The 62,318-nt window shown below is 41.8% G+C and overlaps 2 protein-coding genes across 4 annotated transcripts; both read left to right on the forward strand.

Annotated features, from left to right (window-relative positions):
• Positions 1-5,791: 5,791 nt before the first annotated feature.
• On the forward strand, positions 5,792-44,486 carry ntf3 (neurotrophin 3). 3 transcript variants are annotated; one of them, XM_010878463.4, is made up of 3 exons: positions 5,792-5,919; positions 37,891-38,515; positions 43,953-44,486. In XM_010878463.4, exons 1-3 carry the CDS (start codon positions 5,902-5,904, stop codon positions 43,964-43,966), a joined length of 657 nt encoding a protein of 218 aa, XP_010876765.2. In that variant the 5' UTR covers positions 5,792-5,901; the 3' UTR covers positions 43,967-44,486. The 3 variants fall into 3 exon arrangements, with proteins under 3 accessions (XP_010876765.2, XP_019908667.2, XP_019908668.2); XM_020053109.3 differs by lacking the exon at positions 43,953-44,486 and adding an exon at positions 27,093-27,114 and having other exon boundaries at positions 5,823-5,919; positions 37,891-41,197; XM_020053108.3 differs by lacking the exon at positions 43,953-44,486 and having other exon boundaries at positions 37,891-41,197.
• Positions 44,487-47,280: 2,794 nt separating this feature from the next.
• LOC105015364 (trichohyalin) lies at positions 47,281-60,002 on the forward strand. The gene is made up of 6 exons (XM_020053162.2): positions 47,281-47,477; positions 48,365-48,407; positions 49,178-49,291; positions 56,502-56,570; positions 58,613-58,708; positions 59,775-60,002. The coding sequence occupies exons 1-6, from the start codon at positions 47,353-47,355 to the stop codon at positions 59,865-59,867; spliced, it is 540 nt and encodes a 179-aa protein (XP_019908721.1). The 5' UTR covers positions 47,281-47,352; the 3' UTR covers positions 59,868-60,002.
• Positions 60,003-62,318: the final 2,316 nt, after the last annotated feature.

Consider the following 62,318-nt stretch of genomic DNA (forward strand, 5'->3'; position numbering starts at 1 on the left):
GGCTGCAGAGGGCTGAAGACACATACCTGGGGGACGCCAGCTTAACTGCCTTTGATGGGGGGCAAGATAAGCATCTGGAAGCACTTCATAATGACTGGGGTAATTGGCACAGCCAGCTTGTTCAGCTCCTCTCGTAGGGAGGCATTGGTTGTCACCATGCGGTTAGGGTTAGTCTTTCCGATGCCCTTTGCCTAACTTGTTTTTTGTTTGGGGACAAAAACATCCTGAGTTTTCCAAAGCTTCTGCCAAAGATGGATACGACATCAATCAAATACATACCAGTCAAATCACACTGAAACAGACATTGATATGACACCAATCAGTCACACTGGAACACACATCCATACAACACCAATCAGTCACACTGGAACACACATCCATACAACACCAATCAGTCACACTGGAACACACATCCATACAACATCAATCCGTCACACTGGAACACACATCGATACGACATCAATCAGTCACACTGGAACACACACCCATACAACACCAATCAGTCACACTGGAACACACATCCATACAACATCAATCCATCACACTGGAACACACATCCATACAACATCAATCCGTCACACTGGAACACACATCGATACGACATCAATCAGTCACACTGGAACACACACCCATACAACACCAATCAGTCACACTGGAAGACACATCAAATACATACCAGTCAAATCACACTGGAACAGACATTGATATGACACCAATCAGTCACACTGGAAGACACACCCATACAACACCAATCCATCACACTGGAACACACATTGATACAACATCAATCCATCACACTGGAACACACATCCATACAACATCAATCCGTCACACTGGAACACACATCCATACAACATCAATCCGTCACACTGGAACACACATCGATACGACATCAATCAGTCACACTGGAACACACACCCATACAACACCAATCAGTCACACTGGAAGACACATCAAATACATACCAGTCAAATCACACTGGAACAGACATTGATATGACACCAATCAGTCACACTGGAACACACACCCATACAACACCAATCCATCACACTGGAACACACATTGATACAACATCAATCCATCACACTGGAACACACATCCATACAACATCAATCCGTCACACTGGAACACACATCGATACGACATCAATCAGTCACACTGGAACACACACCCATACAACACCAATCAGTCACACTGGAAGACACATCAAATACATACCAGTCAAATCACACTGGAACAGACATTGATATGACACCAATCAGTCACACTGGAACACACACCCATACAACACCAATCCATCACACTGGAACACACATTGATACAACATCAATCCGTCACACTGGAACACACATCCATACAACATCAATCCGTCACACTGGAACACACATCCATACAACATCAATCCGTCACACTGGAACACACATCCATACAACACCAATCAGTCACACTGGAACACACATCCATACAACACCAATCAGTCACACTTGAACATACATCCATACAACACCAATCAGTCACACTGGAAGACACATCAAATACATACCAGTCAAATCCCACTGGAACAGACATTGATATGACACCAATCAGTCACACTGGAAGACACATCCATACAACACCAATCCATCACACTGGAACACACATTGATACAACATCAATCCATCACACTGGAACACACATCCATACAACATCAATCCGTCACACTGGAACACACATCGATACGACATCAATCAGTCACACTGGAACACACACCCATACAACACCAATCAGTCACACTGGAAGACACATCAAATACATACCAGTCAAATCACACTGGAACAGACATTGATATGACACCAATCAGTCACACTGGAACACACACCCATACAACACCAATCCATCACAATGGAACACACATTGATACAACATCAATCCGTCACACTGGAACACACATCCATACAACATCAATCCGTCACACTGGAACACACATCCATACAACATCAATCCGTCACACTGGAACACACATCCATACAACACCAATCAGTCACACTGGAACACACATCCATACAACACCAATCAGTCACACTTGAACATACATCCATACAACACCAATCAGTCACACTGGAAGACACATCAAATACATACCAGTCAAATCCCACTGGAACAGACATTGATATGACACCAATCAGTCACACTGGAAGACACATCCATACAACACCAATCAGTCACATCTGCATTTTGTTACATCAGCTAAATGGCATCATGTCACAGTAAACACACCACCAGTCATTTCCTCCTCACCCATTAAAATACACATCACTTTCTCTGACAAGTTTTAACTAGTGCAGTGCTGCTGTTTCTGCCAGCTGGCCTGTGGCCAGCCAATCATGACCAGCCTGGAAGGAAGGGCTCATCAGGAAGTCTGACTGAACCCATTAGTTTCCACTAGACTTTCAGCTGGTTGACATCACTAAAGGCACCAGGCTTACTATCTCTGGGTAAGTGAGTCCATTACAATGACTCAAATGGAAATGAAGTAGGTCTACCTACATGGATCACGTTTGTTGCATTACAAAGTGGGATTCAAATAAATGCATTTTATTTGCATTTATTTTACTTTCTCAAAAGATATTTCAAAAATACATGTTACTGAAAAGTAAAATAGTAATATACAACATATTGATTTCATCACTATCAACAAATCAGAGCAATGATTCGCAGATTCTTCGAGAGTCTTTTGACCTCGTTTTAAATCATTTGCAACACATCTGTGTCATAATAGTGACTACTTCAACTACAGTTTTCTTTGTTCAAAGGGGCTATGACAATCTGCCAAAAATACTTTTAGACTAATTTAAAATCTGAAAGTAGTAAGGTATGAAATGCTCTCTTACCCTGGTTCTGTGTACCAATCCCAAATGTTTTCCAGTGTCTCTCACGACCCCATTGGGCTGCGACTCCTAGTTCTGGAAATGCTGCATTTTAAAACCTTCAGCAGCTTTGAGTCATTCTGGGGTCTCTAAGATCTTTGTGTATCTGGATTGGACAATATTTGCCCACATTTGTTTAAAAACGATTCAAGCTTTGCCAAGGTGTGGGTTGGACAGCAATTTTAAAAAGTTGTCATACATTTTCAAGCATGTTTTAGTCAAACGGTAACTTGGCCACTTAATCATGAAACATAAGTAAAGCATCAATTGTAGATTTCCCTTTGTGTTGTTGGTATTTGTCCTGATGAAAGGTGAATTCTTCTGCAAAGCAAACTGAAGTGCTTTCTTCACTCTGTTACTTTTTATATTACTTTTTTTTGCTGATCTCAAGCATTCCAATACCATGATGCTCCCAAAGTAGCCTTTTCTCTACATGTGGAACAGAATTAACTTAGAGCATAATCACATGTGCAGAAAGAGATCCAAGCTTGTGAAAAATATTCAGGAAGCAGTGGATGTTTTGGTCCAGAGGCCTAAGGATTCCAAAGCCTTGGGTCCACAGCCAGTGCTTGTTAAACAGGAGCTTGTTCTTTTTTAGTTGCCTGGAGTGCACAGTAGCTGAGTATTTGAATGATTTATTTGATTGTGTTTTTGCTCGTTATCATCTTGGGTGCCTACAGTTATTCACCTGACTGCATTACAGTTCAGCAATGCTCAGGATGAAGGCCACTAATCTAGGGACTAGCTTAATAGCCACTAGACAACCATGCTGGAAGAGAGAAAATAATATCTTAAATCACACTTTAGTTTCTCATCCTAATCTTTCTCTCTTCCTCTTCCTGTCCTCTTGTCCCTGTCCCTTCCTCCCTTCTTCCCTTCTCTCTTTACTTCTCTCTCTCCCCCTCTCTCCCCCTCTTTCCCTCTCGTCCAGGCTGATACATATTTGATGATGGTAGTTCCTTCCGACCATGGTGATCATTATGAGTGAGTCAGGTTGCTGCCTGCAGGCTGACTAGGTCATGCTGGGCTGGGCTAGCAGAACGGGCTTCTCTGGCATACATTTTTAAACATGTCTTCTGAGTGAGATGTTTAATGTAGTTATTACTGGAAGCTGCTGCCTCTGGGTTCCTAAATGACGGAGGGAGAGACAGACAGACACAGATGACCCTATGATAGAGTAGTTGTTGAGAGGAGGATGTGTGAGAGACACTGGTCGGTTAATACTGTTATATACAGTGGATATCCATGTCTATACTCTTGTTCAACTACATTGAGCTATTGTTCATGTTTAGGCTGAAATCAAGATAGATCCTGTCAGACCATTTTCACCCCTGTAAGATCTTGTTAACAACAATATTTAAGTGAAAAACAAATCGATTATTGTATAGCAACTGTAAATGCTGTAAACCTTAGTAATTAACCTTACTCACTCTAACACTAATAATAAACCTCACTCACTCTTACCCCAGTAAATAACCTCACTCATTCTAACCCTAATAATAAACCTCACTCACTCTTACCCCAGTAAATAACCTCACTCACTCTAACCCTAATAATAAACCTCACTCACTCTTACCCCAGTAAATAACCTCACTCACTCTAACCCTAATAATAAACCTCACTCACTCTTACCCCAGTAAATAACCTCACTCACTCTAACCCTAATAATTAAACTTACTCAAACACCTAGTAGATAACCTTCCTTTCTCTAAGCCTAATAATTAATCTTACTTTAACCCTAGTAAATTACCTTACTCACTCTAACCCTAATAATTAACCTCCCTCAATCTAATCCCAGTAAACAACCTCACTCACTCTAACCCTAGTAAATAACCTCACTCACTCTAACCCTAATAATTAAAATTACTCAAACACCTAGTAGATAACCTTCCTTTCTCTAAGCCTAATAATTAATCTTACTCTAACCCTAGTAAATTACCTTACTCACTCTAACCCTAATAATTAACCTCCCTCAATCTAATCCCAGTAAACAACCTCACACACTCTAACCCTAGTAAATAACCTCACTCACTCTAACCATAGCAAATACCATTAGGTCACATTTACATTATTAAGAGTTATTGGAACAACATTTAAATGTAAATAAAGATTTTAGACATGTGATAGGAACATATGGACTGACAAGAAATTGATGAAGGGAACAACTCTGACAGTATTTGGTAAAAGCTACAACACGTGGTGTCTTGACCTCCACACGGGACCACGTCCACTAACTTTTAAAAAACATGAATAACTTTAATCACTGTGAATTTATCCCAGCTGACAAAGGTTAGCTTTGTAGCACCATATTTATGACCATTTGGTTCAATGCCAATCACAGGCTGAATGAATCTAAAAGTACAATTCTGTAAATAATGTTGGAAGTGAAAAATGTTACTCAACTTAACCCATTACTGATAACCGAAGGTTTGGATGTTTGGCTGTCATGATTTACTAAAATGTCTGGCTGTCATGGTTTATGCACCTTATAGGTGTTAAAGGGCTGGTTGTTAGGGTTACTGTATAGGTGTTAAAGGTCTGGTTGTTAGGGTTATTTTACCCTACTTAACGATATCGGTGTTATGGCTAATGTGTTGCTGTTAAAAGTGTGGTTGTTAGGGCTAGCCTAGCTCTATAAAGCAGTAAATGAGCTGGTGTCCTAGTTGAGGGCCAGACCAGTGCTGTAACGGGCGGGCGGGCAGCGTGCTTCTCTAAAGCGCATACGCCAACAGCCATCTGTCCTTAGAGCTGCAGATTACGTCTGCAACCGGAGAGAGAGATAGAGAGAGAGAGAGAGTGAGAGAGAGGGAGAGAGAGAGGGAGAGAGAGAGAGAGAGAGAGAGAGAGAGAAAGAGAGCACCCTTCACTCTTCACGATAACCAGACTGTAGTAGCACGCACAGGCCGCGCGCTTTAAAGTCAGACGTTTCGAAAAGGATTCTGTATAAAATCAGCAGCTTCATGTCGGGTCTGCTGGATATTAACACACCGATGCTATGGTTACCTTTATTACGGTATGATACGTTTACATTACTACTTTAATGCTCAGCTGCTGTTGTTTTCAACTGAAACTCATTCCGTGGAAATCCACGTCTTGAGTGACAGACAGAACTGACGGGTTTGTTTGTTGTTCTTGGAGAACATATATCTAAATGATTGAAAAGAATAGTAACAAATATCAACAGTATTCGTGGTGAACTTAGTAGCTGCCGCTGGACCTGATATGGTAAAAGTTTTACTGTTGTCAAACTTTTCCAAAAACATATCTAAACTTGTGGTTTGGCTAACTATTATACACTTCATTTTAGAATGTCTTGGCAATATGTATATATATTCGATAAAATGGTTGACAAATAGTCGTATGTGGAATTTGGTTGGAGGCTTGGTAAAATGAACCCCATCATATGAGTAGCTCCAGTTGGAATGTGTAATGATATGCGCTGAGCGTTGCCCCGGGGCGGAGAGAAAACCAGTACGGGCAAATTCACTTCTTACCATACACTTCTTACACCGCAGGTAAACAATAGGCTGGGCTTGTCTGCTGCTCAGAGCTAATAGCATCTACTATAACAAACTATGTACACATCATCTATATATTCAATCTAGGCTGCTGTATATAATGTATTGGCTGTGACATTTGTGCTAGCGCGAAATAAACTAAATCAAACATTCAACTTCCCTCGCGCCCTCGGAGGGGATTGAAAGTCAATATGGCTCTACTACAGAAAACAGAAAGCCTAATGCTTTGAGCCTGCCAGGCTGTCTGTCAGCCTGCAAGCTCAGTAGCCTTTATGTAGGAGAAAGTGAACATGGCAATAAATGCGCGCAACCCGGTCTCCTGTAGTGTCAAAACATGCAGGCTTAAATATGTGCCCAGAGTTATATGGCAGTTGTGGCAGTTAAAGCTTTAAATACGTCGTCGAACACACATAAAACATGCATATTCTGTGCATTGGCCTCCATGTGATCTGCCGGTTGGTTTCCCTAATCACAACCAGAGATAGCAGACAATCCCTAAAATGGATAATCCTGCAAATCTGTGGAGGAGACGGGATTGGCTATGCCCTGCCTCGCGCAGTAGCGGGTTAACGATGGGGTCGTGTTAACATCTTGTCGCGGGGAGAGAGAACTGGTTCTCCCGCAGTTTCTTCCGACAGTTGTTCTTTCTTGTAGACCTCCACTACCGCGCGTCAGGTTGGCCCTTTCCACAGCCCTAAAGCGGTACCACTATACCGGATCTACTCTAATGCTGATTATCTATACCATTTACGTGTCCTTTCAATAATCCATTCCACACACATAGCATGTCAACTTCTCTTCAAATGGCAAATGGATTTTAATTTGACAAGCTCTTTAATAGCGATGAGCATTGGGGAGGATTTTATGTCAGCTACATTTCCACCATCATTTAGCTAACAGAAAGACATTGCCACCATGTAAAACACTGTAGCCTACCACAATATAAACTACAGTAAGGTCAACTCTGCTCTCTGGGAAGGTTGGGTCATGTCTAGTATTGCAGCAGTAGCCTCAACAGCCTGGGAAAGATCTGTGTGCTAACTAGGATAGCCTGATTTCAGATCTGCATGTGCTTTTAACCAAGATAGGCTAAGCTCATGTTTGAGCTTTTAAACATGATGGCCTGGTCTTAGATGTGTTTGAGCTCTTGCAAACTTCAGTTGTGTCAGTGTAAAGTTAAACATAGCCGTTCCATACGTAGTGGGCAAGAGAGCAGACTACAGAGTTTGGCCTGGAGATGAACCATAATGTGCTACACCTTTATAAATCAGACAGTCACACAGGAACCTGTTAATACCCTCATACTGAGTGTGTCCTGGGGTGTGGACCAGGGCAGGGAATCATCATGTGGTTTGAAGGTGATAGCCCGCTTCTTTATACAGCCTCATCACATGAGGCTGCATGTTCTCTGTGCCCCAGTGAACAGAGAACACTTAGTGACAATATAGAGACAATATACGAGAACAGAGAACACTCCAAGTGGAAATATAGAGACAATATACGAGAACAGAGAACACTCCAAGTGGAGATATAGAGACTATATACTAGAACAGAGAACACTCCAAGTGGAGATATAGAGACTATATACTAGAACAGAGAACACTCCAAGTGGAGATATAGAGACTATATACTAGAACAGAGAACACTCCAAGTGGAGATATAGAGACTATATACTAGAACAGAGAACACTCCAAGTGGAGATATAGAGACTATATACTAGAACAGAGAACACTCCAAGTGGAGGTATAGAGACTATATACTAGAACAGAGAACACTCCAAGTGGAGATATAGAGACTATATACTAGAACAGAGAACACTCTCAGTGATATTAGAGCGGTGTTGTCTTCTAGATATGGGCATTAGAGGAGTGTTGTCTTCTAGATATGGGAATTAGAGGAGTGTTGTCTTCTAGATATGGGAATTAGAGGAGTGTTGTCTTCTAGATATGGGCATTAGAGGAGTGTTGTCTTCTAGATATGGGAATTAGAGGAGTGTTATCTTCTAGATATGGGAATTAGAAGAGTGTTGTCTTCTAGATATGGGCATTTTTAGGAGTGCTGTTTCTGTAGCAGCTCCCAGGTTAACATAAAGTAAATTTGTCCTTTATCAGTAAGGAAACAGATAATAAGCATATTGTCTCAACATCTCTCTTCACACATCAAACAGCTGGAAAGAAAAGTAGAATTGTTGTCACCCATTAAACAAAAGCAAGAGGTAACACTGACATGTAACAGGCTGACAGGCTTTCTAGAGCTCTACATCACTTTTACTATGAACTCAGAATATCAGTGTTTGAATTCACAACATTATCAGTGTCACAACATGATTGGTGTCACAACATGATCGGTGTCACAGCATTGTCAGTGCCACAGCATTATCAATGTCTGAGTTGTCTTTATTTGCTGCGGTCATTTACCCAGATCTTTACTTGTTATTAAAGTAGTGCCAGGGGTAGACATAATATAGGGACAGAATACACAAATTTACCTTAAGTTGATATACACTCACCTATAGGATTATTAGGAACACCATACTAATACTGTGTTTGACCCCCTTTCGCCTTCAGAACTGCCTTAATTCTACGTGGCATTGATTCAACAAGGTGCTGAAAGCATTCTTTAGAAATGTTGGCCCATATTGATAAGATAGCATCTTGCAGTTGATGGAGATTTGTGGGATGCACATCCAGGGCACGAAGCTCCCGTTCCACCACATCCCAAAGATGCTCTATTGGGTTGAGATCTGGTGTACAGTGAACTCATTGTCATGTTCAAGAAAACAATTTAAAATGATTCGAGCTTTGTGACATGGTGCATTATCCTGCTGCAAGTACCCATCAGAGGATGGGTACATGGTGGTCATAAAGGGATGGACATGGTCAGAAACAATGCTCAGGTAGGCCGTGGCATTTAAACGATGCCCAATTGGCACTAAGGGGCCTAAAGTTAGCCAAGCAAACATCCCCCACACCATTACACCACCACCACCACCAGCCTGCACAGTGGTAACAAGGCATAATGGATCCATGTTCTCATTGTTTACGCCAAATTCTGACTCTACCATCTGAATGTCCCAACAGAAATCGAGACCAAGCAACATTCTTCCAGTCTTCAACTGTCGAATTTTGTTGAGCTCGTGCAAATTGTGCCTCTTTTTCCTATTTGTAGTGGAGATGAGAGGTACCCGGTGGGGTCTTCTGCTGTTGTAGCCCATCCGCCTCAAGGTTGTGCGTGTTGTGGCTTCACAAATGCTTTGCTGCATACCTCGGTTGTAACGAGTGGTTATTTCAGTCAAAGTTGCTCTTCTATCAGCTTGAATCAGTCGGCCCATTCTCCTCTGACCTCTAGCATCAACAAGGCATTTTCGCCCAGAGGACTGCCGCATACTGGATGTTTTTCCCTTTTCACACCATTCTTTGTAAACCCTAGAAATGGTTGTGCGTGAAAATCCCAGTAACTGAGCAGATTGTGAAATACTCAGACCGGCCCGTTTGGCACCAACAACCATGCCACGCTCAAAATTGCTTAAATCACCTTTCCCATTCTGACATTCAGTTTGGAGTTCAGGAGATTGTCTTGACCAGGACCACACCCCTAAATGCATTGAAGCAACTGCCATGTGATTGGTTGATTAGATAATTGCATTAATGAGAAATTGAACAGGTGTTCCTAATAATCCTTTAGGTGAGTGTACTTTCATGTGTAGTACACTAAATGGTGAGTATATGAGATGCAGCACTATGGAGGTAGGAGTTTATCCTATATATTAATTTACTGTAATTTATAGTTGATACAGGACATACAATTCCATCTAGATTCTATAGACCCATTTCCAAAAAAGGGTTAGGGTTAATTATTAACAGGTCAGTAACACGATTGGGTATAAAAACAGCATCCCAGGGAGGATGAGTCTTTCAGAAGTAAAGATGGGAGGGGTTCACCATGCTGTGAAAGACTGCACAGGCAAATAGTGCAACTATTTAAGAAAAACGTTTCTCAACATAAAATTTAATTTGTGGATCTCCTCATCTACGTTACATAATATCATTAAAAAATTGGACAAGGGACAAGGCCAAAAACCAATTTTGGATGGCTGTGATTTTCTGGCCCTCAGGTGAAACTGCATTAAAAACAGATATGATTCTCCACTGGATATCACTGTATGGGCTCAGCAACACTTCTGAATACCATTGTTTGAACACAGTCTGTAGCTGCATCCACAAATGCAAGTTAAAACTCTACCATGCAAAGAAGAAACCACATGGGGGTGCATTAGTGCACATGGCATGGGTGACTTGCACATCTACGAAGGCACCATAAATGCTGAAAAATATACAGGTTTTGGAGCAACATATGCTGCCAGGCAGACATTATTTTCAGGGAAGGCCTTGCTCATTTCAACATGACAATGCCAAACCACATTCTGCACGTTTTACAACATCATGGCTCTTTAGTGATAGTCTGGGTGCTAAACTGACCTGCCTGCAGTCCAGACCTGTCACCCATTGAAAACATTTGGTGCATTATGAAATGACCCTGAACTGTTGATCAGCTGAAATCCTATATCAAGCAAGAATGGAAAAACATTTCACTTTCAAAACTACAGCAGTTGGTCTCCTCAGATCCCAAACGCTTACAGAGTATTGGTAAATGAAGAGGTGATGCAACACAGTAGTAAACATGCCCCTGTCCCAAAATATTTGAAACATGTTGCTGGCAACAAATTCAAAATGGGCATGTATTTTTCCAAAAACTAAAATATTTCTCAGTTTCAACATTTGATATGTTGTCTTTGTACTTTTTTCAATTAAATACAGGGATAAATTATTTGCACATGATTGCATTCTGTTTTTATTAGCATTTTACACAGCGTCCCAATTTTTTTGGAAACAGGGTTGTATATTCATTTGTCTGAATTCAGGAAGATGGACCATTTTGAATTGTCAATGACGCAGTTTCACATACAGTTAGTGAAGTGTTTCTGTAATAAGCATATGTAACTAATAATAGTAATGTATTCTACACAACATATTAAAAATCAATATTTTATGCTACATAGTTATGTAATGTGTATTATTAAATAGTAAAATCAGTATTTTATGCTACATAGTTATGTAATGTGTATTATTAAATAGTAAAATCAGTATTTTATGCTACATAGTTATGTAATGTGTATTATTATATAGTTAAATCAGTATTTTATGCTACATAGTTATGTAATGTGTATTATTATATAGTAAAATCAGTATTTTATGCTACACAGTGACAGAGGTTAGAAACGTATGATTCACTGGGAGGAGATGAGGTCCCCTGATTACTTTTACAGATGCCTGTTTTCTACCAAACTGCTGTCCAGCCTCAAACCCCCTCTCACACCCTACCTCACCCTATTACACACACACACACACACACACACACACACACAAAAACACAAACACACACACACAAACACACAAAAACTCACACACACACACACCTTCCTTTACACTGGGACCCAGCAGTATCTACTATAACAGAGACCTGCCTTTACACTGGGACCCAGCAGGATCTACTATAACAGAGACCTGCCTTTACACTGGGACCCAGCAGTATCTACTATAACAGAGACCTGCCTTTAAACTGGGACCCAGCAATATCTACTATAACAGAGACCTGCCTTTACACTGGGACCCAGCAGTATCTACTATAACAGAGACCTGCCTTTATACAGGGACTCAGCGGTATCTACTATAACAGAGACCTGCCTTTATACAGGGACTCAGCGGTATCTACTATAACAGAGACCTGCCTTTACACTGGGACCCAGCAGTATCTACTATAACAGAGACCTGCCTTTATACAGGGACTCAGCGGTATCTACTATAACAGAGACCTGCCTTTATACAGGGAATCAGCGGTATCTACTATAACAGAGACCTGCCTTTACACTGGGACCCAGCAGTATCTACTATAACAGAGACCTGCCTTTATACAGGGACTCAGCGGTATCTACTATAACAGAGACCTGCCTTTACACTGGGACCCAGCAGTATCTACTATAACAGAGACCTGCCTTTATACAGGGACTCAGCGGTATCTACTATAACAGAGACCTGCCTTTACACTGGGACCCAGCAGTATCTACTATAACAGAGACCTGCCTTTATACAGGGACTCAGCGGTATCTACTATAACAGAGACATGCCTTTACACTGGGACTCAGCGGTATCTACTGTAACAGAGATCTACTTTTACATTGGGACTCAGCTATATGTACTACAACAGAGATTTGCCTTTAAACTGGGATGCAGCTGTATGTTCATGCATGTTCCTGTATACATATGTATGTGTACACCGATTAGTCACCTGCCCTCGGGTAACAGAACTTTCGGAGGGAAATGCAATGTCACAATCATTATTCTGCCCTTCCCAATCCCTCCTTGATGGAGTTACGGAGGCCACAGGGAAGGTGGGGAGACAGAACTTATATCTACTCAACTCTAAACCTTCACCACACACTAACTTCCACAACATACCAACCTTCACCACAAACTAACCTCCTCAACATACCAACCTTCACCACAAACTAACCTCCACAACATACCCACCTTCACCACAAACTAACCTCCTCAACATACCAACCTTCACCACACACTAACCTCCTCAACATACCAACCTTCACCACAAACTAACCTCCTCAACATACCAACCTTCACCACAAACTAACCTCCTCAACATACCCACCTTCACCACAAACTAACCTCCTCAACATACCCACCTTCACCACAAACTAACCTCCTCAACATACCAACCTTCACCACAAACTAACCTCCTCAACATACCCACCTTCACCACAAACTAACCTCCACAACATACCAACCTTCACCACAAACTAACCTCCTCAACATACCAACCTTCACCACAAACTAACCTCCTCAACATACCCACCTTCACCACAAACTAACCTCCACAACATACCAACCTTCACCACAAACTAACCTCCTCAACATACCCACTTCACCACAAACTAACCTCCTCAACATACCAACCTTCACCACAAACTAACCTCCACAACATACCAACCTTCACCACACACTAACCTCCACAACATACCAACCTTCACCACACACTAACCTCCACATTATACCAACCTTCACCACACACTAACCTCCTCAACATACCAACCTTCACCACACACTAACCTCCTTAACATACCCACCTTCACCACACACTAACCTCCACAACATACCAACCTTCACCACACACTAACCTCCACATTATACCAACCTTCACCACACACTAACCTCCACATTATACCAACCTTCACCACACACTAACCTCCTCAACATACTAACCTTCACCACACACTAACCTCCTCAACATACTAACCTTCACCACACACTAACCTCCACAACATACCAACCTTCACCACACACTAACCTCCTCAACATACCAACCTTCACCACACACTAACCTCCACAACATACCAACCTTCACCACACACTAACCTCCACAACATACCAACCTTCACCACACACTAACCTCCTCAACATACCAACCTTCACCACACACTAACCTCCTCAACATACCAACCTTCACCACACACTAACCTCCACAACATACCAACCTTCACCACACACTAACCTCCACAACATACTAACCTTCACCACACACTAACCTCCTCAACATACCAACCTTCACCACACACTAACCTCCTCAACATACCAACCTTCACCACACACTAACCTCCTTAACATACCCACCTTCACCACACACTAACCTCCTCAACATACAAACCTTCACCACACACTAACCTCCACAACACACTAACCTACATAACACACTAAACCCGACAACACACTGACCTTCAAAACACACAGACCAGTAGGCCTATAGTGGAACAACTACATTGGTGAGAGGGTGTAGAAAACCCCGTCTTTAAAGCCTAATTGGAATGTATGCATTTAGTTGATTTTGATGAGATTTCAAACAGTAGATGTTGAGTCTGATGGGGAATGACTGAGCCCCTCAATGTAAACTCAGGGCCATGTGGAGAGTATTCATGTCTCTCTCTTCCTTCCTGTCCTCTCTCCATTCTTCTCTTCTCTCCATTTCCATCTTCCTCCCTCAATTCCCCTTTTACCCTTTCTCCTCTGTTCATTCTCTTTCTCTCTATCCCCTCTCCATACCTCTTTCATTTTCCCTCTCCCTCTATTTCCCCTTCCTCTCTTTTCCTTCTCCATACCTCCTTCCCCTTCCTCTCTTTTCCTTCTCCATACCTCCTTCCCCTTCCTCTCTTTTCCTTCTCCATACCTCCTTCCCCTTCCTCTCTTTTCCTTCTCCATACCTCCTTCCCCTTCCTCTCTTTTCCTTCTCCATACCTCCTTCCCCTTGCTCTGTCCCCCCCTTCCTTTCTCTGGGCTTGGATCCTTCTTTCTCAACTCTTCATCTCTTCTCTCTTTGTGTGTCTGTCTCCTGTCTCCCCTCTCCTCTCTCCCCTTCCTCCCTCGCTGTCCTCCTAACCCCTGACTGCACCAGGACAGTTGGGAGAAGTTCTTCCAGGCGGAGAGACAGAGGAACCGGGGAAAGTGAGAGTTGGGGTTGGGCTGTATGAATGTACTCTCTTTTATAGAACATCTGGAGTCAGTTTGTCTGAATGATTCTTCTCTCTCATAGGCTGACTGTCTGAAAGTGCTGGAAACAGATGGGCTGTAATTTCAGTGAGCAGGATGTGTCTTGGGGACCAACTGCTAATGTTATTTACCAGCTATAGATGATTGATTTAGAGGTCATGTAATTTACCAGCTATAGATGATTGATGTAGAGGTAATGTAATTTACCAGCTATGGATGATGGACCTAGGGAAAATTGTATTTACCAGCTAATTACATTTATTACATTAATTAATTGACTATTTGTAATTAATCTAAAGCGGAACAAAATCCAGTTCCATCACTAGGTATGATGGACGTAGGGGTAATGTTATATACCAGCTATGGATGATGGATTTAGTGGTAATGTTATATACCAGCTATAGATGATTGACGTAGGGGTACCTTGTCATCTTATGGTTAAAGGCCTGGCATATTGTGAAGCACTCTCTTAAAGACAACAGGAGTAAGCCAGTGAATCAGCTCCAGTAATAACATCTGAGAGAAGATAGGGAGATATGGACAGTTATTCATGACAGACAGGTCCCTACCTTTGTCTAATGGAAGCTTTTCTAATAAAAAAGGCTTTTTTTTATGGAAGCATTTTGTATAATGCTGTCTTTTAAATCTTAGGGACAGTGCCTGAGACTAAATGTTTCAAAACGTTTGTCAGACTCCTTGCTTTCAATAGATTAGCAGTAACACATGGCTTGGTGAACCTGTTTAGACTTCAGCTTATTGAAATCACTGAGATTCTGCTTCACAATGGAACAAAATGTTATATACCAGCTATAGATGATTGACGTAGGGGTAATGTTATATACCAGCTATAGATGATTGACGTAGGGGTAATGTTATATACCAGCTATAGATGATGGACGTAGGGGTAATGTTATATACCAGCTATAGATTATGGACGTAGGGGTAATGTTATATACCAGCTATAGATGATGGACGTAGGGGTAATGGCAGGTTGTTGCAGGTTGAGTTAGTCCAGCTACAGATGATTGACGTAGGGGTAATGTTATATACCAGCTATAGATTATGGACGTAGGGGTAATGTTATATACCATCTATAGATTATGGACGTAGGGGTAATGTTATATACCAGCTATAGATGATGGACGTAGGGGTAATGGCAGGTTGTTGCAGGTTGAGTTAGTCCAGCTACAGATGATTGACGTAGGGGTAATGTTATATACCATCTATAGATTATGGACGTAGGGGTAATGTTATATACCAGCTATAGATTATGGACGTAGGGGTAATGTTATATACCAGCTATAGGTGATGGACGTAGGGGTAATGTTATATACCAGCTATAGGTGATGGACGTAGGGGTAATGTTATATACCAGCTATAGATTATGGACGTAGGGGTAATGTTATATACCAGCTATAGGTGATGGACGTAGGGGTAATGGCAGGTTGTTGCAGGTTGAGTTAGTCCAGACCACCAGGAAGTGTCATGGTTGTAATCTAATAACAGAGCATTTGGCCCAGGGCTGTAATGGATCATTGTGCTCTTCAACCACTGTAATACAACAAAATGTAATGTCATCATGTTATTAATTACCAAAGTCTCAGACACACACAACACACGGTTTACCAAATGAGTCTTGGTATGCTCCATATTGTTACATCCTTGGCAACACCAAGGCTGAGGCATCTACCTGTTCAAACAAGTGTGACTTTTAGGAAGTATTCAGTGCATGTATGTTAGGTTTACATTCCTCATGCTGGACTACATTACTCACACAGTCACACACACAATCACACTCACACACACACACAATCACACTCACACACACAATCACACTCACACACACACACAATCACACTCACTCACACACACACACAATCACACTCACACACACACACACAATCACACTCACACACACAATCACACTCACAAACACACTCACACACACAATCACACTCACACACACACACACACACACACACTTACACACTCACACATAATCACACTCACACACTCACACACACAATCACACTCACTCACACACTCACACACACAATCACACTCACACAGTCACACACACAATCACACTCACAAACACACTCACACACACAATCACACTCACACACACACACACACACACACACACACTTACACACTCACACATAATCACACTCACACACTCACACACACAATCACACTCACTCACACACTCACACACACAATCACACTCACACAGTCACACACACAATCACACTCACAAACACACTCACACACACACACTCACGCACACACGCACATGCACAGTTGCACGCTCACTGTTTATTTTAGCCTTGTGTTCACCAGAAAACTAGAAATCCTTGTTCCCAATACCCTAACCCTAGTCATAATGTTAAGCTATTCCCTAACCTAACCTAACCATAACTTCAATAACATAACATTTATGGGTACATTTAACCTAGCCCTAATGCCTAATCCTAAAATTTTATCTAAACTCTAAACCTAACTCGTAATGCTTAGTAAAATAAAGGCAAAATATTATTATTTTGTCACAAAAGTCTTATATTGACACCTAGCCTTAAACCCAAAAAAAGCAAGTAACTACAACAATTTAGAGCACAGTGGCTTGGAAAAACTCCCTAGAATGATTGAATCATTCATCTAGAAAGGAGCCAGGCTCTGGGGGGGGGCCAAGACATTGGAATATAAAGGAGAAGTGCCCTGTGGCCAGGGACAATCTCCCCAGGAAGAAAGGACAGGGAAGAACAGGTGCCCTGTGGCCAGGGACAATCTCCCCAGGAAGAAAGGATGATTAAGACGACCAGGTTGACTTTAGACAAAGAATTCAGGAGTGACTTTAGACAGAGATTTCAGGAGGGACTTTAGACAGAGAATTCAGGAGGGACTTTAGACAGAGAAGAACATGTGGACTTTGGACAGGAACTGAGACCCTAGACAATACCAACAAGGCAGGAGATAGACAGTGAATCAGCACCGGTAATAACATTGGAGAGAGGATAGGGAGATATGGGCAGTTATTCATGACAGACAGGTCACTACCTTTGTCTAATGGAAGCACTTGCTGTCTTTTAAGTGCTTGAGACAAAATGTTTTAAAACGTTTGTCAGACACCTTGCTGTCAATTGTGTAGCAGTTACACATGGCTTGGTGAATCTGTTTGGACCTCAGCCTATTGTATTCACTGAGATAAGAACAGTTCTGATGCTTCACAATGGAACAAAACCCTAGACCATAGTGTTTGGCTTTACTCAAGCATGGATCTTTTTATAATGTCTTTAATCTGATGTAAAAAAGCAGCATGTATTTTGTTGTCCAATTTTGTAGATAATTGACCCTGTATGTTTCAAAATGAAAACATTATTCTGTTCAACCACTGCCACCCCCTACGTTATCCCTGTAGGCTAGTAATGTAAACCATACTCCATCAGAAATAAGAATAAGTAATAACCAGTTGGTTATGAATAAACTCAGGGGTACAGCCTTCAGGGATCATCATACAGTGTGTTATTCTTAATGTATTCTTGTAACTCAGCACCCTAATATACAGAGGACCCACATTGGGCCCCTGCCCATAGTTTATCAATTCCTGCACTATAACATGTTTACAGTTTAATCATTTATCAGATGCTCTTATCCTAAGTGAATCACAGGGAGGTGGTTGGAAAACAGTTTGGCTCAAAGGATACATCAGTGTTTGAAGAGCAGAATCACATTTTTGTACAATTGATACGGTTTCAAAATATGTGTCAAAATTTATGTGCTGTTTTGTTTTAACACATACAAATTATATTATTATACTACTTACTACTCACTATGTGTTCTCTCCCCCTATAGGGATAAAGATAGCATCAATATGTATTTACAGTATACAGTGGGGAGAACAAGTATTTGATACACTGCCGATTTTGCAGGTTTTCCCCACTTACAAAGACCAGAGAGCTGTGTAAGGACATCAGGGATAAAATTGTAGACCTGCACAAGGCTGGGATGGGCAAGCAGCTTGGTGAGAAGGCAACAACTGTTGGCGCAATTATTAGAAAATGGAAGAAGTTCAAGATGACAGTCAATCTCCCTTGGTCTGGGGCTCCATGCAAGATCTCAGCATCAATGATCATGAGGAAGGTGAGGGATCAGCCCAGAACTACACGGCAGTACCTGGTCAATGACCTGAGGAGAGCTGGAACAGTCTCAAAGAAAACCATTAGTAACACACTACACCGTCATGGATTAAAATCCTGCAGCGCACGCAAGGTCCCCCTGCTCAAGCCAGCGCATGTCCAGGCCCGTCTGAAGTTTGCCAATGACCATCTGGATGATCCAGAGGAGGAATGGGAGAAGGTCATGTGGTCTGATGAGACAAAAATAGAGCTTTTTGGTCTAAACTCCACTCTAACCCTTGTTTGGAGGAAGAAGAAGGATGAGTACAACCCCAAGAACACCATCCCAACAGTGAGGCATAGAGGTGGAAACATCATTCTTTGGGGATGCTTTTCTGTAAAAGGGACAGGACGACTGCACCGTATTGAGGGGAGGATGGATGGGGCCAGATCTTGGTTAACAACCTCCTTCCCTCAGTAAGAGCATTGAAGATGGGTCGTGGCTGGGTCTTCCAGCATGACAACGACCCGAAACACACACCCAGGGCAACTAAGGAGTGAATCCGTAAGAAGCATCTCAAGGGTTTAGTTGTCTAAAGTTTAGACCTCAACCCAGTAGAAAATCTTTGGAAGGAGCTGAAACTCTGTATTGCCCAGCTACAGCCCCGGAACCTGAAGGATCTAGAGATGGTCTGTATGGAGGAGAGGGCCAAAATCCCTGCTGCAGTGTGTGCAAACCTGGTCAAGAACTACAGGAAACATATGATCTCTGTAATTGCAAACAAAGGTTTCTGTACCAAATATTAAGTTCTGCTTTTCTGATGTATCAAATACTTATGTCATGCAATAAAATGCAAATTAATTACTTAAAAATCATACAATGTGATTATCTGGATTTTTGTTTTAGATTCCGTCACTCACCGTTGAAGAGTACCTATGATAAAAATTACAGACTTCTAAATGCTTTGCAATTGGGAAAACCTGCAAAATCAGCAGTGTATCAAATGCTTGTTCTCCCCACTGTATATATATAAAATTAAGAGACCACTGCAAAATTATCAGTTTCTCTTGCTTAACTATTCATAGATATGTTTGAGTAAAATGAACAGTTTTGTTTTACTCTATAAAATACTGACAACATTACTCCCAAATTCCCCCCAAAAATATTGTCATTTAGAGTATTTATTTGTAGAAAATGACAACTGGTCAAAATAACCAAAAAAGATGCATTGTTTTCAGACATCAAATAATGCAGAGAAAACAAATTCATATTAATTTTTCTACAACAAAATACTAATGTTTTAACTTAGGAAAAGTTCAGAAATTAATATTTGGTGGAATAACCCTGATTTTTAATCACAGCTTTCATGCGTCTTGGAATGCTCTCCACCAGGCTGTCACATTGCTGTTGGGTGATTTTATGCCATTCCTGGCACAAAAATGCAAGTAGCTCAGCTTTGTTGGATGGCTTGTGACCATCCATCTTCCTCTTGATCAAATTTCAGAGGTTTTCAATGGGGCTCAGGCCTGGAGATTGGGCTGGTCATGACAGGGTCTTCATCTGGTGGTCCTCCATCCACACCTTGATTGAACTGGCTGTGTGGCATGGAGCATTGTCCTGCTGGAAAAAATTAAATTCAGAGTTGGGGAACATTGTCAGAGCAGAAGGAAGAAGATGTTCTTCCAGGGTAACCTTGTACTTGGCTTGATTCATGCGTCCTTCACAAAGACAAATCTGCCCGATTCCAGCCTTGCAGACGCATCCCCAGATCATCACCGATCCTCCATCTAATTTCACTGTGGGTGCGTGACACTGTGGCTTGTAGGCTTCTCCAGGTCTCCGTCAAACCGTGTGGCCACAGACTCTGTTTAGATGACCAGGTGTTGGGCAAAGCTGAAAATTTGACTAGTTGGAGAAGATGACCTTACTCCATTCCTCTATGGTCCAATCCTTATGGTCTTTTGCAAACTTCAGCCTGGCTCTTATTTGCTTCTCATTGACGAAGTACATTTTTCTAGCTTTGCATGACTTCAGCCCTGCACCTAGGAGCCTGTTTCCAACCGTCCTCGCCTTGCGCTTCACCCCAGATGTTGTTTGCCATTCTTTTTGTAGGTCACTTGATGTCATCCTACGGTTGCTGAGTGACATTCAAATGAATTGACGGTCATCTTGGTCAGCAGACAGTAATTTTCGCCCTCTGCCAGTCTGTAGCTTTGTTGTCCCAATTGTCTGTTGCTTGACCTTGTTTTAATGCCGTCTTTGAAATTTTCAGGATGGAAGCTACCTGACGTTCACTGTATCCCTCTGCCAGTAAAGCCAGAATTTAACCCTCATTTTCCTCACTCAAAGCTTTTCTTTTCAACACTTGTGTCATGCTGAATACTTATTTTTTTATTCAAATTACATTTGAGGTACTACTTGCACTGCTTTTGCCATTTAGCTGGTCCTATTGCAAGAGGATAGTGATGACCACAGCAGTGTTTTTATACTTTTCCATGTTAAATTAGATTGGGTTCAGGTAATCACCTAATCAGTACTTCATTAAGTAAAAGGAGATGTGCCTGTGTTGGAATTTAACAGACACTGGAATGGAATGGCTGACATACATGTAGAGATGCTGATTTAAGAAAAATTTGTAGTGGTCTCTTAATTTTTTTCGGAGCTGTATATATAAAATGGAATATATTGTATATAATTCATTTACAGGTCAAAACATTTATGAAAGAACACACAAGTGCTCCTTAATGAATAAACACAACAGCTGGTATACATTTTTTATTAGACTTACAGTTATATTGGGGAAGAACTGGGCAATGTAAAGCTGTATAAAGCAAGCTCTGCCCTAATTGTAGCCTTCTACACTTTATTCTCTTGTCCTTGATCTCTGATTCTCTGGCTTTATTAACACTGGAAAATACTTAAGAAAACTCATATGACAATCAATCGCAGTTTAATTGTATCCATTCATATTAACCCCAAGTAACAGTTTTATTATAGAATTGTTTAGGGGGGATGATGAGCAGATAGTAATTCACCACCATCCCCACATTCCTCAGGTAAAGCCTTTTAAGTTCCATTTGATTTATCAATGTGCATTCACTGATCCACAGCCCAGCAGGCATTTAATACACATTCTCCCTGTATGAACAAGTCCTTCTCATGCTAGTAGTCTAGTATTTGTTTTCTAATAGTTGGGGTTTTATCTGAATACCCTAATGTCCTGTCTATTTGACCTGCTATATCATCACCCACATATGAACTAGACCAGACAGACAGATTAGTTCTTTGCCAATTCATGTATTATGATCATTACGTTTTTGGCAGACTCGCTAGCAATTGCTCAATTCTTATGTTAGTAGATACCGGTAAAGCTTATTACTGGCTAATACGCTGTTAAAACGGCCAGTGGCAAACGCCATACATAGACGCTATTTGTGGTGGAGGTAAACTTAGTAAGAAAGGTTTAACTGTGTCAATGTAATTCACAAATGGCCAATTAACTATTAAAAAGGCCAGTGGCAAAATAGGATTTGTTCAGGATAGAGGCTATACTGACACCTGGTAAATGTACAGCTCCATGGTCTAGTGGTTAACGACATAGCCTTTCACGTGGGTGACCCAGGTTAGAATCTCGAGATGGCAACACTTTCTATTGCAGGCTGGCTGAACTAGGCTTGCCTCGTTTCTTGTTATGTAGTGATTTTAAAAGAGCATCTGCAATGTGGTTGGTCGTTGGCCAGGTCCGCCTGACAAAAACTGTGTCAAGTTTAGATATTTTTCTACCATTTCGCTGTAGGAGCTGTATATTTTGCCCTGTTACGAGATGAGGCTTCCAGGTTGATGAATGTTTGCCCACTAAGGCCTACAGGGAAGCCGCTATGTTGAGCAAACAGATTTGATTACACAAATTATTGGGGAAACCATGTCATTTATAAATGATCCTGAACTGGGCTGAACCGGGAGAACCAGCTGTGGAGATTGTTACCAAGCTTGGGAGTTGTAAATGGCAACCTCCTCCTTCTGAGCCTCCTTCTGAGCCTCCTTCTGAGCCTCCATAGTGGTGCACATCAAGTACGCTCTTCCAACGGCCCTGGATCCTGATGTCCCGGCGCCATCTTCATGCATGGGCGGTTGATTTCTGTTCCGGAAGTTTCCTCATCGGATGTTGTGTCTGTGCATGGTGCTATGGTCAGTTCGTTTTCTGGAAAAAATTAACTTTGCTGAATGTGGAATTCACCTGGGTGAAAAGGGTGCTCTGCAGCTGTTGTCAAACATTGGTACCTCATCAACTAGAATGATGTGAGGAAAATACTAGAAATAGGATTATATCAGCCCATTTGTATTTCCACATGTTCTAATAAAGTGGTATTAACATTAGTAATCTTGTCCCCATTCATTTAAATCACACTTGTAACTATAAAAGATTACATCCACCACCACCTATGTAGATTTTATAAATCCACTTGCTTTTGAAACAGTAAGGGACTCAGGTTTTTACATTTGAATATACAGAGTTTATTGTCTTAGATGGATTTTATTCAAATGTGTGTTTTTCAATCCAATCTGACTTATTTATTTTATCTGAAACTTGGCTTACAAAGAATAGAAATCTTTGTATATATCATCCATAATCTGCCAACAAATGAATGCTAGCACACAAAAACAACTTCAAGTTTGGACTGGCAGACTTTTAGTGCATTGAGGAACTTTTTTATAAAAACACAAAACATATTAGAAAAGCAAAATCAAATTTGTGAACATTATTTCAAATGTTATTGGATAACCAGCATTCTGGAAAACTGTGAATACTCCAAAGAACAGTGCATTTATTTTGTTGTTGATTAGTGTTGCATCTCTTATCTCTAAAATGTTAATACACATTTTTAACATAGTAATTTCTGGGCTTATCCCTAAAGTTTTGAAAACTGCCCATGTGCCCCCACTACATAATTCATTGCTAAATACACAGTTACATTACTTTAAACAAAAAAAAGTCATCAAAGACTTTAAAGGGGAACCTGGTTCCTCTACTGGGTGCTAGACAAAAAAGAGATTTGATTAGGTTGAGCAGGAGCTGCCCTCCAATGGGGATGGGACACGGTATCAATGTTATCTGGATTCATATTCAGTATGTTCTTGTTAAAATTACCCTTAATACAACTTACCTGACTGTAGGTTGAAGGACACTATTATTTATGTCATTCTAAATCAATAATAAATCATACAATATAAATGGACCTAGCAGTGAAATGTTATACCATAGGTTATGCATTTATCCTAATGTTATGCCCAAAACCTTAGACATAAATATTTACTACAAATGATTCAATAATGAATAATGATACCTTTTAAGAGCAACATATTGTTCTTAAAGTTTTTGTTAACTTCTTATGAGATACACCTACCATCAATTCAAACCACACTTTGAAATGTACAACATTTGATTGCTCAATGATAGTTTGGTATTTTGTCAGTGAAGCTCTTTATTTACTTCAAACATTAACTTGTGCTCTGTTAGGAGCCCTGCTAAGATATCTAGCGGTGAAACAGAGGAAACTTAATTTACTCCAGGGGCACTGCTGTTAATCCTGAAGGAGTTAAGAGATCAGGCGGCTATAAGCCTGCTCCCCCAGCCAGTCAATCAGAACTTATCCTAACTCCAACCATCCTGCTCCCCCAGCCAGTCAACCAAAACTAACCCTAACTCCAACCATCCTGCCCCTCCAGCCAGTCAACCAAAACAAACCCTAACTCCAACAATCCTGCCCCTCCAGCCAGTCAACCAAAACTAAGCACTAACTCCAACCATCCTGCCCCTCCAGCCTTTCAGAGGGGTTGTGGGCTGTATCCAGAGTTTTTAAACAGAATGTAGATCATCTGCACAATGAGGTGGACAAGGACAGGGATGATCAGGAGGGCTATGGGCAGTGACAGCTGGAATTATCACACAATAACTAGATGTGTAACACAACCAGAAGGATTTTGGACAGGAGCAGCTATTAGTCGTCAGGCCAGGTAAATAAAGCTATCCCTCGGAAATTGTAGGTGTCTGTTTTCTTTTCCTGTGATATGACTAGCCCTTGTCATTCAATGGGTCTGTTAGCATGGCCTGGTACTAGCTGTGGGCCTTTGTAGGTGTCTGTTATCCTGTCCTGGCCTGGTGTTAGCTCAGTGTCATTCTAGGTGTCTGTTAGCCTGTCTTGGCCTGGTGCTAGCTGAGGATCGTTCTAGGTATCTGTTAGCCTATCCTGGTCTGGTGCTAGCTCTGGGCCATTATAGGTGCCTGTTAGCCTGTCCTGGTCTGGTGCTAGCTCTGGGTCATTGTTGGTGCCTGTTAGCCTGTCCTGGTCTGGTGCTAGCTTTGGGTCATTATTGGTGCCTGTTAGCCTGTCCTGGCCTTGTGCTATCTCTGGGTCATTGTAGGTGCCTGTCCTGGTCTGGTGCTAGCTCTGGGTCATTATTGGTGCCTGTTAGCCTGTCCTGGTCTGGTGCTAGCTCTGGGTCATTGTAGGTGCCTGTTAGCCTGTCCTGGTCTGGTGCTAGCTCTGGGCCATTGTAGGTGCCTGTTAGCCTGTCCTGGTCTGGTGCTAGCTCTGGGTCATTGTTGGTGCCTGTTAGCCTGTCCTGGTCTGGTGCTAACTCTGGGTCATTATTGGTGCCTGTTAGCCTGTTAGCCTGGCCTGGTGCTAGCTCTGGGTCATTGTGGCTGGAGGTCTGTAGATGTTTATCACTAGTCTGTGTACGGTTCACATGGAATAGCTCTGCTGTGTTGATCGTCTTGCTTGATATTACATTAGTGTGCAATAGAGGTCTATCCAGAGGCTTTACTAACAAGTGAAACCTTCATAAATCAAGATCACAAGACTCAGGTTATATAAAATATCCAGTCAACAAGTATCACTCTAGTCCTTTGACCAGATCACACTGATTACCCTGTAAAATTTGTTAGAAACTATTGTCTATAAATAAATAATTGGTCTGTGCAATCCTGTTTTTCCGATAGTGAGATATTTTGGTGCTTAAGGGAGCAGGCTTGAAAACAATGTCCTCCTGTGTTTCTGGAAGCACCACAAAGATCTATATTAAGTGTTTCAGTGGCTGCATGCCCCCAGCTCATTCGTAGAGACACTGAGGAATCAGACGCTCCTCTAACTGCTTCAAGTTCCAGTCCCATTATCAACTCCAGCTCTGAGAAACTGTCAGATCATACAGTGTATGTAGGTGCTAGTGCCATTGCCCAAGGCCGGGGATATCTGAGACTACACAGGACAGTCCCTGAGTGGGTCACACAAAAAAAATCTCTTTCATCCCCTTTGTATCACTATACTCCTCTCCTCCAGCCAACCCCCTCTCTTATCTCTGTCTTGTCCCAATCTCGTCCAGCCTTCCCCCTCTCCTGTGCCCTGTCCTCTTCCCATCTCCCTTCACCATCTCATTTCCAGCTTGGGCATCAATGCTGTTGTTGCTTGCTCCTTGGGGTATGAGGCAGGGTGTTTTGTAAATCACTTGTGACAACTGCTGATGTAAAAAGGGCTTCATGAATAAATGTAATTGTTTGATTGACCTCCTCCAGCATCCTCATCCCCTAGATCCCTGTCCTATCTCCATCTCCTCCAGCATCCTCCTCCCCTAGACCCCTGTCCTATCTCCATCTCCTCCAGCATCCTCCTCCCCTAGACCCCTGTCCTATCTCCATCTCCTCCAGCATCCTCCTCCCCTAGACCTCTGTCCTATCTCCATCTCCTCCAGCATCCTCCTCCCCTAGACCCCTGTCATATCTCCATCTCCTCCAGCATCCTCCTCCCCTAGACCCCTGTCCGATTTCCATCTCCTCTCAACATCTCCTTACCCCATCATTTATTAAGATGTGTACTAATATAAATCTACAGTATTCTAACATTGATCTGTGCTCCATTTTTCCATTGCAAACCTCTAATCAGGGACTTTGACCTGTGACACCAGGTGGGTGCAATTAATAATGGTAGAACAGAAAAACAGCAGACTCCAGACCTTGAAGGCTGAGAGTTGAATTCCACTGACCTATACTGACATGACTCGATACTGACATAGATCCCTGTACTTACTAGGATAAATGTTAACATGACTCTAAAACTAACATAGAGATATATTAATATGATCTACAAACCCCATTCCAAAAAAGTTGGGACACTGTACAATTGTGAATAAAAACAGAATGCAATGATGTAGAAGTTTCAAATTTCAATATTTTATTCAGAATACAACATAGATGACATGTCAAATGTTTAAACTGAGAAAATGTATCACTTTAAAGGAAAAATAAGTTGATTTAAAATGTCATGGCATCAACACATCTCAAAAAAGTTGGGACAAGGCCATGTTTACCACTGTGTGGCATCCCCTCTTCTTTTTATAACAGACTGCAAATGTCTGGGGACTGAGGAGACAAGTTGCTCAAGTTTATGAATAGGAATGTTGTCCCATTCTTGTCTAATACAGGCTTCTATTTGCTCAACTGTCTTAGGTCTTCTTTGTTGCACCTTCCTCTTTATGATGCGCCAAATGTTTTCTATGGGTGAAAGATCTGGACTGCAGACTGGCCATTTCAGTACCCGGATCCTTCTTCTATGCAGCCATGACATTGTAATAGATGGAGTATGTGGTCTGGCATTGTCATGTTGGAAAATGTAAGGTCTTCCCTGAAAGAGACGACGTCTGGATGGGAGCATATGTTGTTCTAGAACTTGGATATAACTGTCAGCATTGATGGTGCCTTTCCAGATGTGTAGGCTGCCCATGCCACACACACTCATGCAACCCCATACCATCAGAGATGCCGGCTTCTGAACTGAGCGCTGATAACAACTTGGGTTGTCCTTGTCCTCTTTAGTCCGGATGACATGGCGTCCCAGTTTTCCAAAATAAACTTCAAATTTTGATTAGTCTGACCACAGAACACTTTTCCACTTTGCCACAGTACATTTTAAATGATCCTTGGCCCAGAGAAAACGCCTGCGCTTCTGGATCCTGTTTAGATACGGCTTCTTTTTTGTTCACAATTTTTCGACGCAGCATTGGGGGAATTGGTGATCCTCTGCCCATCTTGACTTCTGAGAGACACTGCCACTCTGAGAGGCTCTTTTTATACCGAATCATGTTGCTAATTGACATAATAAGTTGCAAATTGGTCCTCCAGCTGTTCCTTATCTGTACATTTAACTTTTCTGGCCTCTTATTGCTACCTGTCCCAACTTTTTTGGAATGTGTAGCTCTCATGAAATCCAAAATGAGCCAATATTTGGCATGACATTACAAAATGTCTCACTTTCAACATTCAATATGTTATCTATATTCTGTTGTGAATTAAATATAAGTTAATGAGATTTGTAAATTATTCCATTCCTTTTTTACTCAGAATTTGTATAGTGTCCCAACTTTTTTGGAATCGGGTTTGTATATGAATATGACTATACTAACATAAAGCTATACTAATATGATCTATATGAATATGACTCTATACTCGAGCATTTTAGATTTACTGTAGGGGGTGACATTATAGTACATATTATAGTACATGTACTATGACATTATACTGAGCTATAGAAAGCTACAACATGTGGCCTTTTAGGCAGTTACTGTTTTATAGCAGAGTAGGCTAATATCTATCACCACAATGGATTCGTTTTTTGAAAAAACATAACAAGATGGAAAAACTGCTCACAAATCAGGATCATAAAGACAGGGTTATGAACATTACAGACACTCGATATGTTACAGCAAGGATCATTTCAAATGCCAACATTAGCAACTTGTTGGCAGAAGGACAGTGCTTCTCTTCATCTGATGTGAGTTATAGCAGGTTCTGTTAATCTGGTGTGAGTTATAGCAGGTTCTGTTGATCTGGTGTGAGTTATAGCAGGTTCTGTTCATCTGATGTCAGTTAAAGCAGGTTCTGTTCATCTGGTGTGAGTTATAGCAGGTTCTGTGGATCTGAAGTGAGTTAGAGCAGGTTTTGTTCATCTGATGTGAGTTATAGCAGGTTCTGTTCATCTGGTGTGAGTTATAGCAGGTTCTGTTCATCTGGTGTGAGTTATAGCAGGTTCTGTCGATCTGGTGTGAGTTATAGCAGGTTCTGTTAATCTGATGTGAGTTATAGCAGGTTCTGTTCATCTGGTGTGAGTTAGAGCAGGTTCTGTTCATTTGATGTGAGTTAGAGCAGGTTCTGTTCATCTGGTGTGAGTTAGAGCAGGTTCTGTTGATCTGATGTGAGTTAGAGCAGGTTCTGTTGATCTGATGTGAGTTAGAGCAGGTTCTGTTCATTTGATGTGAGTTAGAGCAGGTTCTGTTGATCTGATGTGAGTTAGAGCAGGTTCTGTTGATCTGATGTGAGTTAGAGCAGGTTCTGTTGATCTGATGTGAGTTAGAGCAGGTTCTGTTGATCTGATGTGAGTTAGAGCAGGTCTCCCTCCATTTCAGGGTTGAGTAGGGCTTTAAGTGCAAGTCCATGCAGGGCTTTACAATTTACCAAGTAATTCAAAATGAAATTGTCAGCAGCATATTTTAAAGGTGCATACCGGCAACATGCTCATCCATCTGTAATCTGTTTTCATCTGAAGAGGCCACATTCCATACCAATAATTGGTTTAGAAGACAAAATAAGAGTGAGATCTGATTCTAGCTTACCAAAACAGAGAGCAGTATTTGTCCCTCCCCAAACGACCCGCTGCACACCTGAACCTCATTTAATTAGGATTGTGTGTTTTTAGATGAGTTTGGCAGTTTGAAAGCGGTGCCTAGGCTGCACCTTTAGCAGGCCAGAAACAACCTCAGCAACTTATTTTTCATAGCTAATGCAATGTTGAACCATTTCAATTGAAAGTGCTAAGAGATCTGTGTTCATTTGTAAACATTACATTTATTAATTGTCAAACAATGTACAGTTGTGCTCAAAAGTTTCTATACCCTTGGAGAATTGGTAATATACAGCTCTGGATTTTTTTTTACCACTGCACCTTTTTCTTTCCTTTCCAAAAAAGTCAAAAAGGAAGGTTTTGAATGAGGAACAGAAAGGTTAAAATTAAGAGACCACTGCAAATTGAACGCTTCTGTCCCTCACTCAAAACTTTCCTTTTCAAATTTTTTGGAAAGGAAAGAAAAAGGTGCAGTGATCTCTTATTTTTTTCTGGAGCTGTATGTACCATCTGCAAAGAAAACATGAGTGAGCAGGCAAAACACATCTTTTATTTCTTATAGGATTCACATTCAACTGTATATCGGTCACAACAGAATGGCACATTCATAAAACAAAACATAATAATACATTATATTTATATAGCGCTTTTCAGGGACCCAAAGATGCTGTACAATAGTGACCTGGAACAGAAAACAAACAGAAACAAAATAAATACTATGAGAAAACAACGAAGATTGAGAGTGTGGGATTTGTTGTGGCTATGGGTAGGCGAATTTGAACAGATGAGTCTTGATGCGTTGCTGGAAGATTTTTCTACTGTAACCACTGGAGGGTCAACCAGGTCTTGTGCTTAGGGTCATTGTCGTTCTGGAAAGTCCAAGAGCTTCTCATGCGCTGCTTTTGTGCAGAAGAATCCAAATTGTCTGCCAGTATTTTCTGATAACATGCTGCATTCATCTTGCCATCAATTCCCTGTACTTTTAGAGCACTTGCAGGGCTTTGGATATCTTTTTATATCATTTTCCATCTTTATAAAGTTCCATTACCTTGTTACGCAGGCCTTTTGACAGTTATTTTCTGATCCCCATGGCTCAGTATCTAGCCTGCTCAGTGCATCCACGTGAGAGTTAACAAACTCATTGACTATTTATACACAGACACTAATTGCAATTTATTAAGCCACAGGTGTGGGAAATTACCCTTTAATTGCCATTTTCTCCTTTGTGTGTGACCTTGTGTGTCTGTAACTACGCCAAACATTAAAGGGTATATACACTTTTGATCAGGGCCATTTGGATGATTTCATTATGTTATCATTATGATTTAAAAAGGAGACAAACATCTATGTGAAAATAAATGGCTTCATATGATCACTATCCTTAAATAAAAGACAGCTTTTTTGAATGATCAGTCATATTTTCAAAATCAATGCCAAAACTTCAAATTTTCTGCCAGGATATACAGTGGGGCAAAAAAGTATTTAGTCAGCCACCAATTGTGCAAGTTCTCCCACTTAAAAAGATGAGAGAGGCCTGTAAGGTACAACTATGAGAGACAAAATGAGAATTTTTTTTCTCCAGAAAATCACATTGTAGGATTTATTTATGAATTTATTGGTAATTTATGGTGGAAAATAAGTATTTGGTCAATAACAAAAATTAATCTCAATACTTTGTTATATACCCTTTGTTGGCAATGACAGAGGTCAAACGTTTTCTGTAAGTCTTCACAAGGTTTTCACACACTGTTGCTGGTATTTTGGCCCATTCCTCCATGCAGATCTCCTCTAGAGCAGTGATTTTGGGGCTGTCGCTGGGCAACACAGACTTTCAACTCCCTCCAAAGATTTTCTATGGGGTTGAGATCTGGTGACTGGCTAGGCCACTCCAGGACCTTGAAATGCTTCTTACGAAGCCGCTCCTTTGGGATCATTGTCATGCTGGAAGACCCAGCCACGTTTCATCTTTAATGCCCTTGCTGATGGAAGGAGGTTTTCACTCAAAATCTCACGATACATGGCCCCATTCATTTTTTCCTTTACACGGATAAGTCGTCCTGGTCCCTTTGCAGAAAAACAGCCCCAAAGCATGATGTTTCCACCCCCATGCTTCACAGTAGGTATGGTATTCTTTGGATGCAACTCCAAGCATTTTTTTCTCCTACAAACACGACGAGTTGAGTATTTACCAAAAAGTTATATTTTGGTTTCATCTGACCATATGACATTCTCCCAATCCTCTTATGGATCATCCAAATGCTCTCTAGCAAACCTCAGACGGGCCTGGACATGTACTGGCTTAAGCAGGGGGACACGTCTGGCACTGCAGGATTTGAGTCCCTGGCGGCGTAGTGTGTTACTGATGGTAGCCTTTGTTAATTTGGTCCCGGCTCTCTGCAGGTCATTCACTAGGTCCCCCCGTGTGGTTCTGGGATTTTTGCTCACTGTTCTTGTGATCACTTTGACTCCACGGGTGAGATCTTGCGTGGAGCCCCGGATTGAGGGAGATTATCAGTGGTCTTGTATGTTTTCCATTTTCTTATAATTGCTCCCACAGTTGCTTACTTATTGCAGATTCAGTCTTCCCAGCCTGGTGCAGGTCTACAATTTTGTTTCTGGTGTCCTTTGACAGCTCTTTGGTCTTGGCCATAGTGGAGTTTGGAGTGTGACTGTTTGAGGTTGTGGACAGGTGTCTTTTATACTGATAACAAGTTCAAACAGGTGCCATTAATACAGGTAACAAGTGGAGGACAGAGGAGCCTCTTAAAGAAGAAGTTACAGGTCTGTGAGAGCCAGAAATACTTTTTTGCCGCATTGTACAAACTCATGAGCACAACTGTACATAACCCTTTGCTAGTTCTGGTGCTAACGTTAGAGATGCTGTTGTGAAACAACAACTATTGTCTTCTGTACACCTGCAACACAGCTTCCTCAGAACTGACAGAAGATTTTTTGCCAAAATCTTTTTTGACTTTGCTTGTTGACTGTGGCCGGGCTTGGAAAAGTAGGATATATTATAATGCAACACCCAACTACAAGCAGCCAAGTAATTTAAGTCGACCAGATGAGCTGAATGTGGCAAGGCAACACCAAACCTCCACTTCTGGGAACTACATGATCTGGCTCTCCACTGTAAAATATTTCAGCAGGTTTACAAGGCCTTTGGGTAAGACATAAGGCTTGTTATTCAATCAAATCAATCAAATGTATTTATAAAGCCCTTTTTACAACAGCAGTTGTCACAAAGTGCTTCACAGAGACACCCGGCCTTAAACCCCAAGGAGCAAACAACAGTAGTCTTGAATTTCATTGACCATGTTCACCCCAAAGTAAAAAATTGCTAGATGCTGAAAAATACAATCAGGGCTCAATAAATAGAAAAAATTATATATATAAAAAATTATAATAATAATTGAATTAAGAAGTTAAAATCTACTGACGTAATGAACATCTTGCCTGGAAGAACCCATGCACAGTAAGGAGGATGGATTGATAGGCAAACAAATATTCATGGATCACAAACAGAAAGTTGCAGAAGTCTTGGCATTGCCAATTCTCAAAAAAACTTCCAGTAGGCGCAACCGCCATGTCGACAAGCTATTCATGCATCTTGCTAGAAAAAAGTCTTTCATCTAGTCTTTAGAAAGGGAGATAGAGAAACAGTGAGGGAGCAGAAGAGAGGGGGAGGAGTGTGAGAGAGACTGAGGCAGAGTGTTGTGACTTCAGTGTGTGACAGTGGACACAGTTCCAGGGTTTAGTGGTGTGTGTGTCCTGTGGTGTGGTGAGGTGTATATGTTGTGGTGTGTGTCTGTTTTGTGTGTGTTTGAGTGTGTGACAGTGGACACAGTTCCAGGGTTTAGTGGTGTGTGTGTCCTGTGGTGTGGTGAGGTGTATATGTTGTGGTGTGTGTCTGTTTTGTGTGTGTTTGAGTGTGTGACAGTGGACACAGTTCCAGGGTTTAGTGGTGTGTGTGTCCTGTGGTGTGGTGAGGTGTATATGTTGTGGTGTGTGTCTGTTTTGTGTGTGTTTGAGTGTGTGACAGTGGACACAGTTCCAGGGTTTAGTGGTGTGTGTGTCCTGTGGTGTGGTGAGGTGTATATGTTGTGGTGTGTGTCTGTTTTGTGTGTGTTTGAGTGTGTGACAGTGGACACATTTCCAGGGTTGAGTGGTGTGTGTGTCCTGTGGTGTGGTGAGGTGTATATGTTGTGGTGTGTGTCTGTTTTGTGTGTGTTTGAGTGTGTGACAGTGGACACAGTTCCAGGGTTTAGTGGTGTGTGTGTCCTGTGGTGTGGTGAGGTGTGTATGTTGTGGTGTGTGTCTGTTTTGTGTGTGTGTTTCAAGGCTGTGAATTGTGAGCTATTTCATGGGCCACACGCTTCACTGAATACACACATGCCAAACCCGAGGCAGCTATCACGCTTTGCTATGTTACAGACAGCCATGAACGACTGTGTGTACAGCAGGGCAGGCAGCCATAACTAAACAGACACACACACACCCTGGCAGAAAGGCAAACAGACACTACACTGATGATGAGCCAGAATAAGCAGAGTATGTATGGGAAGACCTGGCAGACTGGTATAAAACCTGTGAGACTGATATAAGACCTGTGAGACTGGTATATGACCTGGCAGACTGGTATAAGACCTGACAGACTAGTATAAGACCTGACAAACTAGTATAAGACCTGAAAAACTGGTATAAGACCTGGCAGGCTGGTATAATACCTGATAGACAGGTGTAAGACCTGGACAACTGGTATAAGACCTGACAGATTGGTATGAGACCTAGCAGACTGGTATAAGACCTGACAGACTGATATAAGACATGAAAAACTGGTATAAGACCTTGCAGGCTGGTATAAGACCTGATAGACTGGTATAAGACCTGACAGATTGGTATGAGACCTGGGAGACTGGTATATGACCTGAAATACTGGTATAAGACCTGGCAGGTTTTATACCAGACCTGGGTTTAATGGTATAAGACCTGGGAGACAGGTATAAGACCTGGGAGACTGGTAAACAACCAAGGAGACTGGTATAAAACCTGGGAAACTGGTATAAGACCTGGGAGAAGGGTATAAGACCTGGGAGACTGTTATAACACCTGTGAGACTGGTTCAAGATCTGTGAGAATGGTATAAAACCTGGGAGACTGGTTTAAGATCTGGGAGACTGGGGTAGGGGGACAGACAGGGGCAGTGGTCACAAAAACTATTGTTTTCTTACATGATTTGTTCTGCACTCCGGACCAGTTGTCAGGTAAAATAAGATTTTGTCAAAAGATCTTCTGTCAGTTCTGAGCAAGCTGTCTTGTAGGTGTACAGAAGACACAACAGTTGTTGTTACACAACAGCATCTTTATAACATTAGCACCAGTACTAGCAAAGGGTGTGCTCATAAGTTTGCATATTCTGGCAGAAATTGTGAACTTTTGGCATTGATTTTGAAAATATGACTGATCATACAAAGAAAATGTATTTTATTTAAGAATAGTGATCATTTTTATTTAAGCAGCAATGATTCAAACTTAGTTTGGTGTTGATGTGTCATTTGATCATGTCTGGATTGTTCCGGTCTTGATGTGTCATTTGGTCATGTCTGGATTGTTCCCGTATTGATGTGTCATTTGGTCATGTCTGGATTGTTCCGGTCTTGATGTGTCATTTGGTCATGTCTGGATTGTTCCGGTCTTGATGTGTCATTTGGTCATGTCTGGATTGTTCCGGTATTGATGTGTCATTTGGTCATGTCTGGATTGTTCCGGTCTTGATGTATCATTTGTTCTGGTCTTAAGCAAGCAAGCTTATACAGCAAGTTTATAAAGCACAATTCATACATGGAAGCAATTCAATGTGCTTTACAAAAATCTAAAAATACAATTGAAAAAAAACTAATATTAGAATAAAAACATACATTAAAATAGGCAATTCAGTGTACTTAACATAGAATAAAAAAATAAAAATAGAATAAAAACGAAATGGAATAAATACGTACTAAACTGGCAGATTCTGTTGAAGATTCCATGAGAAAGCTATGTAACTGCCAAATCTGTAAGGCTAACAATGTGGTTAAGATTAAGCACTCAGTCATGGGCATGTGAGAAGACAAGTGTTGTTAACCTGGATTTAAAAAATATATACATTTGGGGCATATCTAAGATCTTCTGGTAGTTTATTCAAGTTGTATGCAGCATAACTTTGTCATGTTTGACCTGAGTTCATGAATCTAAGAGCCCTGCTCGGTTTATACTCTTCAAACATATCAGAGATGTATTCGGGGCCTAAACCACTCAGTGATTTATAGACTAAAAGCACTACTTTAAAATGTATTCTGTAACTGACTGGAAGCCAGTGCAATGATTTAAGAACTGGAGTGATTTGCTCTGTTCTCTTGGTCCTGGTTAATGTCTTTATCGGTTCAGTCTTGATGTGTTATTTGGTCCGGTCTTAATGCCTTGATTGGTCCAGTCTTGGTGTGTTATTTGGTTCGGTCTTAATATTTTGAATGTACCAACTGTTAGATGGTTCGTTTGAAGTCACAGCAGGATTTATTGTTGTCAAAAATATTTGTGATCAACTCCTTCTATGTAGCTGCTTTGGGATTTTGTTTACAGTGGATGTGGCTTTAATAAGGCTTCTGGTTGGGATATACGTGCTGTCACTCTTGTAACGACCTTGTCATCCACCTAAATGAAGCCAGTGACTGTTCTAGTGAAACATTCACCTCATCCCTTCTGTATTGAGCCCATCACTGGTATTTCCTGTTTGAGTTTTTTCATGGAAGCAGGAAGTACAAGAATACAGTTCTGGTCAGATTTTCCAAAGGGAAGACAGCGGAAGGCCTTGTTGTTGATAACTACTCCATTGAGTATAAAGACATTTCTATGTTTGATTGTTGTGGTTTTCCCATCTGACTGTCTTTAGATGAATGCACTATTTGAAAGTCACTCTGGATAAGGTTTTCAGTGCCCCAAACTACAGACATTTACATCTAATTCACACGCCGGCATCAACAACACCAAACCAACAGTTAAACTGAGTGTTTCCTCTACTTTTATTCCCAAAAGTGGCGGGGGGGGGGGGGGGGTTGCGGGCTGACATGCCGGCATCAACAACACCAAATCACAATGCATGAAATGCTATCCTCCCTATACACCAGTCTCTCTTGCTTGTCAACTTTATTTTCTTAACGTTATTTGACAATACTCTCTTAACATCATTCCCTAATAATAATAAGTACTCCCCCTCAATTAACCATTCTCTAAAACAGTTCATGTATCGCCTCCCAGACTCCTAATAAAAGCCACTAGCTACTAACTAATGAGGCAATATGAATTCCATTTACAGTATAGTGTGTTTCATTGGAGGTTAAAGAGGGGGTAGAATATATAGTTTTGCTGGATGTAGCACACAGTGCCCCATGATTTCACATTATATTTGTAACTTTACACACTCTCCTGAGCATTTGTAACAATACATTCACTGTGACACTGAATCGTCTTTCCACAAAAAGTATCCCTTATACAGTGGGGCAAAAAAGTATTTAGTCAGCCACCAATTGTGCAAGTTCTCCCACTTAAAAAGATGAGAGAGGCCTGTAATTTACATCATAGGTACACTTCAACTATGAGAGACAAAATGAGAAAAACGAATCCAGAAAATCACATTGTAGAATTTTTTATGAATTTATTGGCAAATTCCTCTGTAAAATAAGTATTTTACAGAGTATTTTACAAATGCCCTTCCATCAGCAAGGAAGGGCATTTGTAAAATACTTTATAACTGTGGTTTCAAAACACCTTCAGGAAAACCTGTCACGCATTGATGCCTTCCTCACTTTTCTCTAAACACTGACAGCCATGCCAAGAAAAGAGCAAGACTGAAATATGAGCCCCACTGTGTGAATAATGAGCCTGATAGTGTGAAATGAGCGTCATAGTGTGAAATATGAATATCACAGTATGGTTCTATACCACTAGATTAAAGCCTTCTGATTATAGTTACATTTCCTAATCTGGTTATTATGATAACTGATCCATTGTCATCTGTCTGTGTACTCTACAGATCTTACAGGTGAATCTAGTGATGTCAGTGGTGCTGTCTGTGATGTTCCTCGCGTACCTCTTTGGTATCCAGGCAACGGACATAGGGCGTCAGCAGGCCCCACCCACCCAGGACCCCATCAACTCCCTGATCATCCAACTACTGCAAGAGGACCTGACCCGTGCCCAGAGGAGGCATGAGAATTCAGAGGACCTGACCCATGCCCAGAGGAGGCATGGGGACACATGGGAAAGGCAGGGTAAGAGCCAGGACAGGGGAGACCAGAACCAACTTACCATAGTGGGCCGCCCCACACTCCACACACGCCTAGATGACAACTTCCTAGAGAGGAGGAGCTCCTTATTCCAACCAGTGGGAGGGCTTTCATCAGACCTGCTGCAAAAGCAGAAACGATTCAACTCTCCTCGGGTCCTGCTGAGTGAGCGGGCGCCACTCCAGCCCCCCCCCCTTTACCTCATAGATGACTATGTGAAGAGCAGCGATGGAGTCAACAAGACTCGAAGGAAGAGGTATGCTGAGCACAAGAGCTACCGAGGGGAGTACTCTGTTTGTGACAGCGAATCAACCTGGGTGACTGACAAGATAAACGCAGTGGACATTAATGGTCGTCAGGTCACTGTTTTGGGTAAGATAAAGACAGGGATTACTGACAGTTCCTTCGTAAAACAGTACTTCTACGAGACCAAATGTCGGACTGACAAGCCCCATAATAGTGGCTGCCGCGGCATTGATGACAAGCACTGGAACTCGCAGTGTAAGACATCTCAGACGTATGTCAGAGCTCTGACCAAGGACCGAACTGCGGTTGGCTGGCGATGGATACGAATAGACACTTCCTGTGGCTGCGCATTGTCACGGAAACACCCCGCGAGACGTAAAGTCACATAACCCAATCACTGAGATATGATTGGATGCATTTCGTCATGGAAGCTGTACATATAAATTATTATTTAAGTTATATGAAATGCATGTAGGCTATACAGGATGTAGAGCGTTTGTGCTATTTATTGAACTCATCATCAAAATTAAAATAGAAAATGAATGAAACCTATGAACTCCTATGAGAGTCGACGATGCGTTTCTTTAGCCACTACACAGACTCTACAACACTGGTTGGATGGAACCGACCACGCGGTTCTATAGCCACTACACAGACTCTACACCATTGGTTGGACAGAACCGACCAGCATGGGATGATGTTGTGCCTTGATATACAGGGGGGCAGATAGAAACAGAGAGGGTATGACATCATCAAAGGGTTTAAGACATCATAAGAGGAGTGTTAATTTCTCTTTATGTGATGTAACAGAAAGCTGATCCAAACCTTGTTGTGGGCTAAATATGTTCTGTATATATTGATGGACTGTGGATACACTACGGATGCAAATGGACAAACAGCTGGATATTGGACAGACATGGACCTACTGTAATAGACATGTGGCTTTCTAGAGTATGTAACAAATAGTTAATTATGCTCTATCATCCAGACGCAATGCAAGATCTGCAAAATACATGGGTGGCCTCTGGCCTGTAAGAGCTGAATCAAAATTGAATATGGGCTGAGGGCAGTATATCTGTAGAGAGGCTGGGCTGAGGGCAGTATGTCTGTAGAGAGGGTGGGCCGAGGGCAGTATGTCTGTAGAGAGGCTGGGCTTAGGGCAGTATGTCTGTAGAGGGGCTGGGCTGAGGGCAATATGTCTGTAGAGGGGCTGGGCTGAGGGCACTATGTCTGTAGAGAGGCTGGGCTGAGGGCAGTATGTCTGTAGAGAGGATGGGCTGAGGGCAGTATGTCTGTAAAGGGGCTGGGCTGAGGGCAGTATGTCTGTAGAGAGGCTGGGCTGAGGGCATTATGACTGTAGAGGGGCTGGACTGAGGGCAGTATGTCTGTAAAGAGGCTGGGCTGAAGGCAGTATGTCTGTAGAGAGGATGGGCTGAGGGCAGTATGTCTGTAGAGAGGCTGGGCTGAGGGCAGTATGTCTGTAGAGAGGCTGGGCTGAGGGCAGTATGTCTGTAGAGAGGATGGGCTGAGGGCAGTATGTCTGTAGAGAGGCTGGGCTGAGGGTAGTAGAATATCTGTAGAGAGGCTGGGCTGAGGGCACTATGTCTGTAGAGAGGCTGGGCTGAGGGCAGTATGTCTGTAGAGAGGATGGGCTGAGGGCAGTATGTCTGTAGAGAGGCTGGGCTGAGGGTAGTAGAATATCTGTAGAGAGGCTGGGCTGAGGGCACTATGTCTGTAGAGAGGCTGAACCTACCTTTGTTAATGACATGGAGAGAATGCTAACTACGGTGATATGTGCAGAAATGGGATTGTCATTTCTTGTCTGCTCTGTAAGATTCTTTACCACAGGGAGGCCCAGCCTCTTCAAGCGGTCAGGTGTATTAAAAGGTCTGGCTTATTGGAGCTGTCATACCCTCAAACATGCCTTTTGTTTGCACAAATAGTGACACTTAAGAGAAGCTATTTGAAGGACAGAGTTTAATGTTGGGTTAAGCCCTCAGTTTTTCATACATAGGTCAAAGGTTTAAGATCAGCTGATTCAGGTCAGAGATCACCTGGCTCTGCATCAGGTCAGAGGTTAGAGACTGGTTCAGGGTCACACACAAGTATGATGTCTGTCAAACTAACCAGCCTCTAAAACCCTGAGTTGACCCACGTTTACCTGATGGCCAGAGAACACCAAAAAAAAACTGCTAACTTCAAATATGTGGGAGATTAATATAACCATCACAGAACATTCATACAACCATTATGTAATATCATAGAACGTTCATTACACCATTACAGAACAATTTCAGGCACATAGACATGCCTAACCAAGTCAACTCTGACGTCTAACATGGACTGAGACCACACTACGGATGTGAGTCAGGCCGGGAGATTCTTTTTTATTCAAGTAGCATTCTGAATCCATATAATCGTGATAGAGGAACCATTTGAAATCAAAATACCCAAATATGTACTCAATTACAACCCTGATAATGTAAATCTTTACTATTAGGAGAGGAGAAAGAGGAGGAAAATTAGATATGTGGAACAGTGATCTACAGGATGGAATACAGACAGAGTTCTAAGAACATGATAGGCATGAGAGAGACCAGTGGGTGGACAGAGGAAATAAGAACAAAATGACCTATAGGGTGGAACAGAGGGAGTAAGAACCAATGACCTATAGGGTGGAACAGTCTATCTTCATTGTTCTCTGGAAATACTTCAACAGCTGGAGATGAACTGACCACCCACACACCACTACAAAACACTACACACTAATACACACCACTACAGAACACTACACACTAATACACACCACCACACACCACTACACAAGACTACACGCTAATACACACCACTACAGAACACTACACACTAATACACACCACAACACAATACTACATGCTAATACACACCACTACACACCATTACACGCTAATACACACCACTACAGAACACTACACACTAATACACACCATCACACGCTAATACACACCACTACAGAACACTACACACTAATATACACCATCACACGCTACTACACGCTAATACACACCACTACACAACACTACACACTAATACACACCACTACACACTAATACACACCACTACACAACACTACACACTAATACACACCACCACACACCACTACATGCTAATACACACCACTACACAACACTACACACTAATACACACCATTACAGAACACTACACACTAATACACACCATCACACGCCACTACACGCTAATACACACCACTACACACTAATACACACCACCACGCACATTAATACAGAACACTACACAACACTACACACTTATACACACCACCACACACTCATGCACAGTAATACGAACACAACACTACACACTTATACACACTACCACACACCACTACACAACATTACACACTCATACACACCACCATACACTCATATACAACACTACACAGCCATACACACTACAAAATATTACACTCCACTATATACTAATAAACATGGCTGACCTCAACATTTACCGACATTCAAACAGGTCTTTCAAGCATTGAAAAGGGAACCATATTGCATATAGCAAAACAAATTACAAGACTGCTGCACAGAGAATTTGACCAAGCAAGTTACAGTGACAGAGAGCAGTCTACTCCCCTCAGCCACTACTACTGATACATACAGCACGAGGCGGTATAGAGATAGAGATGCATTCTGGGATTTTCAGCCAGTGGTTGTAAAAGTGATGCTGTCGAGCCACAATGGGTCGTTGAGTTTTGTGCATTAGGGCTGCACGATTTGGAAAAAATATTGAATTGCGATTTGTTTGACAAATATTGCAATTACGGTTATGATTTGCGATTTACAAACATGGATGTAAACAACGTAGATAATCTCACTTAAAAATAGAGATCATAGTCTACGTAATGTGCTATTAAACTTAATAAAAATCGAGTTATGAAGTTCAGTGTTTTCTATTTTACACTCATTACCAATTTGAAGGTGCAGCTTATGTCCAACTATTGGTTTAACTGCTCATTTAATGGGGTTTGCAACGTTTTCTATGTGCCCCATAGCTGGTTGGACACAATTTCTCAACCCTTGAGGTGTATTTTCTCACATACTAAGTATGTTTGTAGGCACCGACATTGGAGCCGAAACTTCTAAAAACCATGCTGCTGTTTATGTGGGGAAATATATCTTTGTGCCACTAGCTAGCTTGAATGAGATGTCTTCGATGGCAGGTGCAGTGTGAACTCAAACTAACAATGAAAAACCATCAAGTATTTAAACCAAATTCATCCAGTTATTTAATCTACCAAAACACCTACAGCACCCGCAAGAAAAACAATTATACGGACAATGCATGCCAGTTGCCTCGCGTGAAGCGCATCTCATTCACTGTTTTTTAGGAGCTGAAAATCGCGTAAGTTGGCGATTTGGATATTGCACATTTGATAAATCGTACAGCCCTACTGTGCACTATGTCAGGTAGTGAGGGACATTCAAGGCTTCATTAGAATATTATGCTGGCAGTACTAAGATTTTCTTTATCACAATAAAAGCCATAATTGAAATGTATAAGGCAATATAGTTAAGTTCTAGTCTGTGATGAAAAAGGAAATCTGAGTTAGCGCTGCTAGCATAATATCCTGCTGCTAGAAGAACGGTAATGACGCCTCAAATGGTCATCACAATTGTCAGCTATTTGCCAATAATAATGTGCCCATGTCATCAAAAACCACATGCTTTCAAACTCGGAACTTCATGTCTAACTGAGGTGTGATAGCTGTTCTACTTATAGAATATGAACACTTATAAACAACAAATTTCACATCCAGACCCAAATGTGAGGTCTAAAAATGGTCAAAGGTTATTCACAAAAGTCCGGGAATGCATCTTTAATGCTACATAATGTAATTTCTTTATTGTTTTGTTTGTGTTGGTGCTCTGGTTGGCTAGTACACAGGTGTCAAACTCATTCCATGGATTTCCTCTAGCCCTAACGCTAATTTATTCCACGAAGGGCTGAGTGTCTGCATTTCTTCAGTCACACCTTATACCTAATTTAGGGTCACTAATTAGTTAGGATCTCCCTCCAGCTGGTTGTCTAGTTCTTATATGGACTCTAAAGGAGAACTAAAAAATCAGCTATGTGGAATGAGTTTGAGACCCTTACAGTCTAGTGGATGCTTTAGTGGATGCTCTAGTTCAGGCTCTAGTTCATGCTGTAGTTCATGCTCTAGTTCATGCTCTAATTCATGCTTTAACCCATTAAATATTCTGTGGTTACTATTGGTTTTGTTGACGTTGAACTGACCTGCTGTGAACATGCTAATTTCATGCCTCCATCGCTGCTCCAAGCTCACACCTTCCTGGAGGGCTGGAATCATTGCTTTACCTCAACATGGATGGTTGCTTTCCTTGTATGTAGAGTTCACCTATTCAATACAAATGTGCCAAAAAAAACACATTTATGGAACTCTAAAGGTTTTTGGCCCCCATGCTGCTAACAGGCTGGGAGACTGAGGTCAGTGGCCCAGAATGATACCCGGTGCTGAATGGTAGATGTTCTGTTCTGACAGCTGCACTGATGTAACCACACCCCCTCAAGTGGGCCCTGATCTCCAGCTTCCCCTGACCTCCAGCCGCCCCTGACCTCCAGACACCCCTATCCTCCAGCAGGCCATGACCTCCAGCCCCCCCTGACCTCCAGCCCCCCCTGACCTCCAGCTCCCCTGACCTCCAGCAGGCCCTGACCTCCAGGCGGCCCTGACCTCGAGCCGCACCTGACCTCCAGCCACACCTGACCTCTAGCCGGCCCTGACCTCCAGCTGCACCTGACCTCCAGCCGCACCTGACCTCCAGCCACACCTGACCTCTAGCCGGCCCTGACCTCCAGCTGCACCTGACCTCCAGCCGCCCCTGACCTCAAGCCACACGTGACCTCCAGCTGCACCTGACCTTCAGCCGGCTGGGTCCTTCACAAGTGTTCTGGTATACACACTAAGATCTGATCCGAGAGCTTCAAGTCTCTATGACACTACCTTCCCCAATAGATCAGGGTTTACTGCCCATCTGTCTGTCTGTAACATGAATAAACAAATGACTGTTTTCTACATGTTATGTTATTTCTGAGTATGTTATTTCTGAGCGACATACTGGGGATCTGTTAACAATCAACAGATGGTTCCTTTGAGAGAAGGAGGAAGAGTAAATGTGTTTACTAAGGCAGAAGGAGACCATTGATTAGAGAGTTGACATAGGAGGTGGTGACAGAGAAGGAGGAGTTTACAGAAGCAGGTTACAAAGGAGGTGGAGGAGGTAACATAGGAGGAGATACCAGAGGATGAGAATTAAGTGACAGAGGAGAATGAGGTGAACAAGTAGGTGGTGACAGAAGAGGTAACAGGGGACTTGGTGGCAGAGGTGAAGGAGGTGACAGGAGGAACTGAGACTCAGTATGTTCACTGCTGTTGGCGTAGTTGAAGTACCCACCACTGCAACTAACTACACATCTATCCCCTCAAACTGTGACCACACTGTCCTTCTAGACTATGAATACCAGCTGTATAAAAATGTCCCCTGCATTTCACAAAATACCATAATCCCTATATACTACTTTAAACCAGCACCCTATTCCCTATACGGTACTCTACTTTAAACCAGCACCCTATTCCCTATATAGTACACTACTTTAAACCAGCACCCTATTCCCTATATAGTACACTACTTTAAACCAGCACCCTATTCCCTATACAGTACACAACTTTAAACCAGCACCCTATTCCCTATACAGTACACTACTTTAAACCAGCACCCTATTCCCTATATAGTAAACTACATTAGACCAGCACTCTATTCCCTATATAGTACACTACATTAGACCAGCACCCTATTCCCTATATAGTACACTACATTAGACCAGCACTCTATTCCCTATATAGTACACTACTTTAGACCAGCACCCTATTCCCTATATAGTACACTACATTAAACCAGCACCATATTCCCTATATAGTACACTACATTAGATCAGCACTCTATTCCCTATATAGTACACTACATTAGACCAGCACCCTATTCCCTATATAGTACACTACATTAGACCAGCACCCTATTCCCTATATAGTACACTACATTAGACTAGCACTCTATTCCCTATATAGTACACTACATTAGACCAGCACTCTATTCCCTATATAGTACACTACATTAGACCAGCACTCTATTCCCTATATAGTACACTACTTTAGACCAGCACCCTATTCCCTATATAGTACACTACTTTAGACCAGCACCCTATTCCCTATATAGTACACTACATTACACCAGCACCCTATTCCCACTACAGTACAGTACTTTAAACCAGCACCCTATTCTATATGCAGCACGCTACTTTACATCAGCACCCTAAAATAGTACTCTATGTTCTACTCTATCTACTGAAAACAAATACTGAACCCAGGTACAGACACCATCTATTGACACCAGGTACTAAACTTAGGTACAGACAATCTACTGACATCCGGTATTGAACCCAGGTACTAAACCCAGGTGCAGACACTACCTACTGACACTAGGTATTGAACCCATATACTAAACCCAGGTCTAGACACCATCTAGTGACACCAGGTACTAAACCCAGGTGCAGACCTACTGACACCAGGTAATGAACCCAGGTACTAATCTCAGAAAAATACCATGTACTGACACCAGGTACTGAACCCAGGTATTTGCAGGTATCTGCATTGTTCAGATACACAATATGAATGTTATGGGGTTTTACAATTAAAGATCAATCTGAGGAAATATAAGCTGTTAAAGTTCTTAGACAGCATGTAGGTTTACTGCCTATTTGGCTATTCTGTTTAAACAAGAACCTTTGCTCATCAAAATTAACCGGTACCCTCAAACTGCAATACATACTGAACCATGACCCTCAAACTACAATACATAGTGAACCATGACCCTCAAACTACAATACATACTGAACCATGACCCTCAAACTGCAATACATACTGAACCATGACCCTCAAACTACAATACATACTGAACCATGACCCTCAAACTGCAATACATACTGAACCATGACCCTCAAACTACAATACATACTGAACCATGACCCTCAAACTGCAATACATACTGAACCATGACCCTCAAACTACAATACATACTGAACCGGTACCCTCAAACTACAACACATACTGAACCATGACCCTCAAACTACAATACATACTGAACCATGACCCTCAAACTACAATACATACTGAACCATGACCCTCAAACTACAATACATACTGAACCATGACCCTCAAACTACAATACATACTGAACCATGACCCTCAAACTGCAATACATACTGAACCATGACCCTCAAACTACAATACATACTGAACCGGTACCCTCAAACTACAACACATACTGAACCATGACCCTCAAACTGCAATACATACTGAACCGTGACCCTCAAATGTAAATACATACTGAGGTTTACTATTGCAACCCTTATGTTAGGGGTAGGTTACGTTTAGGCACAACGGTTAGGTTATTTAGGTTAGGGTTAGGGTTAGAGCCAGCTTAATATGATGGTTAGGCAAAGGGTTACATTTTGGATAAAGGTTAGGGGTTAGGGGATGGGGAACATTTCTGCATTTCTGAGTTTCCAGTATACAGAAAAGTGTGTATGAGGACAGTGTGCTGCCTTTATGTCATAATAACATTCCTTCACATAGCAGCCTGACTTTCCTCTGATGACATGGCGTATGTAGGAATGTTCAGGAGGCAGTAGGGTCCTTGTCCTGCATGAAGGGGTCCATCGGCCCCTGTTAGATACTGAGGAAGAGGAAGAGTCTCTTCGACAGTCTCAGTAGCTCAATTCATCACTCCACTCTGTCACGGCCCATTATTAGTGCCTGAGTGCAACTTCTCTCTGTCCGCTGCTGAATATCTGCCATCTCTCATACATGTGGTCAGCCTATAATTATGGATGATCACTGGACACAAACAGCATATAACACAGATCACTGGACAAGTAACAAGACAAAACTTCAGAATACGTACATAGGACATTCAAGACAGACCAAGCTAGAAATCAAAACTAGCCACAGGTGAGTGATCTTTGCCCACTCTGATTGGGACAGAATGCTACAGTGGGAAAAAACAGAAAAGCATTTACTACAAACTTTGATGTTCTATGTGCTAGTATAAGCAGGCTTAGGGTGGTTTGGTAGGTTAACTATGAGAGTGGAAATATTAAAAGACTACTGAGTTACCATTTGTGTTTAGTACAGCCTACTACCTGTGGTCCAAGTGTGTTTAACATATTATCTAGTGTCCAGATGTGTTTAGTGTTCTATGGTCCACGTGTGTTAAGTGTTCTAAAGTTAAGGTGTGTTTAGTGTTCTATGGTCCATGTGTGTTTAGTGTTCTAAAGTTAAGGTGTGTTTAGTGTTCTATGGTCCATGTAAATGTTGTGTTCTATGATCTATGTGTACTTACTGTTCTATGGTCCAAGTGTGTTTAGTGTTCTGTGGTCCACATGTGTTTAGTGTTCTATGATCCATGTGTATTTATTGTTCTATGGCCCATGTATATTTAATGTTCCATGATCCAGGTTTGTTTAGTTTTCTATGGTCCAGGTGTGTTTAGCGTTCTATGGTCCGTGTATATTTAGTGTTCTATGATCCAGGTTTGTTTATTGTTCTATGGCCCAGGTGTGTTAGCATTCTATGGTTCATGTATATTTAGTGTTCTATGATCCAGGTTTGTTTAGTGTTCTATGGTCCAGGTGTGTTTATTGTTCTATGGTTCATGAATATTTAGTGTTCTATGATCCAGGTTTGTTTAGTGTTCTATGGTCCAGGTTTGTTTAGTGTTCTATGGTTCATGTATATTTAGTATTATATGATCCAGGTGTGTTTAGTGTAAATTGGTCCATTTGTGTTTTTAAACATGTTAATGTAATGTTTATCTATGTATTAACTACTTTGTCCAGGATGAGCCATGTAAGGACGTTTGAGGGGATTCCCATGTCCAAGGTAAGGCTCATGAACATAATCAATCAATCAATCTATCATTTATTTATCAAGCCCTTTTTACATCAGCAGTTGTCACAAAGTGATTTTACAAAATACCCAGCCTTAAACCCCAAGGAGCAAACAACAGTAGTGTTGAATTTCAATGGCTAGGAAAAACTCCCTAAGAAGACCAACATTTTGGGATGAAATATAGAGAGGAACCAGGCTGAGAGGGTTGACCAGTCCTCTTCTGGCTGTGCCAGGTGAACATATTAAGTACAATATGTACAAATTGTAATAATTAATAAATGCATGTGGGCTGAGTCCAGAGTCTATTTAAACCTAGGCCAGGTCGGAAGCATGATCAGATGGACAAGGACAACATGGAGGGGTGGGGGGAACAGCACAGTGGCAGCTGAAATTGTCAGGAGGACAATTTGTACAACCAGGAGGACTTTGTACAGGGACAGCAATGGGTCTTTCAAGCCTGGTACTCCTCAGGTGTGAGCCAAGCATGTTGTGACTGGTGCTGCATTCCTTACACATGGATCTGAGAGCTCTTAAATCTCCATCCTCTCACAAGGATCCTAAAAAGCCAAAAGCTACTGAGACATTTTCTGAACTTAAATCAGAAAACCTCAGAAAAATTTTCTTAGTTCCTAGTTGTCATGAAAGCAGAGGTCTGAGAGTTCTGTGGTCCAGCATTATCAATTCAAAGTTCTGTAGTCCACGAGGAGGGAGTTAAAATGTCCTTCTGTAGTCTATAAGGGGGATGTGATCTCATTCTGTAGTTCATGAGGGGGCTGTGCAAAGAGGAAGACTACGCGTTCCTGGAAGAGATGGAGAAACAGCATCAAGAGACAGACTCACTTGAGGAACAAATGAAAGAAGGAAAAGATGACAGGGTGAATATCTCTCTTTCTCTCTCTCTCTCTCTATATATATATATATATATATGTATGTAGTGAACATCAATGTATCTATATCGATAGGATGGGGTGAATATATCTTAACTTCTATTGGGCATGGTGAATATCTATGTCTTCATTTCTGTAGGACAGTGTGAATATCTTTATCGCTCTCTCTATATAGGACATGGTTAAGATGCAGGACCTTTAGAAAGTATTCAGACCCATTCACTTTTTACACATTTGGTAATTCTAAACTGCAAATATACTTTAGTGTATTCAGATCCTTTATTCAGCACTTTCTGGAAGTGCCTTTGGTAGTGATCAATGCTTTGAGTTTTCTATCCATAAGTGGATTTGGGCAGTTTCTCTTATACTTCCTTGTAGATCCTCTGAAGCGCCGTTTGATTGGATGGGAGTATCACTGAACTCAGGAGTTTTCCTGGCACAAAAGTAGGCAAAGGTGGTAACCCAACAAGGTGGTAACCCCCACTCTCTGCCGGACGCTCCTCTGATATACTTTATATAATATCTGGCTACACACTTGAAAAAGACAACGATTATAGTGTTGAATCTGCAGTTTTCCATGTCCACTTGTGCAGTTAATGCACACTGCCATGTCCTCCCTAATAGCAACCAACATACAAACAATATAAATATTATTTACATATATATTTGTTCATTACATATTAATATGGTACATATTTTTACTTTTTTATTTTAACCTTGTTTTTTTCTTCTCCTCTGCCTGTCAATGACTAGTAGATATTTTATGGGATTTGAGTGCATCTGTTTGGCTGTTTTACTAAGCCCCCAATCACATTGACCCCACAATGCTTCTAGCATACACAGCACAACATTCCCTTTTCATTATGTCTGAGGCACCTGAAAACATTTAGCCATTGAGTGTCAAAACCACTGGCTCTATGATAATTAGAGGATCTGAAAATAAAATATATGAAATCTGTCATCTGCTTTATAATTAATCACAGTCAATATTATCGTTGTCTATTTTCGTAGTTATGCTATGTTCCTATTAATTTGACTTGCATAAAAACGCAACAGAGCTGTATTAAAACCTTGTAGCATTGTTTTTCTCCATCCTTGAACTTTGCATGAAAGAAGTCCTTACTGAGCCCAACCCACAAATTGCAGCACCTGAACATGGCCAAAAGTTGGTAGGGATGCACAAAAAACACTTTATCTTTATTGTCAATTCCGATTGTAGCAATAAAAACCCTGTGTATAGATATATAGAATGCCACCCACCAGAGTGGCTAGTAAGAGTGACTGTGTTACCCACCACAGCCGAATTCCACCCGCATTTGGCGGGTGGGCGGGTGCTAATGTTCCCATGGCTCCCCAAGTAAGCTCTGACAGTGTAGTGACACGATATAATGTCTGGTCCAGGTATATGTGGCCCAGCTGACAGGTAAGGTGCAACATAGTAAGAAAAGGAAGGTATATGAATGCATTTGATTGATCATGATGAAGAAATTGTAGACTTCAACAAAGTGGCTATGTGTTTCACTGTAGTTGTAGCTTATAAGGCAGTATGTACTCCTGAAATTAATATTTTATTTTAAAAAAGGGGCAGAAATGCAAATGTCTTTTGTGACATTTCTATTCAACAATAAAGAAAGACGGTATGTTAAACATTTTGCTATAGTATGGTAATAAATTGATGTTTGGGCCTCAGACAGTTTCTGCCCAGGGGCCCCCAAATCACTATAACCGCCACTGATCACATGCTTTGAAATATTAAACGGTCACCATTTAATTAGCGTGTACAGCTGTGCTCGAAAGTTTGCATACCCTTGGAGAATTGGTAATATATCTACCATTTGTAAAGAAAACATGAGTAAGCAGGCAAAACACGTCTTTTATTTATTTTGGGATTCACATTCAACTGTAGGCGATAACAGAATGGCACAATCAAAGAACAAAACATGCCAACAAAGAAAAAATTAACTGACCCCTGTTCAAAAGTCTGCATACCCTTAGTTTTTAATACTGTGTATTGCCAGAAGCTGTGAGGCGTGTCAAGGTGTTGTCGGGCATATTGTACCCAGGCTTTTTTGTGGCATTGGCACAGTAAAGGCTTCTTTCTGGCAACTTGACCATGCGGCTCATTTTTATTCAAGTATCGTCGTATTGTGCTCCTTGAAACAACCACACCTACTTTTTCCAGAGCAGCCTGTATTTCCCCTGAGGTTACCTTTGTTTTTTTTTTGTATCCCGAACAATTCTTCTGCCAGTTTTGGCTGAAATCTTTCTTGGTCTACCTGACCTTGGCTTGGTATCAAGAGAACTCTGAATGTTCCACTTCTTAAAAAATGATTGAATAGTACTGACCGGCATTTGCAAGGCTTTGGATATTCAATAATTCAATAATAACATTATGTTAAATATCTTCAGGGGCGACTGGTCATTAGGGGCAGGTGGGGCCCCTGTTCATTGGTCCCTGCCTTGCTGCTTCGGACTGCGTTCTGCCGATTAGAGTTCGCAGTAGTAGGCCACAGGCTAAGCGTGAATGTGGGGCTAGCCCTTCTGTCACAATGCAATGCACATTGTACATGTGAAAATATTAATACGCATGCTCAGAATGTCAGTGTGATCAATGTAGATCATGCGAATTTGATGCCCAGTGGGTCTGACAGCCGGTAGCCCCACTACTTTTGTGTTTCAGACCTGATTGGCTTTCTGTCTGTCTGGTGCCAACACTAGTCGGCAAGAAGAGCGAGGAGGGTAGATTGTCTTAGTCAGCTTGTTAGCTTCACAAACACCAGATAACTTGAAAAAATGAATAAATTGGATTTCATACTCAAGCACCGGTTTGAAACCCTTAATTTGGATGAGAAACTTGAAGTAAAGCGACAAAGTCATCGAAAAGTTTTCCCAGATGAAGAACCGCCATGCCACCTTTCTCTTCAAGTGAGTCCTCAGCCTTGGTGAGTGAAAGCATATTTTATCATCCTGCCTTTGTTGTGCTGGTCCATGCATTGGTCATATTTTTGTGCTGGATCGATTGATATAGATGGTGACGAGTGTCAGTGTGTCCATGCTTATCTATTAAGGTTGTTGTCATAGAATGGATCTATATCCCATAAAAGTTGTCTTTCCGCTTCTGTAGGCACATTGGTTCTGAGCTGGTTGCATTCCTAATTTAGGTTTGTAAATGTGACAGTGGTAATTTTACATGTGTGTGAGAGAGAAGGGCAATTACACAAGAATGTCTCTCTCTCTCTCTCTCCAGTATGTGTACTACAACACCTGGTAGAAGCAAGCCGCTCTGTCGTTAAAAGTGTTTTGTGGAGCCACACTGTTTGTTGATGTGTTAAATAAACACATCAGTAGCTAGATGGAGTTTTGTAGCTTTACTGGTATGTATCCTATATTTTGAAATAGTTTGTGCCCCACAAATATTTTACATATAAAAACGCCACTGATTGTCTTGGAATCCACTTGTAGAATATGAGTCTGTTGCTTCAGGTTCATGCTGTGGTACATGATGCATTTCCTATCATTGCTGTACTGCACTGTTTCTCCCTTGTATACAGAAACATTGTAAAAGTCAGACTAGTACCTTTGGGCATCAAACAAAAATATCCTATTTAAAATATACACAAAAGTTTCAATCCTTAGCTACAATGTAAATATGTTTGGTTATATATGTAGGCAACTGTTGCTGCTTAGAGAATACGCATTGAGTGTGTGTGCTGGGTCAAAATGACAGGTTATTGAAGTGCTGTGTATGTCATGGAACTGTCCACAATGGTGAACTTATCTTCTGGAAATAGGCTCTTTCCATTAGATTGGTCAAGAGTAGAAGACCCACCTGTCTCTTGCTTATGGAATACATGTTCAACTCTGAACCTCAAATAACATAACTTCTCCACGTTCTAAACATGTAAAGATTCAGAGAGCATGCAAATAATGTCACGGTAAATGCTCTTATTATATATCTGAAAATACAATATGCTTGCTGTTTGAGCTGAATTTATATAAATGTTTGGTTACAGAATTGCAAGTTTGTAAAATTTTTGTTCAAGCTTAAAATATTCAAATATTGCTTGCAAGCAAGAAACCCAATGTACAAACATGACTAGAGAAGCTTGCAAGCATGTACCTCCATTTACAAGCTTATAACAGATTTACACATAAGCCTTCAATACATGACCACAAATTTTGTGATGCAAGTGCACAGAGTTTTGACATGTTTAATATTCCATAGGGATCACTCAGCTACTCACGCCACTCCCACTCCACTCACATACCCTGCTTGGGGTCCAAGTCTATAGCTGACGGTCTACACCCCAAACCCTATAGCGTGGTTACATTTGTGACAGCGATGGGATATTTTCCTTTTAGTGTTTGCATGACTAGATGTGATCGGCTGAATTTGTCAAATTTACCTATGTGTGGCTATGTGCTAGCTAGAATAAACAGAGCAGCATGCCACTGTTTCATTTGCACCATCATCTCCCTCATTGGTAGCTGTCAGACAACAGAGTTTGTGAGTGCTAGACTGTCCACTAATCTAATTGTCACTGACCGAAACTTTCACTGGGACATTAATGTCTAATTGGACACGTCTTTTGATTTGGACCTGAATGGGAATGGTTTTTCTCCTGCCATTCACTGTGGGGCCAAGCCTTGTCTATTAGGATTCTCCACCTGATGGATGCCTGAAATGGAATCGATTGTGCTGCCTACCTCTGTGCTGCCTGGTGGAACTATGTTGCCAGCTGCTGTTGGGGATTTAATTTTTTTTCTGAGGAGAGTGGACCTAAGAAGGCTTTGGCTAATGGCTGCATATCCCACGACTTTGTAAAACCTGCTTTGTGCTGGCAGATTCCACGTCAGCTGATGGACTTCAATGGTTGCAAACAGCACCGGCTCCAGGCATAATAATAATAATACATTAGACTAATATAGTGCTTTTCTGGGACCCAAAGATGCTTTACATCAGGTAGTAAACAAATAACATCTGAGGAGAGCATTAGGACAATACACAGACAGACGTAAAGAAAAGGACTCAGACAAGACACTGGACAAAATTTGAAAGGGCAGGGGTTAGGGGAAGGGAAAGGGCAGGGGCTAGGGGAAGGGAAAGGGCAGGGGCTAGGGGAAGGGAAAGGGCAGGGGCTAGGGGAAGGGAAAGGGCAGGGGCTAGGGGAAGGGAATGGGCAAGGGCAGAGGCTAGGGGCTAGGGGAAGGGAATGGGCAGGGGTTAGGGGAAGGGAAAGGGCAGGGGCTAGGGGAAGGGAAAGGGCAGGGGCTAGGGGAAGGGAAAGGGCAGGGGCTAGGGGAAGGGAAAGGGCAGGGGCTAGGGGAAGGGAATGGGCAAGGGCAGAGGCTAGGGGCTAGGGGAAGGGAATGGGCAGGGGTTAGGGGAAGGGAAAGGGCAGGGGCTAGGGGAAGGGAAAGGGCAGGGGCTAGGGGAAGGGAATGGGCAAGGGCTAGGGGAAGGGGATTGGGCAGGGGTTAGGGGAAGGGAAAGAGCAGGGGCTAGGGGAAGGGCAGGGGCTAGGGGAAGGGAATGGGCAAGGGCTAGGGGAAGGGAAAGGGCAGGGGCTAGGGGAAGGGCAGAGGCTAGGGGAAGGGAAAGGGCAGGGGCTAGGGGAAGGGGCAGGGGCTAGGGGAAGGGAAAGGGCAGGGGCTAAACCTGGAGAAAGACCTGTCTCCAAAGCTCTGTAGTTTGGACTGAGGAAGGATGAGGTGACCAGCTGTAGCAGAGCGGAGTGACTATGATCAGAGAGGTAGGGTGGAGCAAGCTGATAGAGGGCTTTATAGGTGAACATTTTAAAAATGTAAATAATAATCAGTGTGCTGAGGGACGAGGTGAAGGAATGGAGAATTCCTTGGAACCATGGCTTGGTTTCTACTCTGATACTCTGATTTAGTTAATCATACATGAAATCTATAACATATCAAAATGTAGGACAGGGTGAATACTGATATCTAGATATAGGACAAGATGATTATTATGTATTTTGAGGACAGGGTGAATATCAAAATTTACATAACCAATTAAAATTTTAGAAGGCCCCCATTTTCTCCGTTTTTATTGACATTTAAGCAGCAGGTCCCGTGAATGACCTGAAATGGTACAAGGTTAGCAGTAAACTGCCAGATGTTAAAAAAAAGTTTAGGAAGCTGATGCTAGTAATTCCTACAGGTGTCCCATCTTTTGTTGATTACTTACAAATCCTCTGTCTGTAGGAAAGCAGTGTTGGAACACTGTCTAACTACACAATCTTAAGAAGTATTTTGATAGTAGTGTAGTGTAGGAGGTAGTATATTGCTATGGTAATGGTGAAAACAAGGCATTTAACAAAGGAAGACAGACCACATAACCCTTAAAACGGTAGGTCTTTTAAGCACTTTAGAGAAATTACAAAAAAATACAGTTTCAGTGAAAACAGTTTCCTACATCATCAAAAGGCACTTGGAAACTGGATGAAACTCTGACTGGAAGAGATCAGGCAGACCAAATTCCACAACAGAATCAGCAGACATGTTTCTGAGGGTCAACATCTTGGGTGATAGGCAGCTCACAGGACAACAATTTCAAGCTCAGATCAACACTGATTGCAATTAGCCAGTCTCAGTTTCAACTGCAAAGAGAACACTTCAACCTCAGATCAACATTGATTGCAGTTGGCCAGTTTCAGTTTCAACTGTAAAGAGAACACTTCAAGCTCAGTTCAACATTGATTGCAGTTAGCCAGTCACAGTTTCAGCTTTAAAGAGAAGACTTCAAGCTGCAGGTTTGATAGCGGTGCTACTCCACGACATACAGAAACCCTGCGTGATTAACCAAAGTAGTCCTTGCAGTCAACAGTACTCCACTGGCGGTGCTTCATGGCCCAGGCAAGCCTAATCTTCTTCTTATTTTTCCATCTTAGCAATCACTTTCATATTGCCACACGACCTGTCAAAAAACTGGACAAATTGAGGTGTTCTGAAAGCTTTGACTGGTAGTGTATAGGACAGGATAGGATAGGACAGGGTAAATATCTGTGTTTATGTGTATTCAAAGAGTGAATATATATGCATATCAATTAGTATATCTTAGATTAGTTGAGTTATTTTCTGTGGATTAGGCATTTCTTAATTTAGTTACTACAGCTTCATGTGATGCAACTTCTTGTTTTGTGACTTTCAGTGATGTTATTACCTGTTATTACCCTTTTGTCACCAGGTCCGGCGTCGACAGATGCGAGAGCAGCAGGAGCAGAAGAGACTGAAAGACTTGGAGGACAGCAGGAAGGTAACCCACACATGCATATTTACTGTCCTTGTGGGGATCCTCAAAACACCCTTAACCCCAAATTTTGGATCCCTACCAAGATAGTAGACATATGTTTGTCTTTCAATCCTGGTGGTTGACCTGAGGCTTAACACTGACTCAGTAATCCACTTTCCCTAATCCTTATACCTAAACCTAACCTCAGTCCTACACTAACCCTAAACTTAACTTTACTAACCTAACTTGTGTGTTAAACTAGATTTAATTCCTAACCCTAAACCAAACCTGGATCACACACACACACACACACTGTACCCATAGACCTGGATCACACACACACACACACACACACTGTACCCATAGACCTGGATCTCACACACACACACACACACACACACACACACTGTACCCATAGACCTGGATCACACACACACACACACTGTACCCATAGACCTTGTTCACACACACACAGTAACCATAGACCTGGATCTCACACACACACACACAGTACCCATAGACCTGGATCACACACACACACTGTACCCATAGACCTTGTTCAAACACACACACAGTAACCATAGACCTGGATCTCACACACACACACACACACACACACAGTACCCATAGACCTGGATCACACACACACACACTGTACCCATAGACCTTGTTCACACACACACACACACACAGTAACCATAGACCTGGATCACACACACACACACACACACAGACAGTACCCATAGACCTTGATCACACACACACACACACACACACACTGTACCCATAGACCTTGATCACACACACACACACTGTACCCATAGACCTGGATCACACACACACAGTAACCATAGACCTGGATCACACACACACACACACACACACTGTACCCATAGACCTTGTTCACACACACACACACACACACACAGTAACCATAGACCTGGATCACACACACACAGTACCCATAGACCTGGATCACACACACACACACACACACATACACACAGTACCCATAGACCTTGATCACACACACACACACACACACACACACACACATACACACAGTACCCATAGACCTTGATCACACACACACACACACAGTACCCATAGACCTGGATCACACACACACACACTGTACCCATAGACCTTGTTCACACACACACACACACACACACACAGTACCCATAGACCTTGTTCACACACACACACACACACACACACACACACAGTACCCATAGACCTTGTTCACACACACACACACACACACACACAGTACCCATAGACCTTGATCACACACACACACACACTGTACCCATAGCGAAATAATTAGGAACATGGATTTCTGGGTAAAGGTTAGGTCACAAGATTAGGGTAATCTCAGTTGTTGCCAGTGGAGACCTTCACCATAGATAATTTAATAAAGGAATGATATCTACACAGAAATCAATTTGTAATGGAATTAATGAATGAGCTCATTCTAATGCAGAGGTGTCAAAACGGTTCCATGGAGGGCTGCGGGTTTTCGCTCTCACCATCTACTTGATTTATTAATAAGGTTACTAATTGATTTGTTTCTACTAATCAATGGGAACCAATTTATAGGAAAAAATTAAAACCTGCAGACACTCTGCCCTCCGTGGAATAGTTTTCTAAAGGATCATTAACCAACCACATGAACAACTAAATAAAGCATAATTAACCAACCACATTCACAATTAAATGAAGTTAAATTTGTCAACCACATTCACAATTAAATAAAGGATAATTTACCAACCGAATTCACAACTAAATAAAGGAACATTAACCAACCACATTCACAACTAAATAAAGGAACATTAACCAACCACATTCACAACTAAATAAAGGAACATTAACCAAACACATTCACAACTAAATAAAGGAACATTAACCAACCACATTCACAACTAAATGCAACATTGCCAGGCGGACACACCCAGCTGCCTATGTGTATTTGTATCTGTTGTTAATGTGACATAACATGTTTGAAAAATGACAAGAGAAACACCTCTTATTGAACACTTATTGAGCGTATCTGTGTGTGGCAGGAGAAAGAGAGGCAGTGGCGTCATCATGTGGCAGAGCTGGCCTCCACTCAGGAACAGAGACTTAGAGATCGACTGGCACGACTCCGCCACTTCAGGGTAACACGTGCACACACGAATATGAATGCACACACCACACATGCACACATGAACATGCATGCACACACGTCCACGCATGCACACACGTCCACACATGCACACACGTCCACGCGTGCACACACGTCCACGCATGCACACATGAACATGCATGCACACACGTCCACGCATGCACACACGTCCACACATGCACACACGTCCACGCATGCACACACGTCCACGCATGCACACATGAACATGCATGCACACACGTCCACGCATGCACACACGTCCACACGTGCACACACGAATATGAATGCACACATGAACATGCACACATGAACACGCATGCACACACGTCCACACATGCACACACGTCCACACATGCACACACGTCCACACATGCACACACGTCCACACATGCACACACGTCCACACATGCACACACGTCCACGCATGCACACACGTTCACACATGCACACACGTCCACACATGCACACATGAACATGCATGCACACACGTCCACACATGCACACATGAACATGCATGCACACACGTCCACGCATGCACACATGAACATGCATGCACACACGTCCACGCATGCACACATGAACATGCATGCACACAAGTCCACGCATGCACACATGCTTTGAACTGCCTCTTCTGTCACCAGCTGTAATAAAGAAGTTGGATGAATGTTAAGGTCACCGATTCTCCAAAGGTACAATGAGACATCACCTTCATGTTAACAAGCTATTTGGAGGTCTTGGCAGATTAAAGCATCAACTCTGGAGAAATGGATTTCAGGGCTGGGAATTGGTGAAGCATCATTGGAACTTGAACTGGAACAAGACTAAAGACTGACATGAGTCTCTCTCATATCTCATGATTTACATTTTATGACAGCTTGCATACATTTTGTGTATACTGTCCCTACATGTTGTCACAACAGCACCATAACACAAATGAACATTCTGGAAATGTGTAAATGTATTATACTTAAATTGGCTAAGTGTTTGTTAGTTAGTGTTTGTTCTGTTCATCTGTTTATTTGACTATGTCTGTCACTCATTCCTTTTTTCTCTTGCAGGACTTCCAGAGGAGGATTCTAGGAGAGGAGATGTCCCTTGAGGCAGACTCTTTGTCCATCCAGGCCTTGGACCAGCTACTCACCAGGATCTAGACAACATAAAGCCACAACAATTTGCTTCATTATGAACTTCTCCATTTGAGTCTGTCTAGCTCTGTGTTCATCTCTCTCCACTGACCCCTGCAAGCTGTACAGTCTACAGTGATTAAATAGTGTATTTCTGGTGAACATTGATTGATTCTGCTATTATAAACCAGACAGAATCTCCACATAGAATTCAGACAGAATCTCCACACAGTTTGAATTCAGACAGAATCTCCACACAGTTTGAATTCAGACAGAATCTCCACACAGTTTGAATTCAGACAGAATCTCCACACAGTTTGAATTCAGAGAGAATCTCCACAGTTAGAATTCAGACAGAATCTCCACAGTTAAAATTAAGACAGACTGTTACATTATATTAATAATATTGGGCCCTGTTGCTGTAAGGAGTATTTTAAAACTTGTTTTAAAACCAAACACATTATAAAAACATCTGTGTTTTTGATAGTATTACTTGCCCTATAGCAGCACACAAAACCAATCATCACTTTGGCACAGTAGCATCAAGTCACATAATGATAATGCTTCTAACAGATAAATCACTGTTAACAGTGTTTGAAAGGTCTGAAATCTTTCCAATATATTGACCCCTATAACACATGATTTTGAGATTTGACATGTACAGCATATATGAGTTGGAGATAGCTAAGCACGTTTCTACTCTGAGACACTTTGTGGATACCAACACAGGATCTGTTTACACAGATGTGTTCAGAACTAGAAGAGTTCCGTCTATCCTGAGTGTCTCCAGGGCGTTGAGGAAGGGTACACTAATAACCTTATGAAAGAGAAGGACACTAACTCCTGATGGGTTCTCTTTGATGAGCCTTTAAAGAAACAGGACAAAAGATGCTACAGAACAGAGAGAAAAAAAGAGTGAAAATGAACAGAAAAAATTGGTCAGAGAAGAGAGAAGCAGGTGCTCTTCCATTAGATGACAGAAATTAAGAGAGAAAGAAGCAGGTGCTCTTCCATTAGATGACAGAAATTAAGAGAGAAAGAAGCAGGTGCTCTTCCATTAGATGACAGAAATTAAGAGAGAAAGAAGCAGGTGCTCTTCCATTAGATGACAGAAATTAAGAGAGAAAGAAGCAGGTGCTCTTCCATTAGATGACAGAAATTAAGAGAGAAAGAAGCAGGTGCTCTTCCATTAGATGACAGAAATTAAGAGAGGGAAACTAATTCCCAAATGGACCCCTCCTTCCCTCCTCAGCCCTCCTTCTACGTGTTTAGGTGCCCCTCCATCATTTACAGAAGTGTCCCAAAGCTGAGGGAGGGAAATTGATCAAGGGTGTAGCAGCTTCTTAAACCCAAAGATGGCCTCTCCTAGCAATTGTGGAATGGTAGAGCGTGAGAGACAAAATTAGAAAAAAAAATCCAGACTTTTTTTTTAATGAATTTATTGGTAAATTATGGTGGAAAATAAGTATTTGGTCACCTACAAACAAGCAAAATTTCAGGCTCTCACAGGCCTGTAACAACTTCTTTAAGAGGCCCCTCTGTCCACCACTCGTTACCTGTATTAATGGCACCTGTTTGAACTTTTTATCAGTATAAAAGACACCTGTCCACAACCTCAAACAGTCACACTCCAAACTCCACTATGGCCAAGACCAAAGAGCTGTCTAAGGACACCAGAAACAAAATTGTAGACCTGCCCCAGGCTGGGAAGACTGAATCTGCAATAGGTAAGCAGCTTGGTGTGAAGAAATCAACTGTGGGAGCAATTATAAGAAAATGGAAGACATACAAGACCACTGATAATCTTCCTCGATCCGGGGCTCCATGCAAGATCTCAACCCGTGGGGTCAAAGTGATCACAAGAACGGTGATCAAAAATCCCAGAACCACACAGGGGGACCTAGTGAATGACCTGCAGAGAGCTGGGACCAAAGTAACAAAGGCTATCATCAGTAACACACTACGCCGCCAGGGACTCAAATCCTGCAGTGCCAGACGTGTCCCCCTGCTTAAGTCAGTACATGTCCAGGCCTGTCTGAGGTTTGCTAGAGAGCATTTGGATGATCCAGAAGAGGATTGGGAGAATGTCATATGGTCAGATGAAACCAAATATAACTTTTTGGTAAAAACTCAACTCGTCGTGTTTGGAGGAGAAAGAATGCTGAGTTGCATCTAAAGAACACCATACCTAATGTGAAGCATGGGGGTGGAAACATCATGCTTTGGGGCTGTTTTTCTGCAAAGGGACCAGGACGACTGATCCATGTAAAGGAAAGAATGAACGGGGCCATGTATCGTGAGACTTTGAGTGAAAACCTCCTTCCATTAGCAAGGGCATTGAAGATGAAACGTGGCTGGGTCTTTCAGCATGACAATGATTCCAAACACACCGCCCGGGCAACGAAGGAGTGGCTTCATAAGAAGCATTTCAAGTTTCTGGAGTGGCCTAGCCAGTCACCAGATCTCAACCCCATAGAA

Source organism: Esox lucius, chromosome 14 (assembly GCF_011004845.1).
Source record: "Esox lucius isolate fEsoLuc1 chromosome 14, fEsoLuc1.pri, whole genome shotgun sequence".
Classification (NCBI taxonomy): Eukaryota; Metazoa; Chordata; class Actinopteri; order Esociformes; family Esocidae; genus Esox; species Esox lucius.

What these genes read in the sequence shown, in the direction of transcription:
- LOC105015364 (XM_020053162.2), top strand. Translation starts at nt 47,353, where the DNA reads ATGGATGATCACTGGACACAAACAGCATATAACACAGATCACTGGACA. An exon ending in GAAATCAAAACTAGCCACAG is followed by an intron (nt 47,478 to 48,364) that starts GTGAGTGATCTT and finishes TACTTTGTCCAG; the next exon opens with GATGAGCCATGTAAGGACGT. An exon ending in CACGACTCCGCCACTTCAGG is followed by an intron (nt 58,709 to 59,774) that starts GTAACACGTGCA and finishes TTTCTCTTGCAG; the next exon opens with GACTTCCAGAGGAGGATTCT.